The sequence below is a fragment of the Miscanthus floridulus genome, chromosome 11 (genome assembly GCF_019320115.1).
Source record: "Miscanthus floridulus cultivar M001 chromosome 11, ASM1932011v1, whole genome shotgun sequence".
Lineage (NCBI taxonomy): Eukaryota > Viridiplantae > Streptophyta > Magnoliopsida > Poales > Poaceae > Miscanthus > Miscanthus floridulus.
Window position 1 is genome coordinate 98,828,897 of NC_089590.1, and position 71,728 is coordinate 98,900,624.

The 71,728-nt window shown below is 45.4% G+C and overlaps 5 protein-coding genes, 2 long non-coding RNA genes and 1 pseudogene across 9 annotated transcripts in view; 5 read left to right on the top strand and 3 right to left on the bottom strand.

The window, feature by feature from the left end:
* Positions 1-16,949: 16,949 nt before the first annotated feature.
* LOC136494177 (vacuolar iron transporter homolog 5-like) lies at positions 16,950-18,392 on the bottom strand. Its single transcript, XM_066490336.1, has one exon. It carries the CDS (start codon positions 18,138-18,140, stop codon positions 17,469-17,471), a length of 672 nt encoding a protein of 223 aa, XP_066346433.1. The 5' UTR covers positions 18,141-18,392; the 3' UTR covers positions 16,950-17,468.
* Positions 18,393-21,213: 2,821 nt separating this feature from the next.
* LOC136492874 (uncharacterized) lies at positions 21,214-21,701 on the top strand. Its single transcript, XR_010768220.1, has 3 exons — positions 21,214-21,311; positions 21,452-21,519; positions 21,629-21,701. It is a non-coding gene; the product is annotated as an uncharacterized lncRNA (long non-coding RNA).
* Positions 21,702-27,382: 5,681 nt separating this feature from the next.
* Positions 27,383-28,502, bottom strand: LOC136494383 (vacuolar iron transporter homolog 5-like; annotated as a pseudogene).
* A 2,819-nt stretch (positions 28,503-31,321) lies between these two features.
* On the top strand, positions 31,322-31,809 carry LOC136492867 (uncharacterized). Its single transcript, XR_010768218.1, has 3 exons — positions 31,322-31,419; positions 31,560-31,627; positions 31,737-31,809. It is a non-coding gene; the product is annotated as an uncharacterized lncRNA (long non-coding RNA).
* A 5,331-nt stretch (positions 31,810-37,140) lies between these two features.
* On the bottom strand, positions 37,141-38,566 carry LOC136492529 (uncharacterized). Its single transcript, XM_066488510.1, has 2 exons — positions 37,622-38,566; positions 37,141-37,230 (listed from the first exon to the last, which is right to left on the bottom strand). Exons 1-2 carry the CDS (start codon positions 38,564-38,566, stop codon positions 37,141-37,143), a joined length of 1,035 nt encoding a protein of 344 aa, XP_066344607.1.
* A 980-nt stretch (positions 38,567-39,546) lies between these two features.
* LOC136492530 (virulence-associated membrane protein 2-like) lies at positions 39,547-39,912 on the top strand. Its single transcript, XM_066488511.1, has one exon. It carries the CDS (start codon positions 39,547-39,549, stop codon positions 39,910-39,912), a length of 366 nt encoding a protein of 121 aa, XP_066344608.1.
* A 5,847-nt stretch (positions 39,913-45,759) lies between these two features.
* On the top strand, positions 45,760-47,591 carry LOC136494179 (SKP1-interacting partner 15-like). Its single transcript, XM_066490338.1, has one exon. It carries the CDS (start codon positions 45,820-45,822, stop codon positions 47,056-47,058), a length of 1,239 nt encoding a protein of 412 aa, XP_066346435.1. The 5' UTR covers positions 45,760-45,819; the 3' UTR covers positions 47,059-47,591.
* A 20,398-nt stretch (positions 47,592-67,989) lies between these two features.
* Positions 67,990-71,728, top strand: part of LOC136492799 (serine/threonine-protein kinase STY46-like) — a 13,594-nt gene continuing 9,855 nt past the window's right edge. Inside the window, exons 1-3 of one of the 3 annotated variants that reach the window (XR_010768179.1) lie at positions 67,990-68,661; positions 68,779-68,893; positions 69,030-69,124. Coding sequence is in view for 2 of the 3 variants with exons in the window: in XM_066488819.1 (XP_066344916.1) it covers positions 68,438-68,661; positions 68,779-68,893; positions 69,030-69,124 (434 nt within the window). In the remaining variant the exon portion in view is untranslated. The remainder of the gene's footprint in view (positions 68,662-68,778; positions 68,894-69,029; positions 69,125-71,728) is intronic. The other 2 variants (XM_066488819.1, XM_066488818.1) reach the window with 2 other exon arrangements.

The following is a 71,728-nucleotide window of genomic DNA, read 5'->3' on the forward strand; positions in this document are numbered from 1 at the left end:
TATAAAGACATAGTAACACAATCAATAATAATAATTAAATGAATATATAGTGTATTTTTAACGTACTTTGAGTCTCTCTGTAGGAGTTCTTTGGGAGACCACCTTGATAAACTTGCAAACATAGTAACCACAGTAGTTGTTCCCCTGTTCCTGCCTCAGACACCACTTTACGAGAAAAAGATTTGTCATCCAATCTGGTGATCCGGTGAAAGCTATATGTTTAATTAATAAAGATGATGCGATTCAGGGGACTTACTTTCAATGGGATTACATTCAGTGGCGCTTTGCATTTTTCCATGTGTTGCTTCTCAATAAAGGTTTTCCAAACACTGCCCAATAAAAAATTTGCCACGTCATCAGATATAGTTAATCATCATGTTTGTGTGTATATATAGTTGCTAGAGATCCCGAAATTACCTCTGGATAATATCTATCATATCTTGGTAGTCTTGTTGTGGTTTTCTCATCGAGTCATAGATTATCAAGTGACTTTTCACCAGATCGATGTCCATCAATATCCAGTGATTGCTGCATGTGTTTATAGGATATAACGCATAACACTCATTAATTAACTAGAATCAACATATGAGCCATTAAGGCTATGATCGACATGATTAACACTCACTTGAAGTTATAGGGAAAGAGTATATCCTTCTTGTGGCGTTGGTTCACTAAGAAGTTCATGAGGTTACTCTCTGACTCAGACTTCCAATTAGTCATTGGAGTAATTGGGTCTTTGAATACTATATGGGGATCAACAAAACCAATTTCATTGCATCCTTCCTTTCTGAGCTCTGTCATTGTAAATCTGCATATATATAGTACTTGTTAGGATAATTTATATGCATATACACACATATGATGAGTTTAATAATAGATCGAAAGAATTATTACTTACAGGCAATAGCAGCTAATGATAACTTTGTCCAGAGAGGTCAGGTGGCATAGTTGATGAAATTCTGCAAAGTCAACATACATAACATCATCGCCACGGAACCAATGTTCGTCTCTAATTCTGACACCAACGCAGAAGTCTCCACTGGTAGACGCCTGCATGTACCACTTGTTTAGCAGGTACATTTGCGTCCCCAGATCAGATAAGGCTTGAGGGTTGTATAGACTCTGGCCTAGTACAAATTTTTTCTTCCAAATATCAACCTCCGCCGCACTCTCAATGTTTCCATCACCAAACATCTGGTAAAGGTCGAGACCAGTCTCATCAAGAAATTCACCAAGGTGATCCAAATCGACATCCGGAGGTATATTTGCCTGATGCATTAATCCTAAATTCGAACCATATTCATTACCAACAACTAGCGGGGGGATTGATTGGTGCGCTTGTTGTCCGAGTTGGGCAACTCCTTTCCCTGCCCGCTTCTTTTTCTGTGCCGCCTCAATTGACTTGGTGAGAGTGCGGTCATAGTCTGATAACGTTGATTTGGACGGCTTACGAGATTCCCGCTGTTGATGCTGGTAAGAAGTCACTTTTTTTCTTAAAATATCCGGAGCTACGAAGAAGTACGGTTTCTCTGGGTTTCTCCTTGCTTCTTGATTCATTTTAAGTTTGTCATAGAATCTAGACATGTCTTTTTTATATGCATCAGTTCCTTCTTCCTTCTCTTCAGATATTATTTTGGGAATAGCCCTTGGTTTCACGGTGGCTTTCTTTGCAGGCGGGGACTGGTTCTTCGTTTGAGGGGCTGGCCTCTTGCTAGGCTTCTTGGTAGGCGGGGGCGGGGGAGGCGTTGGAGACCTCCTTGGAGGTGTTGGCAGCGGCGTTGGAGACCTCCTTGGAGGTGGCGGCTGCGGCGTTGGAGACCTCCTTGGAGAGGGTGTGGATGCAGCCTCGTCTTCCAACACAATGTCATCGTACAGAGCACTATGATGATCTGGCGATTGAACAATTGGATTTAGGTTGGGGGAGGATCTGCTACAAAAAAAGGAATGACATATTATTATGAGCAGATTGTTAATTATTTAAGCCAATACAAATTAATGATGTAGTGTTTTTATCCGCACGTACCTATGGTGAGGTAGTTCAGGAGGAGGTGGAGCCGACATCCCTGGAATGATGATGTAGCGCTTGCGCCATAGAATGAATGTCTTCTCCGCTTCTCCTAGAGTCTTCTCACCATCACCTCCAGGAATGTCAAGAGGCAAATCACTAAAACCTTTTTCAGCTTTATCTACCGAGATGGTGGCATATCCTTTTTGGATTATATTCCCATGAATCCTTGGTGTCTTGGTTCGGTCGATAGGATTAACAAGACCGATAGCCACCTTGATTGTGGAATTCTCCTTCGGAATGTGTAGCTCACACGTTGTACAAGGTTCAGTGACGTCATCCACAGGGAAGCGCAGTCCTGTGTCCCCTTGATTTGGTATCTCTGTGGAAGCGCAGCTGCTTTTTTAACTGAACAGATTGGCTAATGTTGATTCCTGGCTCTGATGCCTGCTTGCTTGCACTCACTGCTATTTGCACTTGCCTTTTGATTTCCTCCTGCATTCTCGCTTCAAGGTTTTTTTCCCGCTCCTGTGCTTCACGCACCGCTTCCTCCAACCTCTGGAGCCGTTGTGCCTCTTCTTCTTCCTTCTTTCTCTGGCGACTTCTGTAGGAAGGTCTGTCCTGAGGGAATCCATGCTCCCACGAGACACTTCCTTTGCCTCTAGTTCGGCCACCATGTTCAATAGTCTCGATGGCGTATGTCAGCTCATCCTTATCTCTGTTGGGCCTGAACGCACCACTAGCAGTAGCTCTCTGAGCATAAAACAATCTTTCTGCTGCTTCTTGCAGTCTTGCGCCATAAACGCACTTCCCTGTCTCCTGGTCTAGTGTTCCCCCATGAGCGAAAAACCAATTCTTTGCACGTTCTCCCCACTCGAGTGATTCTGGTCTGATACCCTTGGCAAGAAGGTCTGCTTCCATTTTGTTCCACTTCTTAATGGCAGTCGGGTAGCCACCTGATCCCAAGGTATGGTGGTATGTCTTCTGTTGGGCATTACGTTGGTTCTTTATCACCCGACTCACACCCTCTTCCGAAGTCTTGTACTGTACAAACTCATCCCAATAGGGCCTCTGCTTTGAGATCGGGCCTGGGACAGTAAAATCTGGTGCTATGTTCTTCTTGACATACGTCGTGTATAGGTGTTTCTTCCAAGTCTGAAACTGGGTGGCCATCTTCTTCATTGCCCAATCCCTAACTCGCTCCTTCAATTCATCACCATCTATTATATCATCATAATCATCTGTTTGGAGCGTGAAATGTACCAAGACATCATTCCAAATTAACGCCTTGTCACGATCGGAGACAAAACTGATATGAGGAGCATTGGTCTTCTTCTTCCATTCACGGGTACTAATCGGGAGCCGGTCCCGTACAAGGTAACCACAGTGGTGCACAAATTTCATTTTATTCGGCCCCCCCGGTTCTCCTGTATCCACATTGAACTCCGAGATGATGAAGCGACCCTCCAATGGCTTTTTGGGACCTCGAACATTTTTACTCTTCGTTGTAGTTGTTGATGTCGATCCAGAGGGCTACAAAACATAAACATTATTTTTAATGTCATGAGCACACATAAGACATATGATAATATATATATATAGCTAATAATAAAAAATATATACTTGGCCAATATGTTGTTGCTCATTTTGTTCAAGAGCTAAGTACTGACTCCCGTCATCTACATCCTCTTGCACGTTATTTTTAGCACCATCATCGCCGGCAACTTGAGTGCCAGTGTTGATCAAATTCATCATCAACTCCTCCTCATCCATATTTCTCGGGTCGGCCATCTAGCTTCAAAAAACAAAACCAATATATAGTACGTCAAATCTTTGCTTATTACATGCGTAAAATCTACAAACAATATGCATTATTAAATCTTGCCCCTCGATCACGGACGCAATTCGCCACACTAGGACGAACTACGTCGGTACTAGGGCGAATTAGGGCACGAGAAAGGGCGGTGTGACAAGAGTGGCGGTGCTCCACTCCGCCGTATATATGTCTGTACACATGGGTGAACGAGGGCGGCGGTGCTCCGCCGTATACATAGAAACGCATGGACGAAATGCATATGAATACAAATGACGTATATATACGTGTCGACGCGGTGGCCGGTGTGCTGACGACGATGACGTGAGGTGGGCCGGCGTGCTGACGACGACGACGACGTGAGGCGGGCCGGGGCGGTGTCGGTGCGTGATGTTGTGATCCTATGTACCATGTGATCAACCATGTAGTCATTCATCATATGAGAAAATTCTATGTTAATAATATAAGTATAAGTCATTATGAAATGTAAGTATATGTGTCTTATTGCTCATATAACCATTACTATTTCCGAAATGATAAGAATTTATTTTCTTCTTCTACAGGCGATCTCTGATGCTATGATATAAAGTTTGAAGATAGTCTTCCCGGAAAAAAAATATGTAATGCTCATATTACTTTAGCAACATTAATATATTATATCTGTATATTCAAAGTTCACAAATGAAGAAACATGTGATATTTTTGATAAACTAAAAAACGCTTAGTTTACAAACTGGGTATCAAAATTGAGTTCCTATTTGACCATTATATATCCTACAACAAATCCTTCAAAAAAAAAGACCCTACATGAATATATTTGGATAAAATTTCGTTAACAAACATTGATCTATGAATATACATCGATGGGCTGGATCATTAGCGGATGGTTCGTAGCGTTGTTTCCAAATAATATATAGCGTGTTTATTATACAAGCCATGGATTTACATCGATCTAATTAATTTCTAAAGTAATTTCATTGGTGATCCTAAATTATACTTGTCATTTAGAGTTCCAAATATTCAAAACTTGCCTTAAGATATGTTTTTATTTAAAATCATTTAGAGTTCCAAATATTCATTTTTAGTTTCTAGATTTTGTGATTCAAAATTTGGAATTTTCAATCGACCTCGACCGTTGACATGGCTTACACCAAAGTTGTAGTTTTCGACGTGATCTATAACTCGGCAGTGGAGGGCTCGGACGAATGTACAAAGAGATCGACGAATATATCACCTCGAAGCTCGGCAGTGTACGTACTGGAGGGCCTCGGGCCGGCGCGGTGGGGCAACGCGCGGTGGAGGGCCTCGGGCGCGGAGGAGGGCGCGGTGGAGAGCCACGGGCAAGCGCGGAGGAGGGGCACGGGCGCGCGCGGTGGAGGCCGCACGAGGAAGAAGACGGCGGCGCCGGTGTCACGGAAGGCGAACGGACGCGGCGCGAGGAAGAAGAGGGCGGCGGTGTTCGACGAGGAAGAAGACGAGCGGATCGATCTGCCAGGCGCTGGAGGTTATATAGCAGAGGAGAATTACTCCCGGTGCCAGCCACCAACCGGGAGTAAAAACCCTTTACTCCCGGTGCGTATTACCAACCGGGAGTAAAGGTACCTTTACTCCCGGTGCGTGTTACCAACCGGGAGTACCCGGTTGGTAACACGCACCGGGAGTAAAGGCTTTTTTTTGGCGGGCCACGAAACTGCAGCCCACCTTTACTCCCGGGTGGGCTTCCCACCCGGGAGTAAAGGTGGCCTGCAGTTTCGTTTCCCGCCTGTTTTAAGCAATAGGCTTGTTAAATACAATAGAAATGCAATAGTTTTTATTAAATACATAGTAAATTAAATAAAAGGCATAAAATTATTTTGTTAAAAATATGAATTTTATTTTTGTTTATTGCACATAGGAAAAATCGATAACCTAACTTTTTTTATTTTTTGTTAGAATTATAAAACATAATGTAACTAATATTTATTATTTCGTTAATGCAAAAATGTAGTGTTTAATTAAAATTATTAAAATTATTGGTTTTGGACAGGAAATTTGTTTTCACATCATTTTAACGTTAATATTTTAATATTTCATCACTCAGTATCCTAATTTACCTTTTTGAGAGAGAAATCCCACCAAATCAAACATTGATTTAATTTGAAACATGACATAATAAACATCTGAATTCACAATTATTACATAATATCTCAAACACACACTATATTAAATCACTATATCATCAAGTGGGCACAGCAGTGAACTTCTTCTTTACGTATGTCCCTTGGTTATGATCGCTTCGTAACCATGGAGTGTCCTCATCATTTACCAAGATGCTAGGGTCTTTGTTCACTTTGAAGGGCGGAATTCGGTCATCCTTTTCATATTCTTCTGACATGTCCGACTTGTCCTCAATTTCCACGATGACTCTTTTCCCTGAAAGAACTATGTGGCGCTTTGGCTCTTTGGTTGAGTCATTATCGTTTTTCCCTCTTTTTGGTTTGGTAGACATATCATTGACATAGAACACCTGATTCACATCCTTGGCAAGGACGAATGGTTCGTCTTTGTACCCAATATTACTAAGGTCTACTGTTGTCATTCCATACTCGTTGTCTACTGTTACCCCGCCTCCGGTCACCTTGACCCATTGGCACTTGAACAATGGGATTTTCAAAGTAGGTGCATATTCTAGTTCCCATATTTCATCTATGCGTCCATAATATGTCTGCTTATTCCCATTCGGGTCTGTGGCATCTATGCGGACACCACTGTTTTGGTTGGTACTCCTTTTATCTTGGGCTACTGTGTAGAATATGTTCCCATTTATCTCGTACCCTTTGTATGTGACGATATGCCATGATGGTTGCATAGCCAATAAATACAGTTGCTCATGGATGCTCTCATCACCTTGACATTTTTTTCGCAACCAACCGCCGAAAGTTTTCATGTGCTTATGCGTAATCCAAGCTTCAGTCTTCCCTGGAAACTCGGATCGTAAGAGATCCTTGTGTGTCTCAATATACGGATCTACCAAAGAGGAGTTCTGTAGAACTGTGTAGTGCGCTTTATTGAAATAATCATCATCCGTACCAATATATGTTTTCCTCCCTAGTGTCCCCTTTCCGCTTAGTCTCCCCTCATGTCTCGATTCAGGAACACCAATCGAGTCAAGGTCGGGAATAAAGTCAACACAGAACTCAATGACCTCTTCTGTTCCATAGCCCTTGGCGATGCTTCCTTCTGGGCGAGCACGGTTGTGAACATATTTCTTCAGGACTCCCATGAATCTCTCTAAGGGGAACATGTTGTGTAGGAACACAGGACCGAGAGTGAAAATCTCCTTGACTAGGTGAACTAGGAGGTGTGTCATAATATCAAAGAAGGAAGGAGGGAACACTAACTCAAAGCTGACGAGACATTGAACCACATCATTCTGTAGTTTAGCTAGATCAGTTGGATCAATTGCCTTCTGAGAAATTGCATTGAGGAATGCACATAGCTTTACGGTGGCTAGACGTACATTTGGAGGTAGAATTCCTCTTAATGCAACTGGAAGTAATTGCGTCATGAGAACGTGACAGTCATGGGACTTTAAGTTACAGAATTTCTTCTCTGGCACATTTATAATACCTTTTATATTCGAGGAGAATCCAGATGGTACCTTGATGTTGTTTAAGCATTCAAACATGATTTCCTTCTCCTCTTTGCTTAGAGTGTAGCTAGCAGGACGTAAGTAATGGCGTCCATCATCTGTCTTCTCTGGATGCAGGTTGTCTCTTTCTCTCAAACAACGCAGGTCCTGTCGTGCTTCAAATGTGTCCTTAGGCTTTCCATACACACCCATAAAGCCTAGCAGGTTCACACAAAGATTCTTCGTCAGGTGCATCACGTCGATCGAGCTACGGACCTCCAGGACTTGCCAATAGGGTAGGTCCCAAAATATGGACTTTTTCTTCCACATGGGTGCGTGACCGTTAGCGTCTTTCGGAATAGGTTGGCTTCCATGTCCTTTTCCAAAGACGACTTTCACATCATTGACCATATCGAGTACATCCTCACCGGTTCGGTTGCGAGGCTTGGTCAGGTGGTCTGCTTTCCCTTTAAAATGCTTACCTTTCTTTCTTACGGGGTGATTTGCAGGAAGAAATCGACGATGGCCAAGGTACACGACCTTTCGACATTTTTTTAAGAATACACCTCTAATATCACCGAAGCAGTGTGTGCATGCATTATATCCCTTGTTTGACTATCCTGAAAGATTACTTAGAGCAGGCCAATCATTGATTGTTACGAACAACAATGCTCGCAGATCAAAGTGTTCCTGTTTGTACTCATCCCACACACGTACACCTTCTTTATTCCACAAAATGAGAAGTTCATCAATAAGTGGTCTCAGGTACACATCGATGTCATTGCCAGGTTGCTTCAGGCCTTGGATGAGCACAGGCATCATAATGAACTTCCGCTTCATGCATAACCAAGGAGGAATGTTGTAGATACTTAGAGTAACAGGCCAAGTGCTATGACTACTGTTCTGCTCTCCAAAAGGATTGATACCATCTGTACTTAAAGCAAACCTTAAGTTTCTTGCGTCATTTGCAAACTCCGGGAATTCTCTGTCGATTGCTCTCCACTGGGACCCATCAGCAGGGTGTCTCAACATATTGTCTACCTTACGGTCTTCTTTGTGCCATCGTAACAATTTTGCATGTTCTTTGTTTCTGAACAGACGTTTCAAGCGTGGTATTATAGGAGCATACCACATAACCTTGGCAGGGATTTTCTTACGTGGACGTTCGCCCTCAACATCACCAGGGTCATCTCGCCTGATCTTATACCGCGACGCATGGCATACCGGGCATGCATCCAATTTCTCGTACTCTTTGCCACGGTATAGGATGCAGTCATTAGGACATGCATGTATCTTCTCTATTTCTAGCCCCATAGGACAGACAACTTGTTTTGCTTCGTAGGTAGTGGCGGGCAATTCATTGTACTTCGGAAGCATCTTCTTTTGGATTTTTAGTAACTCTCCAAATCTCTTGTCAGATACACCATTCTTTGCCTTCCATTGCAGCAATTCTAGTGTGGTTCCCAACTTTTTCTGCCCTGCATCACAAGTTGGGTACAACAATTTCTTGTGATCTTCTAGCATCCGCTCGAACTTGATCTTCTCCTTTTCACTTTCACATTCTCTTTGTGCATCACGAATGACCTGACAAAGATCATCAGCCGGCTCATCTTCTGCGGCTACCTCTTCTTCAGCTTCTCCCATTGTAGTATCATTGAAGCACGCACCATCAGGAATAATATCATTGTCGTCCCATTGTTCTTCTTCATCTTCTTCCATTACAACACCGGTTTCTCCGTGCTTTGTCCAACAAATATAGTTTGGCATGAAACCCGACTTGAACAAGTGTGAATGAAGAGTCCTTGAGCAAGGATATTCCACCGTATTCTTACATATGGCACATGGGCAGCACATGAAACCGTCGCGTTTGTTTGTCTCGGCCGCACGTAATAAAGAATGCACGCCGTCAATGAACTCTTGTGAGCGGCGATCAGCATTATACATCCAATGACGGCTCATCTGCATTACATGACATAAATATCATATTAAAACCTAGATCATAATTAATTATTTATACAACATGCGTGCCACCACAAAAGATACAAATTTATGAAAGCATCGCTACAATGTAGACAATCCCAACTACCACGAAAAGAACTAAAGCTAAAATACATTTCAGGAGCACAAGGATTTCACGACCAATCTCAACTAAAACAGACAGATCCCCCGATTGTGCAACATCTTTGGGCTTCTTCGGCTGGATCACTGCCTCATTAGCCGCCGTATCTGCCTGTTGTGCAAGATATTTTTGCACGAGTTCAACATACTCTTCCTCCCAGTAGAAGCCTGAACATCGTCCACTGCCATCCCACTGAAATTAAAACAAAAAATTAGAACTTTAATCACAACCATCATGAAAATAGGTATAAACTAACCATAATCATTAAATACGATAAAATAACTCACATTGCGATCCGGACACTTGTAGAAGATACGATCCTTGTTGGGACCCTCCTTCTTCACTCGGTACTCCATCACAATCTTCGTCTCATCACGACACTTGCCGCATAGAATGAGAGGAAGGCCCGGCCTAAGTTGCTTTGGAAACCCATGAGAGGCCGATGACCCGGAAGCAGTTGCCATCTACTCTCTATACTCATTTTTTAATACACTATAAATTTCTTCTTTTATAAACAAATAAAATTAACAAACTATAAAATTATCTAGATCTCTAAACAATGATATTTTTAATGGTCATTGTGTTCTCGTCTTTTACTGCGGCAGGTAAGTAATTCATATGATATTTCCGCAAATTAACAGAAGAATGGGAATGTACACACATAACAGACTACTACGACGATATCGGGACGTGTGAATAAATAACCATCCGTACTAGTTGACCTTGCTTACGTGATCATCTCGGCGAGCATTTCTCCACCGGACAGCACCGTACTTGGTCAAGGAAGAGCTCCGATTCTATGAGGAAGGGAACACGGTCTCCCACGACCGTTGTCGCTCTCCCTCGTAGAATCAAAGCTCCTCCTTGATGTCCGTTACCGCTCGACAGAGAACATGCTTGCCGAGCTGAACACGGTCCGCAAGTTCAACTAGTACGGATTTTCTATAATTTTCTAACTATTTTCTAAGTTTTTATTTATATATACTACGTTTAGGTACGGTGATTGACAGACTACTACGACGATATCGGGACATGTGAATAAATAACCATCCGTACTAGTTGACCTTGCTTACGTGATCAGCTCGGCGAGGATTTCTCCACCGGACGGCACCGTACTTGGTCAAGGAAGAGCTCCGATTCTACGAGGAAGGGAACACGGTCTTCCACGACCGTTATCGCTCTCCCTCGTAGAATCAAAGCTCCTCCTTGACGTCCGTTACCGCTCGGCAGAGAACATCCTCGCCGACCTGAACACGGTCCGCAAGTTCAACTAGTAAGGATTTGCTATAATTTTCTAACTATTTTCTAACTTTATATTTATATATACTTTAACCTTCTTTCATGTAAATATGCAAGCTTAAAGTGATTTTGAGCTCAAATTGCTTACAAATGAAAAAAAACCACAATAAAGAACCATAAATATATATAGTGAATAAAATGGCATAAGAAAATGGTAAAAAATGAGAGTATGAGATTGGTAACCTTTACAACTGAAGAATCGACGGAGGAATCGAAGAATGGATGGAGGAACAATGGAGGGAGGGAGGAAGCAAGAACACTACTGCAGTGAGCTTCAAAATGTGCTGAGCTCGGGCTCGGGGAGGAAGGAGGAGACGGCCGATTTATAAAGGAAGAACATTTAGTCCCGGTTGATAGATCCAACCGGGACTAAAGGTAACTTTCCAACCCCGGGCGCAGCCACGGCCCGGGAGTAGACCTTTACTCCCGGTTGGAGCCACCAACCGGGAGTAAAAGTATACCTTTAGTCCCGGTTGGTGGCTCCAACCGGGACTAAAGGTCCCTGCCACCTCTGTCTGGCGCAGTAGCCGTTGGGCAGGGACCTTTAGTCCCGGTTGGAGCCACCAACCGGGACTAAAGGTATTTCTAGTCCCGGGGGCAAAAAATTCCGGGACTAGAGCCCATTTTGGCCGAGGATCAAAGGTCTGTTCTCTACTAGTGATAGCTGTATATTTGTTTATTTGGTATATGCATGCACACGTGTGGCTGAGTAGAAAAGGGCATCTTCTTGTTTAGAAGAGAATAACATGTATTATGTTCGGACTTTGGGTTTCTGGCCGTAGGTTTAATTAGGAAAATATATGTTCGTATAGTTTGACCGTTTGTGACTTAATCTAGGAAAGATCAGCTGCCCTATACAAACATAAAGCATAAAGATCAGCTGCCCTATATACAAACATAAAGCATGACGGCAGATTTATAACATATAATCTAATCTACTAATACATCTATTTTTTTATCCTTTATTGCCTTATACTTTTTCAATCTATTATTGCTTCTCATTCTTTGTCGCCGACAAGAGGAGAAGCATCGACAGACACCAGGTGCATACTCAATTGGTGGGATTAACACACACAAAAATAGATTCTTATTATTTGTTTATTTATGTAATTAAGGATAAAATAATAAATTCATATTAGGAGCAGGTTTTATGTAAATAAGGGTAAAATAATAAATTCAAATTTCGACCAGGTCAAGCATGGTTTGATCTCGCAACTTTTAGCACGGAAAGGAAGAACTCAACCATTAGGCCATGTTGGTTTTGAGTGACATACTTATTTGTACTTTGTTCATTCACTGAGCGCTCTCTGTTAAGTCTCAACGTTTGAATTGAAGCATGTGAATGAGCAATAGTAATTTTTTTTAATCCAGGTAAAACCGGTAGTATGCATTAATATTGAAAATCTGGCAGAAATATTCGTAGGATGGCAACAGCTGAAAACATTAAATGGTTGCCACTCCAAACACAGGTCTGCAGCCAGAGTATAGAGAATGAAACATGTCGTCGGGCCCTCGCCGTCGTCTGATCCCTGGATCGGAGCGGCCGGACTAGGAGCGGGGTAGGTAGGGTAGGGTAGGGTAGCTGGGTAGGAGACGCCTCTTGGTCCTCGCACTATATATAAAAACCCCCATGGGGATCTCCATTCCTCCGCAGCTAGCAGTATAAGCACATAGCCATCCAGTTGAGGAAGAAGAACTAGGCAATATTAGCCATCTATTCCATAGGGGAGATCCAAAGGCAAGCTAGGTTAGCGCGCAGCAATATAGGCATAGCCATCTAAGACAAGAGATCGTCGTTTCAAAAGACAAGGTTATCCGCAGCTAGCAGCCATGGCCGCCGCTCCACCCCAGAAAAGCGACCTTCTCCCTGCTCAACAACTCAAGACCACGATTGTGTACGAGCGCAACGTCTTGCGTGAAGTACGTACGAGCTCGACCACGTTTGTTGTCCCTTTTCGATTGCATTCGGTGGTGCGCTGTTGATCGAATATATGTGACTTATGAGGAGTATAATAACTTTTTTCTCTCGACGCCTGCTTGCAGATTAGGGTTCTAGACGCGAAGATTGGTAAACTCGAGCTCCAGCTCAACAGCGAGCTGGAGAAGGTCTCCTCCTGCTCAGGCTTGCTGGAGGAGATCATCGGCAAGCCGCAAGGCTTGCCGTGTTCCTCCCTGCGGGCCGAGCTTGACAGGGCCTGCGCCAAAAGAGAGCGGGCGTACGAGAAGTTCCAGCGCCAGCAGCTGGAGCTGGAGATCCACGACGACAACGTTCGTGGCGGCGCCCCTAACCCTCCTGCCGGCGCCGGCGGCAGCAACTAGCTAGCGCAGCAGCAACGAGATGGGCATGGGCGCGGCTCGCTGGCTTAGAATTAATTGTGCCGTATCTGTATGCTTGCTAGTTGAGTGATTTGTTCTCCATCATGTTGTTCTCTTCATTCCCCATCGTATGATGTTTTAATTTTTCTGTATGTGTCGTTGTATGCTAGATCTGATGTCATCAGTCAGGTCTCAGCAGTAATATTTGTTGTTCTTCCTGATATATTTCTTTCCTGCAATTTTACATTTGAGTTGTTATAGTTATATATATATATATATATATATATATATATATATATATATATATATATATATATATATATCTCTCTCTCTCTCTCTCTCTCTCAAGGATCGATATATGATGCAATGCAACGATGCTTACCAGTTTGTGCTTCTCCAGAATTCCTTTTGCCGCCCGTCTCAATGCAAGATAGATTATCGTGTTTGGGGTGGTTCGGTTTAGGCTTAGCCCGCGCGGACGGCGCGGAAGCGGACGCGGTCGGTGTGACGGCGTCGGCGTGGGTAGGAGGGCGAATACGACGAGCAGCAGGTCCGCCGGCAGCGAGCACCGTACCTCCGATCCCCACCATGCCGCCGCACGCCATGGGCAGGAGAGAGAGACTAGCTCATGCATGTCAACATGCGCGGCTGATGCGTGGGCATGGCCATTAGCACGTGGCCTGTACATGTCCTTGTTGGTCAGTTGGATGAGCTAGAATCGGAAGGAACCCCGTCTCGATCCATTTGGTCGTAGGCAGCCGGCCGGAGCCTGTGTGTGCGATGAAGCAGTGTCAAGCAGATGCTCCACTTCATTCCTAGCCTGCGCGCTTGATTGTATAGATATGGATCGGAGCTCCTGATCCAAGCAAGCAGCTCTGATTATCTGCGTCCGCGCTACTGTTTCTTAGGCATTTTTTCCTTCACATTGCCTGTTCCTGATAACTAAATGCTTCATGCAGCCCCAAGTCCAATAGCTACATTTTGTTTTTGTTTTTTTTTGGTCAGCAGATCTCATAGAAGTTCTGAACTGAGCAGCAGAGCACCAAAAATAAAATGTGACCCTGCCTATCACTAAAGTAACTGCTCATCAAGTATAAGCATCCCAACTGCAACTATTTCTCAAAATGCATTCGCCCTACCCCTTTCTTAACATTAACATGGCGATCGATAATGTGCGGATGCAGCACCTCTGCTTCAGGTATGATCATTATCATAGCTGTGCCGTCATCATCAGGTTAGATCTACTACTAAAGTTTAGTGTCATTTCTGTTACCTACTGTGCTATTTCCAGATATTTTTTTTCTATCCACAAAAAAGAAAGATGCCCACAGAGAGCAAGTCCTACAGTGAAGGACATGCTTTTTTTTTATAACTGTGAAGGACATGCTGTTAGGTTAAGGTTATACTTATACTGCTTATATCTGATCCCTGGCTAATACCTTACGGTACCGTCCCTCTAGGAAATATCATTCCATTTAGGTCAGTTTTTCATTGCCTCCAATACATGCAGTGACTATGTTGATGTCCCCCATTTAGGAAGCTAAGGGGCACCATTCAATCCGGCCCTTAGCTTCCTTGTACGTATGGGTCGATGGATAGTGTCAGATCAGGTTCACTCCCACCGGTGCAGCAAGGTTTTTTTTGCTTCTGTTTGGGAAAACCCTAGGGCACAATGAATTTTTCTTCCGCTCTTTATACGAAAACGAGTTCCGGCGGGCCGATTGTATTGCATTGTATGCGGCTGACAACTGATGGTTTAATTTCGATCGAGATTCCTGCATTGCCAGTACAAAATATGGGTAATACTGAATGTTTTTCAGCATTTCAGCGCAGAATATTCGGCAGCTTCGTGTACAACGTGGACATGATGGGCGACGATACATTGTTTTATTTCTTCATGACTGTTTCTATATATGGACGAATAATTGAATATATACAAATTTTCAGTATGCGTTGATCAGTCAGTCAGTTTTAACCATGTTATGTTAACAGCAATAACCAGGTTTTGAAACATGTCTTGAGCAACGTATACGGAGAGCACTGTATGGCGTATAATTTGTGAATGAATAATAACAGAAAAGGGGATATCAACAGTAGACAAAGAGGCATGCAGCTGCCTCGATCTCTTACTGAAGGCTCAAATGTTTGTTCCAAATTTATGTACTTGCTCTACCCAGATAAAACACTGGAATCTACTAATTTGGTATTTTGGACAATTAAACACTGGAGTTTCACGAACCATGTTGTAATGTAATATTGGTAATGTTACCTAGACTTGTGGAATCTTAGATACATATTTGTGTTCATCGAATTTCATATTTGACATGTTTTTTGCATCAATTACTGATGTATTTCATGCTTATTTTATAAAAATGCTATCTATCGTGCCGCTATAGCTTCATGGCTGCTGGAAAAAAGTTGCCGCTATATATTTTAAACCATGGTTGGGATTCGTGTCATTTTTCATCCTATGAGTTCTGTGCGGTAATCCATCTACCACTCTTTTCGATCTTCTATGTATATATATTATATATATAGTAAGAGTTGTTCCTATATTTACTTCTCCTACTCTTCTATGACAAATTTCACCATTTTGTTGTTATTATGACATGTAAAGCTAATTGTATGATTAATAAACTCGCTTGTTTCATGGAGAGTTGTGATTTAACTTCATCCCCGAACCAGTTAAATTGTGATGTCATATCATGAATCCTTGAACTAATTCATTTGACTCTTATTTTTGTCAACAATAATGAATCTTCATTTAGTCATTAATAAGCCAATTATATATTTTTTGCCTAAAAGCTTTTAGGAGCCAAGTTTTTTCTATTGTTGGCTCAATATGCAATGTTGCTCCATCTATGACAGACAATTTAATAAAAAAACGTAAAATAGCTGATTTCGTACACAATGGTCTTTTATAAAAGCAAATGATACTCTTTCTCCGCTTCAGTATATGTTGATTAAACCAGGATAAGGGTGAACGACATGAATATAGCTAGTGCCATGTTGGTTCAACAGAATAATTTTTTTATAAATCAATCTATGTTACCCAAACAGAAATAATGTACTACAATGTTAATTAGGAGCTCATGTGTTTTATATAGTTTCATGCACAAAATTATTTGTATTGCAACTCAAGTTAGTTTATTCTATAATTGAGTTTGCTTTTGGATTTTTGGATCGTGCGGTTTATTTGTACGGTCTAGTCCTTTTGTGTCGATGATCTAGAAACAATAAAAGATGACATAATTAACCTCTTGGGTCAAAAGTATCTTTTTAGAAAGCGATCAAAAATACTTGAAACTGGCAACTTTTTCACAAATAAAATTTTCTTGGGATGTGATGTACGTATATAAAATCTAATAACTTTATAATCAAGGTTATGACTATTACATTTCTAAATTGAATATTTTAAATTTATTAATAGAAAGAATTTTTGTTAGAAAAAAAAGACTGACCGGATAATAAAAACAATTATATTATACATAATATAATATAACGTGGAGTACCTGTGTGGCCGAAAAAGCCAGGTAGTAAGCTGGGTGGCACACGGCATGATGATTGGCTATTATATAGGTCCAAAAGGGTTACTTTTGTCAATGGTGAATACAGCAGCAGCGAGTAGTAGTGGAGTGTGGAGCCAGCTAGCAGTCGGGACACGACAGGGAATGCAATATCCGGCCACATCTATCTCATCTTTGTCAGCACTCCACTCACTTACCTTGATGATCACCCAGCCAGTGGCAAACTTACTTTTAATTTGCAAGGCATAAACAAACTCAGAAAATATATATTATTATATAATGTTTACACATGCATGCCTTAGTCTTACATGGATCACTCTTTGGATCATCGATCGGAGTAGCTAGCTCTTAGCTAGGCCAGTACAAGCACATGGTATTACATTAGCTCAAAACCTAGCTGATGATTTGCATGCATGCATGGTAACAAGCTTCGCTCGATCGATGTTGAACATGCAGGTGGGCATTACACGCAACGCATAGACGAGATGCAACTAGCAAGGGGATTGCTCGAGCTAGTAGCTTAGCACACACGTGCGTGCATCCTACTAGTTACTACTAAGCATGTATATTATATATATTATGATGATGATGCATGGTTAGCTAGGAGATGCACGCATGGAAGCAACAAGGACGACATGGATCGGAGGACAAAGGAAGGAAGCAGAGCTAGCAGCAGCAGCAGAGACACTACCGAACCGACCGACCGACCAGATCGACACACACCAGAAGCGTGATGGTTGGGATGAGGCCCGCCCTGCCACGCCTCCGATCCTTGGCCTTCATATGCCGCTGGCCTTGAAGAACCTCATGAGGCCGAAGGTGACGGCCATGGCGACCCAGCCGCCGACGACGACGCGCGCGCACGACCTCGCCACGGGGGCGCGCCCCAGCACGGCGCCGACGCAGCCGAACGCGGCCAGCGTGGCGGTGGCCACGGCGGCCACCACCCCGATCCGCAGCCTGTAGTCGGCGATGAACCAGGCCGCCAGCAGCGGAAGCAGCGCGCCCACGGAGAAAGCCAGTGCGGACGCCGCGGCGGCCTGCACGGGACTGGGCAGCGCCTTCTCCTCCCCGCCGCCGCGCTTGCCGTCGCGGTCCAGCCGCGCCAGCTCCACGTCGCGCTGGGAGCACACGGACACGAACTCACCGATGGCCATGCTGCACGCGCCCGCCAGCAGGCCCGCGAACCCGGAGATCACCATGGCGCGCGCGTCCGCCTTCACGGCGCCCACGCCCAGCATCAGCGACGCCGTCGACACCAGCCCGTCGTTCGCGCCCAGCACCGCCGCGCGCAGCCAGTTGCCGCGCTGCGACAGGTCGTCGTCGGAGTCGGAGTCCACCACCGCGCACGGCGGCCCGACGACGATGGTGGTCGCCGGGTTCTCCGCGTCCACCACGGCGGCCACCTTGCCGATGTTGCTGCCGCCGTCCATGCTGCTCATCATGGCCATGGCGATGTGTGTGTATGTGATCGGATCGGAGGAGTGACTTGATCGGGATATATAGCGGGAGTAGCAGTAGTGTGGCGGACACACGCTAGCTCGTGCCGCGTTTTATAGAAGAAGACGAACTGAAGGCCGGTGTGTGGTCTCTAGCTCAGGTCAGGAGGTTGGTTTCTTCTTTAATTTGTTGCGTGCGGCCAATGCAAATGCGAGCCAGATAGTGGGGGATCCACTGCTTCTTTTGCTGCAAAAAAAAAGCGTCTTTTTCCCCGGCTCTCCTCCGGCATCGCTCTCCGGTGGCCACCGTGCCTGCCCATTGACACACACTAAAGCTGTTCGTGCTTGCCGATTGTATATATGCGCATCCACGGCGACGACCATGAAGTGCAAAAGCGGGCTAGCTATAGAGCACGTCATATCCAAGCCGGCCATGAGCTTGCCCCATGACAATTTCTGGCCGATTCGCCGGGATGAACACGATGCCGCATTTGGGAAAGGGTCTATCGTTGCATGCATATTGCACACATCGTTTTCGTTCTTTTCTTGATCTTGCAGGTAGTAGTAGTGGATGATGCATCGGGAGAAGTAGTAGAGCGCCATCATCTTATTCTTTTTAGGTTAGTTGCATATTTCATCACGCATATTGGGCATCATCTTATTCTTAGGAATAGTTTGAGTCTGTGTATATGCATACTGATTTGCGTAGAAGCTAACTAATGAGTACGTGCTTGAGCATTTCGTGTAAACGTTATGAATGATCCATCGAGCATTTTGCACAAATGGTATCGAGTACACCATCGATAAGTTTACGTACGGAGATGCTACCGAGTGCTCAATCGAGCAATTTACGGAGAAGCTAACCAGTGCTCGAGCGTTTTAACTTTTAAGGGGAAATGCTAACGTAGATTACGAAAACGCTAATGAGTGCTTGAGCGGTTTTAAAGAAACCTAACGAGTGCTGGATCGAGCAGTTTACGTAAAAGTTAACTAGTTTTTGAGAAACCTAAAGACTGCAGGAGAATTTTACGGAAACGCTAATGTGAGTGCTTGATCGTAACCTTGCTTACAGAGAAGCTAACAAGTGCTCGAGCAGTTTTTGAGAAACCTAATGAGTGCTCGAGTGTTTCATGTTGCTTGAGTACCGTGCATAGATACAGTATCCATCAGATTATATCCAGGCTTCTTTTCTTGAATGTAGGTGATATCTCTAGCGAGCTTAGAGCTCAGTCACTACGTGAAAAAAGGTTTGTAGCAATGTTACGAATTTTTTATAGAGGCGGCTGGTGATGGAGCCGCTCCTACAGTAGCGTGCTCGGGAGGTTAGAGACCAGCCGCCTCTATAAATGGAACAGCAGGGGCGGCTGGTGATACGAGCCGCCCCTACAAATAGGTCTGATTTGTAGGGGCGGCTCACTCACCAGCCGCCCCCGGTGTTTCTATTTGTAGGGGCGGCTAGTGATTGAGCCGCCCCTACAAATGCCCCACGTACAGTGAATAACTCATCCACCCAAAAATATCTGCAGCCCTCCTCTCTCTCTCCGTCTCGACTCTTCCATTCCCCTCCCTCTCTCCCTCGCCTCCGCTCGGATGGCCGCGACTCCTGGCCCGTGCGGCGCGGCAGCGCCCCCCCCCCCCCCCCCCCCCCTCCCCCCCTGCCCGGCCGACGAGCTCTAGACCCGCGGCTCGTAGTGCTGCACTTGTTCTCTCCAAATCTGATGTTTTTTTCCTTTTGCTGTGATTTTTGGAGCTATTTTAGAGGATTTTTTGTTTCGTCGATTTGAGACCAAATCTGTTCGTTCTTTTTGCATTGATTCGTGCTATGACATGATTTGAAGCTATCCTAAGAGTTAATTTGATTTAATCGACTCGAGTACGGAGAAATCAACGATTTTCGTTTTGGGGGACTTTTACGTGTTCTTGGCTCGATCTGAAATTTCCCGGAGATTGGGTAGAAATTAAGCGATGATCTCTTGGAGTATCCTCACTAACCCACTTGTGATGGCCTGTGCAAAGTTAGGGATCGAATCCTTTTGATTTGGTTTGGTTTTCGTCGATTCCTATGGTCGGCTGTTTTTCTGTTCGTGCAGTTGGTTGTCCGTTCGTCGTTCTGCTGTTCTTCGATGCGGGTCGCGGGGAGGCAACACTACGAGCGTCGAGCGCTCTAGTGTTGTTCGTGCACTTCTTCCAGTTTCTCCCATTTCGGTTTGTCCAGCCCCTCTCTTTCCTGCCGCCCCTCGACGTCCCCGGAAGGTTAAATCCTTCGCCCCTAAGCTTTTTTATTCTGATCGTGCGTTTGGTTCTGAAATCGCTGCCTGCTGCTGCACATTCTCCTCGCATTGATTCTGAAGGAGGCTCCGTGCCATGGAATTGCTCTGCTCGCTTTCTTTCATAAAAGAAAAAGAAAGAATTGGTCTGCTCGCTTTCGGTTTGTATGATTGATGTTCCTCTGGTGCTTCAGCCGATTGAGATTCAGCTTGGATGCGTCTGCAGGTTCAGGTTCATAGAGAGATGGAGCCTGGGCGCCAGCGTGGTGGCTCTCCTACTCTTGTTGTCTGCTGCTTTTCATGGAAGAGGTAGTTCTGTGCGATTTCTCTTATGCTTGTTGGGTTGCTGTTGTATATAAATTGGCATCAAAATGATTTCGACAGCAAGCTAGCTTTAATAGTCCGCAACAAACAAGATAATTATCTTATTTTCATCGATTGTGCTATGAGTGGAATAAGCATGTCATTGCATTTGCAAACATCTCAAATGCTGTAGTTTTACATAGGGCCATAGACAAAAGGGACACCTACCAACTATGTGATGGAATTACCAGGTAGTGGTTGTCTCTAGTTTTTTTGGCAGATTTTATTTTCCACTAATTTTTCATAATTTCTAAGTCCTTCCACCTTTTGTGTCAAAGGTTAATCTCATGATTCTCTGTTGTCTCTAGGTGTATATGATAGATTTAACTGCGCTATTTACGTGGACATGCTCAAGATGTAATGACTTGACTCAAGTAAGAGACTGTCAAGTTTGTTCTCTTCTGCTGACTGAAATACTTTAAAACATAAAGTTGTTTTTAAAAATGGCTATGGGACAGGATAAGCTGGCTTCTAGTTTTGATATGGTTTCGTATTGCTGAAATAGGGCTTCGAGATGAGATCTCTAATTGTTGATGTGGAGAACTGCTTGCAGGTACCTGTCCCTCCACATTTTGAATTAAGTTCTTATAACTTTTCTGTGAAATTGTATGTCTTTGTGCTATCAAACCCATCAAGCTTTTCAAGACATACCCTTCTTTTTACCTACCGTTCTTTGGATGAATAATGTAACAGGCATTTGTTGGTGTAGCTCATAATCTGAATTCGATAATTGTTGCAATCAGGGGAACTCAAGAGAATAGGTATTGAGCTATTTGCTATTGCTTCCACTGTTCTCTGTTTAAACAAAGTTTGCTTTGTGTTTACTGTTTCCAATTCAGTTGTGATTTATGCTTAGATTTGATTAACCAGTGTACAGAATTGGATAAAAGACTTGATATGGAAGCAGCTTGATCTAAGTTATCCAAACATGCCAAATGCGAAGGTTAATGCCAATGAAGTTTCTATTGTATAATCTTCTAAAAGAAAAAAAAAACTGAAAGTGTAATTTGTCAATGTGCAAGTTTTGAAAAGTGCACCACTCTCTAAGTATTACTATCTGCAATCCAGTTATTTGGTCTTAGCACCTCATTTCTAAGAATTGTAACCACTTTACGGATGATCTTAGCACCAGATTAACAGGAAAACCAATTCCTGGTTGGGTCAATCGACTTGCAAGGCTAGGTAATAAAACATGTGCTCCTCTATATATTGTCTTTGAAAGTTTCTGGTGATTTATTACAGCCAAGAACTATACAACATTAGCAGTTCAACTGCAAGCATGTAATACATTTCTTACTAGTCTTGTCCAGTTCAAACATGCGCTCCTCTATATATTGTCTTTGAAAGGAATATTGTGAAACTCATACATGATCTGTTGTGATCAATGATAATTAGTTATCCTTGCCACATGCAATACATTTTTACTAGTCTTGTCCAGATTATAGGTAAATACCGACCAGAGTTTTTCCTCATGGGGCATGTATGGCCCCATTATGAAAGTGAAAAACATCAGAAGCATAAGCCTTAATATTTGATGTCAATATCTCCCATGATTTGAATTGCAGTTTTGGATGTAACTGAGTCACTGACAAATGAAACACATGGATCTATTAGGTTGGTTTATAACTTCGTATCAAAACATATACTTTTTTTGTTGCAAAAGAACACACATATTGGGATGAAAATTCCAATATCTTATAATGAAGATAATCCAAACTATTTTCAGGCACCTTCTGCAACTGCCTTCTACCAGAAAGCATGCGGCTTGAGTCAACTGAGACAAAGCATCTTGCAGACTGTCGTTTCTCAGGTAGATTCTGGTGTTCTCTATTTCCTGTCATAACTGGTGGTTTCTCATGCTATTTATAACTGACAATATCATGCATATAGATCTCCTTGCAGTCATTTTTCATGTCTATACATTGTACTATTGTCCATTCTGGTGTGTTTATGCCCTATTGTTATCCAGTCTCATGTCATATTGCTGTCTGTGAATTTAGATGGTTCCAACACCACCAGCAACGATAACTTTGATGAAGATGACTTGGAAGACAAACACCTGCTTCCGACGTCTTCTGTTGGTGAAGACACAATTGTAAAAGAAGTTCACAGATGAATGTCTGATGAAGCCTTATAGTGACTTCTCTCTGTATTCTAAAACGCAATGGTATTTCAACACTCAATGTGCAGCTTGTCATTCATTATGTACATTGTCATTGTATTTTAAAAATATAATGAGCTCTGTCTGTTCTGATCTGATTTGGGGGAGCACAGTGTTGGTAATTTGATTTTTTTTTGGCAGAAAAAATGCACTATAGGGGCGGTTGGTACTGTAGCCGCCCCTACAAATCGATTTGTAGGGGCGGCTGGTGTTAGGGGCGGCTGATAACATCAGTCGCCTCTACAAATCGATTTGTAGGGGCGGTCTGGGAACCGCCCCTACAAATGCATGATTTGTAGAGACGGTATGGTTGAGGCGGCTGGCCGAACCGCCCCTACAAATGCACTGTAGCCGCCCCTGGAAATCATATTTGACGTAGTGAGTCAGGGTTTGATGAGGGTCGGCTTAGCATTGGAGTAAATATTAATCTACAACATGTTCGCTTGGTCGTATTCGGCTTATCAGCCAACGAACAGTATTTTTCTCTCACACCAAATCAGCTAACAGTACTTTCAGCCATGGCTTATAAGCCAAACTAGTAGGTTCTTGATAGGGAAGGCAATGGCTACAAGCCAAGCCTAGTGGTAGAAGGGGGTGCTGATGAGGTGGGGTGAAGGGGAGGCGGTCTTAGAGAAAGCATATGAAATATTCAAACATGTAGCGTTAATAATGCGTCATTTAGTCCATAAGTTTGGAGTTAGCCCAATTATAAGAAACCATCTAACCTCTTTTGGGTTGATTGTGATCGATCTATCCCTTACTACTCCCACCAGAATGCCACCAAGCAGGCTAGTGGTAGAAGTAGTGGTAAGAAGAAGGAAAGAAAGAGTGGGCCGTCGGTTCATGATCAAGTGGCTGAGAAAATCGAGCACGGTGTTGCGCTAGAATGGTGGAAAGCTGGCCATACAGGTCGTTAAACGTGAGCTCATGGTAGCTGAAAACGCTTCTCCTTTTCTTGCTTTTGAAAAAAGAAGGTTGCCACGACACAGCAGGGATAATGCTGTCGCTAGCTAGCTAGTTGAATAGTACTACACACTAGCTAGCTAGGAAGCTAGCTGGGAGACGTCAAGAACCGAAGAACCAGCAACCAAACCAAGAATAGCAATGTGTGGCAAAAGCTTAATTGTGGGATTACACATATCAACTGACGTCTGTATATATATGTGATGTCTCCATCGAATCCCCCCTTTTTTGGTCCTGAACTTACTAATAAAAGTAAGTGAGACAGGAAATAACCAAAGATGATCATCCATGTATATGTCCTCACGGCGACGAATTCAGAACAAATTAATTAATTATGTCGTCAGGCTCTGCGATGAGCTGATAATCAGACACTAGCTCCGATCCTCTCTCTTTATTTTATTTTTTTTAGATTAACACCTTGGACCTAGCTAGATAGAGTACCAATCAAATTAAAAGAAAAGGCGTGATCTCTGCTATATATATCATTAGCTAGTATACTTGTGTTTTTTGGAATAATAAAATATATAATAGTTATTTGGAATGGCATCTAGGCTTTAGGCATGCATGCATGCGCATCTACTGCTCATCATCCGATGTGGCTTGTCAACAAGAATCCAACAGTTTTTTTTAATTTGCATAGCTAGAGTACTGTAAAGTCAGCTTTAACTTGCTGATTATATATTACGCCTATATTTATATTTTTCAGGGTAGTCCATTGAACTCGGCATCCTTGTTGCAAAGTTAAAGAAGAGGAGCAACTAGCTAACACGGCACATGCATAAAACAAGTGTGATCACAATATGTATCCCTGTCGGTGACTGTTTTCTTTTTTGCATCTTTTGGAAAAACCGAAACCCAAACCAAAAAGAAACCACGGAAATAAAGAGTGGCTCGAGCAGACACAAGCTTTGGAACGAAAGGGAGGATGACAAGGGACAAGAGACACACAATTCAACAGGTAGAGGTAGAGGTAGCCAGCACCCAGCAGCGTCTATGGACAGGCAGCACAAGCTAGCTAGCTAGCTTTGGTTGGGATTCGCTTTATCTGCTGCATGCGAATAACATATATAGATGGCTGCCTGATTGTCGTTAAAGCTAGCAATATATAGCAGACGGGACAACGACGACCTGCATCAAATCATCGATCGAGTAGACACTAGACAGCAGTAGAGTACTTGCTGGCTGCTTGTCGTGATCGTTCGACGGATCCATGGATTGCGAGCGGAAAAGTAGGTCAAAAGTTTAGGTACGCGGAGGGTGCGCTGAGAGGCCGCCGGCTGGCCGGCCGGCTGGGCGATGATACGATCTCCATTACGATGGAATGGAATTGGAATTGGAACCATGCATGGTGATGATCTGACGTCGAGGGCATGCTGCATGCAGCTGCGCGCGGCCGGCCGCAGCAGGCGTGTAGTGATGCGTCTGCGTGCATGGCGCGCGGAGGATGAGGGCGACAACACGGCGGGCGGGCAGCCGCCCGGCCGGGCCGGGGAATTATTTGCATGTGTCGGGCCGGGAGGCCGATGGAGAAAGGAGAAGCCACCAGTGGCTGCTGGCTCACGGAGTGAGCTAGTGAGTGCTGAATCGGCGGGCACTGCACTGCTGGTGATGAAATTCAGGTGCTCTGAGTACTCACTAGTACGTATTTGCTTGGCCTGGGGGCTCGTCGATGGGAGTTAAAATTGTGTTCATCGAATTTCATATTGACATGTTTTTTGCATCAATTACTGATGTATTTCATGCTTATTTTATAAAAATGCCTATCTATCGTGCGCTATAGCTTCATGGCTGCTGGAAAAAAGTTTGCCGCTATATATTGTAAACCATGGTTGGGATTCGTGTCATTTTTTCATCCTATGAGTTCTGTGCGGTAATCCATCTACCACTCTTTTCGATCTTCTATGTATATATATTATATATATAGTAAGAGTTGTTCCTATATGTACTTCTCATACTCTTCTATGACAATTTCATCACCATTTGTTGTTATTATGACATGTAAAGCTAATTGTATGATAATAAACTCGCTTGTTTCATGGAGAGTTGTGATTAACTTCATCCCGAACCAGTTAAAATTGTGATGTCATATCATGAATCCTTGAACTAATTCATTTGACTCTTATTTTTGTCAACAATAATGAATCTTCATTTAGTCATTAATAAGCCAATTATATATTTTTTGCCTAAAAGCTTTTAGGAGCCAAGTTTTTCTATTGTTGGCTCAATATGCAATGTTGCCTCCATCTATGACAGACAATTTAATAAAAAAACGTAAAATAGCTGATTTCGTACACAATGGTCTTTTATAAAAGCAAATGATACTCTTTCTTCTCCGCTTCAGTATATGTTGATTAAACCAGGATAAGGGTGAACGACATGAATATAGCTAGTGCCATGTTGGTTCAACAGAATAATTTTTTTATAAATCAATCTATGTTACCCAAACAGAAATAATGTACTACAATGTTAATTAGGAGCTCATGTGTTTTATATAGTTTCATGCACAAAATTATTTGTATTGCAACTCAAGTTAGTTTATTCTATAATTGAGTTGCTTTTGGATTTTTGGATCGTGCGGTTTAGTTGTACGGTCTAGTCCTTTTGTGTCGATGATCTAGAAACAATAAAAGATGACATAATTAACCTCTTGGGTCAAAAGTATCTTTTTAGAAAGCGATCAAAAATACTTGAAAACTGGCAACTTTTTCACAAATAAAATTTTCTTGGGATGTGATGTACGTATATAAAATCTAATAACTTTATAATCAAGGTTATGACTATTACATTTCTAAATTGAATATTTTAAATTTATTAATAGAAAGAATTTTTGTTAGAAAAAAAAAGACTGACCGGATAATAAAAACAATTATATTATACATAATATAATATAACGTGGAGTACCTGTGTGGCCGAAAAAGCCAGGTAGTAAGCTGGGTGGCACACGGCATGATGATTGGCTATTATATAGGTCCAAAAGGGTTACTTTTGTCAATGGTGAATACAGCAGCAGCGAGTAGTAGTGGAGTGTGGAGCCAGCTAGCAGTCGGGACACGACAGGGAATGCAATATCCGGCCACATCTATCTCATCTTTGTCAGCACTCCACTCACTTACCTTGATGATCACCCAGCCAGTGGCAAACTTACTTTTAATTTGCAAGGCATAAACAAACTCAGAAAATATATATTATTATATAATGTTTACACATGCATGCCTTAGTCTTACATGGATCACTCTTTGGATCATCGATCGGAGTAGCTAGCTCTTAGCTAGGCCAGTACAAGCACATGGTATTACATTAGCTCAAAACCTAGCTGATGATTTGCATGCATGCATGGTAACAAGCTTCGCTCGATCGATGTTGAACATGCAGGTGGGCATTACACGCAACGCATAGACGAGATGCAACTAGCAAGGGGATTGCTCGAGCTAGTAGCTTAGCAGCACACGTGCGTGCATCCTACTAGTTACTACTAAGCATGTATATTATATATTATGATGATGATGCATGGTTAGCTAGGAGATGCACGCATGGAAGCAACAAGGACGACATGGATCGGAGGACAAAGGAAGGAAGCAGAGCTAGCAGCAGCAGCAGAGACACTACCGAACCGACCGACCGACCAGATCGACACACACCAGAAGCGTGATGGTTGGGATGAGGCCCGCCCTGCCACGCCTCCGATCCTTGGCCTTCATATGCCGCTGGCCTTGAAGAACCTCATGAGGCCGAAGGTGACGGCCATGGCGACCCAGCCGCCGACGACGACGCGCGCGCACGACCTCGCCACGGGGGCGCGCCCCAGCACGGCGCCGACGCAGCCGAACGCGGCCAGCGTGGCGGTGGCCACGGCGGCCACCACCCCCGATCCGCAGCCTGTAGTCGGCGATGAACCAGGCCGCCATCAGCGGAAGCAGCGCGCCCACGGAGAAAGCCAGTGCGGGACGCCGCGGCGGCCTGCACGGGACTGGGCAGCGCCTTCTCCTCCCCGCCGCCGCGCTTGCCGTCGCGGTCCAGCCGCGCCAGCTCCACGTCGCGCTGGGAGCACACGGACACGAACTCACCGATGGCCATGCTGCACGCGCCCGCCAGCAGGCCCGCGAACCCGGAGATCACCATGGCGCGCGCGTCCGCCTTCACGGCGCCCACGCCCAGCATCAGCGACGCCGTCGACACCAGCCCGTCGTTCGCGCCCAGCACCGCCGCGCGCAGCCAGTTGCCGCGCTGCGACAGGTCGTCGTCGGAGTCGGAGTCCACCACCGCGCACGGCGGCCCGACGACGATGGTGGTCGCCGGGTTCTCCGCGTCCACCACGGCGGCCACCTTGCCGATGTTGCTGCCGCCGTCCATGCTGCTCATCATGGCCATGGCGATGTGTGTGTATGTGATCGGATCGGAGGAGTGACTTGATCGGGATATATAGCGGGAGTAGCAGTAGTGTGGCGGACACACGCTAGCTCGTGCCGCGTTTTATAGAAGAAGACGAACTGAAGGCCGGTGTGTGGTCTCTAGCTCAGGTCAGGAGGTTGGTTTCTTCTTTAATTTGTTGCGTGCGGCCAATGCAAATGCGAGCCAGATAGTGGGGGATCCACTGCTTCTTTTGCTGCAAAAAAAAAGCGTCTTTTTCCCCGGCTCTCCTCCGGCATCGCTCTCCGGTGGCCACCGTGCCTGCCCATTGACACACACTAAAGCTGTTCGTGCTTGCCGATTGTATATATGCGCATCCACGGCGACGACCATGAAGTGCAAAAGCGGGCTAGCTATAGAGCACGTCATATCCAAGCCGGCCATGAGCTTGCCCCATGACAATTTCTGGCCGATTCGCCGGGATGAACACGATGCCGCATTTGGGAAAGGGTCTATCGTTGCATGCATATTGCACACATCGTTTTCGTTCTTTTCTTGATCTTGCAGGTAGTAGTAGTGGATGATGCATCGGGAGAAGTAGTAGAGCGCCATCATCTTATTCTTTTTAGGTTAGTTGCATATTTCATCACGCATATTGGGCATCATCTTATTCTTAGGAATAGTTTGAGTCTGTGTATATGCATACTGATTTGCGTAGAAGCTAACTAATGAGTACGTGCTTGAGCATTTCGTGTAAACGTTATGAATGATCCATCGAGCATTTTGCACAAATGGTATCGAGTACACCATCGATAAGTTTACGTACGGAGATGCTACCGAGTGCTCAATCGAGCAATTTACGGAGAAGCTAACCAGTGCTCGAGCGTTTTAACTTTTAAGGGGAAATGCTAACGTAGATTACGAAAACGCTAATGAGTGCTTGAGCGGTTTTAAAGAAACCTAACGAGTGCTGGATCGAGCAGTTTACGTAAAAGTTAACTAGTTTTTGAGAAACCTAAAGACTGCAGGAGAATTTACGGAAACGCTAATGTGAGTGCTTGATCGTAACCTTGCTTACAGAGAAGCTAACAAGTGCTCGAGCAGTTTTTGAGAAACCTAATGAGTGCTCGAGTGTTTCATGTTGCTTGAGTACCGTGCATAGATACAGTATCCATCAGATTATATCCAGGCTTCTTTTCTTGAATGTAGGTGATATCTCTAGCGAGCTTAGAGCTCAGTCACTACGTGAAAAAAAGGTTTGTAGCAATGTTACGAATTTTTTATAGAGGCGGCTGGTGATGGAGCCGCTCCTACAGTAGCGTGCTCGGGAGGTTAGAGACCAGCCGCCTCTATAAATGGAACAGCAGGGGCGGCTGGTGATACGAGCCGCCCCTACAAATAGGTCTGATTTGTAGGGGCGGCTCACTCACCAGCCGCCCCCGGTGTTTCTATTTGTAGGGGCGGCTAGTGATTGAGCCGCCCCTACAAATGCCCCACGTACAGTGAATAACTCATCCACCCAAAAATATCTGCAGCCCTCCTCTCTCTCTCCGTCTCGACTCTTCCATTCCCCTCCCTCTCTCCCTCGCCTCCGCTCGGATGGCCGCGACTCCTGGCCCGTGCGGCGCGGCAGCGCCCCCCCCCCCCCCCCCCCCTCCCCCCCTGCCCGGCCGACGAGCTCTAGACCCGCGGCTCGTAGTGCTGCACTTGTTCTCTCCAAATCTGATGTTTTTTTCCTTTTGCTGTGATTTTTGGAGCTATTTTAGAGGATTTTTTGTTTCGTCGATTTGAGACCAAATCTGTTCGTTCTTTTTGCATTGATTCGTGCTATGACATGATTTGAAGCTATCCTAAGAGTTAATTTGATTTAATCGACTCGAGTACGGAGAAATCAACGATTTTCGTTTTGGGGGACTTTTACGTGTTCTTGGCTCGATCTGAAATTTCCCGGAGATTGGGTAGAAATTAAGCGATGATCTCTTGGAGTATCCTCACTAACCCACTTGTGATGGCCTGTGCAAAGTTAGGGATCGAATCCTTTTGATTTGGTTTGGTTTTCGTCGATTCCTATGGTCGGCTGTTTTTCTGTTCGTGCAGTTGGTTGTCCGTTCGTCGTTCTGCTGTTCTTCGATGCGGGTCGCGGGGAGGCAACACTACGAGCGTCGAGCGCTCTAGTGTTGTTCGTGCACTTCTTCCAGTTTCTCCCATTTCGGTTTGTCCAGCCCCTCTCTTTCCTGCCGCCCCCTCGACGTCCCCGGAAGGTTAAATCCTTCGCCCCTAAGCTTTTTATTCTGATCGTGCGTTTGGTTCTGAAATCGCTGCCTGCTGCTGCACATTCTCCTCGCATTGATTCTGAAGGAGGCTCCGTGCCATGGAATTGCTCTGCTCGCTTTCTTTCATAAAAGAAAAAGAAAGAATTGGTCTGCTCGCTTTCGGTTTGTATGATTGATGTTCCTCTGGTGCTTCAGCCGATTGAGATTCAGCTTGGATGCGTCTGCAGGTTCAGGTTCATAGAGAGATGGAGCCTGGGCGCCAGCGTGGTGGCTCTCCTACTCTTGTTGTCTGCTGCTTTTCATGGAAGAGGTAGTTCTGTGCGATTTCTCTTATGCTTGTTGGGTTGCTGTTGTATATAAATTGGCATCAAAATGATTTCGACAGCAAGCTAGCTTTAATAGTCCGCAACAAACAAGATAATTATCTTATTTTCATCGATTGTGCTATGAGTGGAATAAGCATGTCATTGCATTTGCAAACATCTCAAATGCTGTAGTTTTACATAGGGCCATAGACAAAAGGGACACCTACCAACTATGTGATGGAATTACCAGGTAGTGGTTGTCTCTAGTTTTTTTGGCAGATTTTATTTTCCACTAATTTTTCATAATTTCTAAGTCCTTCCACCTTTTGTGTCAAAGGTTAATCTCATGATTCTCTGTTGTCTCTAGGTGTATATGATAGATTTAACTGCGCTATTTACGTGGACATGCTCAAGATGTAATGACTTGACTCAAGTAAGAGACTGTCAAGTTTGTTCTCTTCTGCTGACTGAAATACTTTAAAACATAAAGTTGTTTTTAAAAATGGCTATGGGACAGGATAAGCTGGCTTCTAGTTTTGATATGGTTTCGTATTGCTGAAATAGGGCTTCGAGATGAGATCTCTAATTGTTGATGTGGAGAACTGCTTGCAGGTACCTGTCCCTCCACATTTTGAATTAAGTTCTTATAACTTTTCTGTGAAATTGTATGTCTTTGTGCTATCAAACCCATCAAGCTTTTCAAGACATACCCTTCTTTTTACCTACCGTTCTTTGGATGAATAATGTAACAGGCATTTGTTGGTGTAGCTCATAATCTGAATTCGATAATTGTTGCAATCAGGGGAACTCAAGAGAATAGGTATTGAGCTATTTGCTATTGCTTCCACTGTTCTCTGTTTAAACAAAGTTTGCTTTGTGTTTACTGTTTCCAATTCAGTTGTGATTTATGCTTAGATTTGATTAACCAGTGTACAGAATTGGATAAAAGACTTGATATGGAAGCAGCTTGATCTAAGTTATCCAAACATGCCAAATGCGAAGGTTAATGCCAATGAAGTTTCTATTGTATAATCTTCTAAAAGAAAAAAAAAACTGAAAGTGTAATTTGTCAATGTGCAAGTTTTTGAAAAGTGCACCACTCTCTAAGTATTACTATCTGCAATCCAGTTATTTGGTCTTAGCACCTCATTTCTAAGAATTGTAACCACTTTACGGATGATCTTAGCACCAGATTAACAGGAAAACCAATTCCTGGTTGGGTCAATCGACTTGCAAGGCTAGGTAATAAAACATGTGCTCCTCTATATATTGTCTTTGAAAGTTTCTGGTGATTTATTACAGCCAAGAACTATACAACATTAGCAGTTCAACTGCAAGCATGTAATACATTTCTTACTAGTCTTGTCCAGTTCAAACATGCGCTCCTCTATATATTGTCTTTGAAAGGAATATTGTGAAACTCATACATGATCTGTTGTGATCAATGATAATTAGTTATCCTTGCCACATGCAATACATTTTTTACTAGTCTTGTCCAGATTATAGGTAAATACCGACCAGAGTTTTTCCTCATGGGGCATGTATGGCCCCATTATGAAAGTGAAAAACATCAGAAGCATAAGCCTTAATATTTGATGTCAATATCTCCCATGATTTGAATTGCAGTTTTGGATGTAACTGAGTCACTGACAAATGAAACACATGGATCTATTAGGTTGGTTTATAACTTCGTATCAAAACATATACTTTTTTTGTTGCAAAAGAACACACATATTGGGATGAAAATTCCAATATCTTATAATGAAAGATAATCCAAACTATTTTCAGGCACCTTCTGCAACTGCCTTCTACCAGAAAGCATGCGGCTTGAGTCAACTGAGACAAAGCATCTTGCAGACTGTCGTTTCTCAGGTAGATTCTGGTGTTCTCTATTTCCTGTCATAACTGGTGGTTTCTCATGCTATTTATAACTGACAATATCATGCATATAGATCTCCTTGCAGTCATTTTTCATGTCTATACATTGTACTATTGTCCATTCTGGTGTGTTTATGCCCTATGTTATCCAGTCTCATGTCATATTGTTGTCTGTGAATTTAGATGGTTCCAACACCACCAGCAACGATAACTTTGATGAAGATGACTTGGAAGACAAACAGCTGCTTCCATTCTGTTGGTGAAGACACAATTGTAAAAGAAGTTCACCGATGAATGTCTGATGAAGCCTTACAGTGACTTCTCTCTGTATTCTAAAACGCAATGTATTTCAACACTCAATGTGCAGCTTGTCATTCATTATGTACATTGTCATTGTATTTTAAAATATAATGAGCTCTGTCTGTTCTGATCTGATTTGGGGGAGCACGTGTTGGTAATTTGATTTTTTTTTTGGCAGAAAAATGCACTGTAGGGGCGGTTGGTACTGTAGCCGCCCCTACAAATCGATTTGTAGGGGCGGCTGGTGTTAGGGGCGGCTGATAACATCAGTCGCCTCTACAAATCGATTTGTAGGGGCGGTCTGGGAACCGCCCCTACAAATGCATGATTTGTAGAGACGGTATGGTTGAGGCGGCTGGCCGAACCGCCCCTACAAATGCACTGTAGCCGCCCCTGGAAATCATATTTGACGTAGTGAGTCAGGGTTTGATGAGGGTCGGCTTAGCATTGGAGTAAATATTAATCTACAACATGTTCGCTTGGTCGTATTCGGCTTATCAGCCAACGAACAGTATTTTTCTCTCACACCAAATCAGCTAACAGTACTTTCAGCCATGGCTTATAAGCCAAACTAGTAGGTTCTTGATAGGGAAGGCAATGGCTACAAGCCAAGCCTAGTGGTAGAAGGGGGTGCTGATGAGGTGGGGTGAAGGGGAGGCGGTCTTAGAGAAAGCATATGAAATATTCAAACATGTAGCGTTAATAATGCGTCATTTAGTCCATAAGTTTGGAGTTAGCCCAATTATAAGAAACCATCTAACCTCTTTTGGGTTGATTGTGATCGATCTATCCCTTACTACTCCCACCAGAATGCCACCAAGCAGGCTAGTGGTAGAAGTAGTGGTAAGAAGAAGGAAAGAAAGAGTGGGCCGTCGGTTCATGATCAAGTGGCTGAGAAAATCGAGCACGGTGTTGCGCTAGAATGGTGGAAAGCTGGCCATACAGGTCGTTAAACGTGAGCTCATGGTAGCTGAAAACGCTTCTCCTTTTCTTGCTTTTGAAAAAAGAAGGTTGCCACGACACAGCAGGGATAATGCTGTCGCTAGCTAGCTAGTTGAATAGTACTACACACTAGCTAGCTAGGAAGCTAGCTGGGAGACGTCAAGAACCGAAGAACCAGCAACCAAACCAAGAATAGCAATGTGTGGCAAAAGCTTAATTGTGGGATTACACATATCAACTGACGTCTGTATATATATGTGATGTCTCCATCGAATCCCCCCTTTTTTGGTCCTGAACTTACTAATAAAAGTAAGTGAGACAGGAAATAACCAAAGATGATCATCCATGTATATGTCCTCACGGCGACGAATTCAGAACAAATTAATTAATTATGTCGTCAGGCTCTGCGATGAGCTGATAATCAGACACTAGCTCCGATCCTCTCTCTTTATTTTATTTTTTTTAGATTAACACCTTGGACCTAGCTAGATAGAGTACCAATCAAATTAAAAGAAAAGGCGTGATCTCTGCTATATATATCATTAGCTAGTATACTTGTGTTTTTTGGAATAATAAAATATATAATAGTTATTTGGAATGGCATCTAGGCTTTAGGCATGCATGCATGCGCATCTACTGCTCATCATCCGATGTGGCTTGTCAACAAGAATCCAACAGTTTTTTTTAATTTGCATAGCTAGAGTACTGTAAAGTCAGCTTTAACTTGCTGATTATATATTACGCCTATATTTATATTTTTCAGGGTAGTCCATTGAACTCGGCATCCTTGTTGCAAAGTTAAAGAAGAGGAGCAACTAGCTAACACGGCACATGCATAAAACAAGTGTGATCACAATATGTATCCCTGTCGGTGACTGTTTTCTTTTTTGCATCTTTTGGAAAAACCGAAACCCAAAACCAAAAAGAAACCACGGAAATAAAGAGTGGCTCGAGCAGACACAAGCTTTGGAACGAAAGGGAGGATGACAAGGGACAAGAGACACACAATTCAACAGGTAGAGGTAGAGGTAGCCAGCACCCAGCAGCGTCTATGGACAGGCAGCACAAGCTAGCTAGCTAGCTTTGGTTGGGATTCGCTTTATCTGCTGCATGCGAATAACATATATAGATGGCTGCCTGATTGTCGTTAAAGCTAGCAATATATAGCAGACGGGACAACGACGACCTGCATCAAATCATCGATCGAGTAGACACTAGACAGCAGTAGAGTACTTGCTGGCTGCTTGTCGTGATCGTTCGACGGATCCATGGATTGCGAGCGGAAAAGTAGGTCAAAAGTTTAGGTACGCGGAGGGTGCGCTGAGAGGCCGCCGGCTGGCCGGCCGGCTGGGCGATGATACGATCTCCATTACGATGGAATGGAATTGGAATTGGAACCATGCATGGTGATGATCTGACGTCGAGGGCATGCTGCATGCAGCTGCGCGCGGCCGGCCGCAGCAGGCGTGTAGTGATGCGTCTGCGTGCATGGCGCGCGGAGGATGAGGGCGACAACACGGCGGGCGGGCAGCCGCCCGGCCGGGCCGGGGAATTATTTGCATGTGTCGGGCCGGGAGGCCGATGGAGAAAGGAGAAGCCACCAGTGGCTGCTGGCTCACGGAGTGAGCTAGTGAGTGCTGAATCGGCGGGCACTGCACTGCTGGTGATGAAATTCAGGTGCTCTGAGTACTCACTAGTACGTATTTGCTTGGCCTGGGGGCTCGTCGATGGGAGTTAAAAACGCAGAGGGAGTGGGGGATAAGCATGCGCGCCACACGAAAGCCACCACCCTAATCATTCTTTTATCTTATCGCCTCTAGCTTTTTCGTTTTCACTCACTTGATTTGTTGCCCTGCTGCCACACTTTACGCCGCTTCTAGCTGCAGCGAGCGAGTGACTCAGTGAGCCGCCGGCCGGCCGGCCTGCATCACCCATCGCTGTCTTCCTCCCCTCTTCCTTGCTGCTTCTTCCCTTGCGTTTGGTTGGACAGAAGGATAGGGACGATCGAGGTGCTATATATTTCACTTCGTTACGGTATTTGGTTGGATGACACTTCTTCGAACGGGATCAACCTCAAAGGAGAATATATATTCTCTTAGATTCCCCTCAAAATCGAAAGGAGGACGACCCCATCCCTCAAATACGGCATGTGCTTTCTGTTTCTCGGTGCACGCTGCCACAACAGTAGTCATGGTAGGGCCTCCGAGCCAAGGATGCGATGGTCATGGCTAGGGATGGCAACGAAGAATTCCTCGGAAATGCCTCCACATCCTTGTCCCCCCCAGGGCGGAGAATTCCCCATCCATGTCAAATCTCGCAGGGGAGACTTCCTCCTCATCCCCTTGCCGCATGAGGATTCCATACCTGATAGGGACCCGTCCCTAAGAAGTTAGGGCATGCAACAGCTCAACATGCTCAATAGAATAAGAGCAGGACCACATGAGGAGCCAAGGAGTACCACAACTGGAACGAGGTTCTTTGCCGAGGGCCGGATACGCTCGGCAAAGAAGTCTTTGCCCTCGGCAAAGGCTTTGCCGAGAGTTGCTCTCGGCAAAGGCCGGTCGGCACAGTACCTCACGGCAAAGGCTACTTTGCCGAGAGCCGCATCTCGGGCTCTCGGCAAAGGATTTGCCGAGGGTTAGCCGGCCGTCGGCAAAAAATTTCGCCGTGACAGGGAGAGGTCACGGTAAAGTTGATCTTTGCCGTGAGCCTTAGCAAGCTCTCGGCAAAGAATTTCTGAATTTTTTTTTCCAAAAAACTTTGCCGAGCGTCTGTCAGAAGAGCTCTCGGCAAAGAATATTGATAATTTTTTTTTAGACATTTTTTTTGCCGAGAGCTATGGCTCAGCTCTCGGCAAAGGCTTCCTCTTTGCCGAGCGCTATGGTCATGCGCTCGGCAAAGCTGGGATTCTGTGTGTTCCAGAATTCCCAGCTTTGTCGAGGGCATGACCATAGCCCTCGGCAAAGCCACAGCCTGTTTTAATTTTTTTTTTGTTTTTTGCATTTCCAGTCAACAAATAAACATATATATGACATCCACATCACATTAAGCACATCCACATATCAAAAACCACATCCACATCACATAATTCACATCCACATCACATAGAAGTCTCGAAGTTCGAAGTCACAAACAAATCTCGACACATAGACAACCACAAGTGTAAAGTTCGACAAGCAACATAAACAAGAGGCATAGGAGGCGCCAAACTGGTCACGGCGACGGTCCGGGCTGAGAAGGCGCCGCGTGCGATCCTGGGGAGTTGACGAGAAGGTTAGGGTCGTTCGACGCCGCCGACTGACGCTACACAAACAAAGAAGATGCAGAACGTGTTAGACAACATAAATAGATAACCAAGCACTACATGTACTTTTTACCACCACGACCACACCACCACCACCAACCACGCGACACCACCACCACGACCACACCACCACGACCACCACGCCACCACCGCACTACTACTAACCAACAAGCACACCACCACGCCACCACCACCACCACGCCACCACCACAACCACACCACTACTACCACCAACAACAACCACACCACCACGCCACCACCTCCACCAACCACGCAGCCACCACCATGACCACACCACCACCACCACCAACCACGCCACCACCACCAAGTGTATGGGGCCGCCATCATTCCAAAAGGATTGAACCCATCTGTTGCAAACGCAACACGCACATTACGAGACTGTAGAGCTTTGTCAGCATAAATGCCATCAAATGTTTGCCATGCTTCACCATCTGATGGATGTACCATCTTGTCAGGATTGTATCGGATGCCATTTTTGTGCCATGTCATCTGTTTTGCGGACTCCTCGCTCATGAATAGCCGTTGGAGTCTCGGTATGAATGAAAGGTACCATAGGACTTTCATGGGGATTCCAAGCTGCTTCTTCTGCCCATCACTAGATTCTACCTCCACATACCTAGAGGACTTACACTTTGGACAGTACTTTGCTTCCGCGTGTTCTTTCCTAAAGAGGACGCACCCATTCTCACAAGTGTGTATCTGCTCATACGGCATCTTAAGAGCTTTGAGGAGCTTCACTGACTCGTACATGTTCTTCGGCAGCGCGTGATCTGCCGGAAGCAGGGTCCCAAAAACTGCCAGCATACTATCGAAGCAGTCTCGACTCATGTTATGCATGGACTTTAACCCCATTAAGCGTCCAATGGCATCGAGTTGAGAAACATTTGTCTTGTCATGAAGGGGCCTCTTAGCCGACTCCATCATGCGATAGAATGCCCTTGCGGTTTCCTCTGGCTCCTGCTCCTCGGTTTCGTCCGTACATCGTACACCGAAGTGTGCTTGGTGGAAGTCATCCATCATGTCTGGTACCCCGCCATCACTATCAAACTCCTCCAAGCGTGGCCTCAATGCCTCATCTCTAATACGATGTCCTTCACCATGGCACACCCACCGGGTATAGTCTGGCGTAAACCCAAACTTGCAAAGACGTTCCTCAATGACCTTCCTGGTTTTCCTATTCCTGTTTGCACATTCGCTGCAGGGACACCACACCTCTGTCGCTGCTTGAGCACCCACACCAAATGCTTTATCCAAGAAATCCTCAGTCTTTTGTATCCATTCACGAGTGACCTGATTCTGACTACGGCGGCCCATGTACATCCAATCACGGTTATCCATCATCTACCATATATATAACAGAGTAATATAACCATCAATAGCATATGCACCGCTTGCCTACTATCTAATAGGTAGGGATAGATCCTAATCCCACCCGCGGATGCGTAGATGAGGTTAGTTTCCATGCTCCGCTTCAATCCGAGATAGAATTTTGGCAACACATCCCCGCTGTTCTCCTGATACATGTCCTGGAAGGGAGAGTGTGTATCTGGAGAACAACAGGGAGGTGCTGCCGAAACCCCATCTCGGACCGGACCGGACCATACAAACTAAATCATCTACACATCCGCGGGCTGTCCAAATAACGTGGACAATCCAAAACAGATACGGTCGCAGATATGCAGAGATCCGCATACCTACGACCGTATCTCTTTTGGACAGGAGACGCCTAACTGGTTTACGTGATCTAGCTAGGGTTACGGACAAAGGGCTTATACCTAGGGTGGCGGTGGAGTGGAGAGGTGACGCGGTGCAGGTAGACCCGAAGGAAGACGCTCGGGGTACTCCGGGTCCCCTTCGTCGGGCTCTTCTCTGCAAAACAAGAAACACAATTTATAAGTTCAAAATTTTGGCAGAACCTCCCCTGTACGGGGAGGCTTCCAAAACCTGCAAGGAAAAAGACGGCACGATGGCCGACATCCACAATTTCAGCACGATGGCCGACACAGCGACATATGGCACGATGGCCAACACATCCACAAAAGGCACGAAGACCCACTAATCTAGAAATGGCACGAAGGCCAGCAACAGGGGGGAGGGGGGCTTTACCTTGGGTGGCAGTGTAGTCGGGCGACGCGGAGTCGGGATCACCCTCGTCTTCGGCTAGACGTAGGGAAAACGGCGACGACCGCTCGGCGTGACACGACGACGTGGGGGCGTGACGGTCGTCGGCCTCTCCTTCTGCCTTCCTTCTCCCCTCCTCTCTTCTCCCTTCATCTTCTCCCTTCCTCCTCCAAATGCTCTCTGCACGGCCGGCAGGGGCGCACGGGGCCAGCCGGGGGCGCACAGGGCCGGCCGGGGACGCGCTGGCCGCGGGGGTGGGCCACCGGCGGGCGTGGCGAGGGGGCGACGGCGGTGCCCGACCACCGGGCGAGGCGGGGGACGACGCGGCCCCGACGACGACGGCTTTCGGCGGGCCGGGCTGCTGCTCCGGCGGTGCGGGGACGGGGCAGGGGCCACCTCCGGCGGCGCGGGGATGGGAGGGGGCGGGCTACGACGGCGCGGTGACGGGGCGGGGGCGGAGGAGAGGCTGCGGCGGAGAGGGGGACCGGCGGCGGCGAGAGGAAGGGGATGCGGGGCGCGCGGGCGAGAGGAAAGGCTAACTGGGCCGTGAGTGGTCTATGTGGACTGGGCCTTTGCCGAGGGCCCAGATCCGGGTTCTCGGCAAAGTTGTTTTTTATTTTTAAAAAAAAACTCTTTGCCGAGAGCCCTTTGAGGCTCTCGGCAAATACAAAAAAAATTGTTTTTTCTCAATTTTTTTCTGGTGGCTAACAATAATATTTAAAAGACATATTTAAAATTTGGAGCTTTTTTGATTTTATTAGCTATATTTAATAAGTTTATTTCATTTGCTTGAATTCTTCCCGGTAATTCAAATTTGAACTACAGGTGCATCGAATATTGGAATTGAGTGATTCAAAAAATCATATTCATGGTATTGCATGTGGTGTGAGACCGTATCCAGTGATAGATGCCAAATTTGGCGCATCGTTTTCACGGAACACGGCGAGGAACTTGCGTGTAAAGTATTTTTAAATTATATAAAATGGAAACAAAGTCCGAAATTCACGAAACTTGTCGAGGTGTCATTTCATCGCATGTATAGGCTGTGATAAAAAATTGAGTGGATTTCGAGCAAGTTGCGACGTCCGATGCCTAAAACTCAGACATCTCCGCATGCGATGAAATGACACCTCGACAAGTTTCATGAATTTTGGACTTCATTTCCATTTTATATAATTTAAAAATACTTTACACGCAAGTTCCTCATTGTGTTCCGTGAAAACGATGCGCCAAATTTGGCATCTATCACTGGATACGGTCTCACACCACATGCAATACCATGAATATGATTTTTTGAATCACTCAATTCCAATATTCGATGCACCTGCAGTTCAAATTTGAATTACCGGGAAGAATTCAAGTAAATGAAATAAACTTATTAAATATAGCTAATAAAATAAAAAAAAGCTCCAAATTTTAATATGTACTTTAAGGTACAACAGTAAACCCAGGGAAAATTTTGGAAGCAAAAAAAAGCAAAAAAAAAATTTTGCCGAGGGCACAGAAACGACACTTGGCAAAGTAATTCTTTGCCGAGGGCCAAATTCGGACCCTCAACAAAACAGACAGCAGGTGAAGGCCGTTTGCCTGCCGTCACAGGTTGCCGACGGCCTTCTTTGCCGACGGCCGGACCCTCGGCAAAGGGCCCGGTTGCCGAGAGGAATTCTTTGCCGACGGCCTGGCCCTCAGCAAATATGGTTTTGCCGATGGCCTACCATTGTCGAGGGCCGACTCTCGGCAAACCTTTCTTTGCCGAGAGCCCGACATTTGGCTCTCGGCAAAGATGCTGGCTCTTGGCAACGGGCCTATTTCCGGTAGTGTACGATGTTGGTGTTGTGGAACTTTTCTGTGTACGGGGTTAACTCACTGGCTCGTTGGTGTTGTGGAACTCCAAGCGTCACCAATGGCCAGTCCTCCTCCTACACCCGCTTGGGTGGGAGACGGAGAGGGGTGGTAGATCCTTTAGCGGAGCCATGGAGGGCCAGTGTTAGGAACTTGCTGCATTTGCGGGCGGGTGGCCAGCATTACTTTGGTGCGGTAGTCGAGCACGAACCGTTGGGTAGAGGGGAGGGATGGTCGAGTGCCAGGTGGCTATGGTTGCAGCGCGAGAGATGGCTCAGACGGGGAAAGGCCAAGAGTGTCAAGCGGAGGTGTACGGGGTGGGTAGTGGGGACTAAGGAATTGGAACTCGAGGGATGGATAAAATGGAGTGGATGGAGATGGATGGCTTGAGCTAGTTTATCGAGGCTTTGCGAGGAGCGGGTTTAGGGAACGCTCACATGTGTGTTCCACCCCTGTCAAACCCGACAGGGATGATTTTGCCCCCGTTTAGTTCCTTGTGAGGGTTAATTTAGCCCGTCCTCATCCACTAATAAGGGACTTCCCTATGACGAGAGCGGTTTGAGAGGCAGCCAAGGCGGCCTCTAGGCGCTCAGTTTCTTGGGTCGCCTCCCAATGACGACGCCTCGTCCCGTTCATGAAGATAACACCGAGCGTCATCTCCATTATACGAATCTGAGGAATCGGTGGAGGAGGCCGTAGATGCCGCCGGTTGAGCCTCAAACCTTGCCAGCAAGTTTTGAACGTCGGCCCATGTGACGTTCCTGCGAAACAAATATTGTTGAGTTCAGATGGTTATCAGAAGGTCGGGAATGCAGTTCCAACATACCTTGCGATACGGAGGCGCTGGCGTGGACGGAGATCCTCTTCTGGAACGTCGCCAGCAGGGTGCTTGCTGTCCGCCATTGCTCTTGGCTAGGATTGGGTTTTCTAATCTGAGGATGAAGAAGGAGGAGTTGTGCAGTGGCAGGAGTGAAGGCGAGCACAGATTTGATCTCTCGGCTATCCCCTGAAAGTATATATTTATAGCCGAAATTGACATGGGTAGGTTTATCGAGCCGCAGTGGAATAAAATGCAGTTAATAGAAGGCAAAAGGCCGTTCCAAGAATCAAGGAGGCCACGTGTGGCCAAATGGAAAGTAGCGGCTGTGGAGATCACGGGCGCAAGGAATTTCCATTTTACTAGGATTTTCTGCATTCTCATTCAGTTCCGGGCTGCAGATTTGAAAAGTCATTCGTTGCAGTTTTGTGTTACAACCCGAACCCGGAGGCTGGCTCTAAGGATTAATCAGTTGAAGACGATTGCAAGAAGCTAGTTTTGAAGTTTTGGAAGGATCATTGAAAGTCGATCGCTAAACAACGAAGAATTTATACAAGATATTGCATCGACTAAATGTTTACAACGGGGAGATCATAGATTAGAAATGCATAAGGACCGGAAGTTATGGGTCTAGGACCGCTCAAATTGCATTTGAAGCATTTAAGCGAATGGCGCCTGTTTTTGCAACTACATTGTCACTCAAGTTCTAGACAACAGGTTTAGAAGAGATTTGCTCGGTGTGGTTTTGTGTTTGCATTTGGCACCAGACGGTCTAACTCTAGAAAGTTAGTCGATTCGGTCCAATCGGCTGTTTTCAAATTAGCTAAAGGGCCTAAGTTCAAAGCTCTCTGATAGAATCTTTGGTTATCGATTCAAAGGCTATCGCTAAAGGAAATTGGTGACAACAAAAAAAGAACGTTCAAAGACAAAGCATGAAGAACAGGTGCAAAAGGAGATTTTATTCATTTATAAACATAACCTCTAGTTACAAACTAAGGGCCGAGGAAGACGTTGTTCATGACTTCCTCGGCCGAGGTTATGTTCGCCATGGCGACGCCGGCCCCTTTGAAGTCATCCACCAGGTCCTGGTAGTCGTCGAGGTTCTCCTCCTCCGAGAAAGCAGAGGTCGTGCCCCGAGCACACCTGTGCTATTGCCAGAGCAACGGCAGCACCATGGAAGGCTCCATGAAGGGCTACCTCCCTGGCGCGCATAGGGACGTCTTGGAGGCGAGCCTCCAGAGTGTTGCCATGTGCGTTTAGGGTGTAAATGGCGTCGCCTGACGCCAACTAGAGGGCTTCCAGTTGCACCGTCAGAGCTGAAGATGAAAGAACGCAAGAAACCATTAGAAGATCGGCAAGATGAAAGCAGCGAAGGAACAAGGATGTTGAAGATCTTACCGGCGACTCTGGCGTCTGACTCTGCCAGTTGCACCCGGACCACATTCGCCTCCGCCTCCACGGCGGAGAGAGCGGCTTGAGAAGCGTTCAGGGCAAACTCTAGTTGCCCATTCCGCTGGGTGGCCTAGAAATAGCGGTCGACCGTTGCATTCCACTCGCGGCAAAAGCGTCGTGCATCATCTCCGTTGTAGGAGTCGGCGGAGTTGGAGGAAGTCGCTGCGCCACCGAATGGGTATCGCGACTGTAAAATCAAACGGATCAGCAAAAGAAGATGAAGGATCGAGGATAGATCCAATCTTACCCCTAGAAACGGAGGCGTCGGCGGGGAGGAAGATTTTCCTCTAGGATATCACCAACGACGCGCTTGCCGTGATCCATGCTTCTCTAGATGCGGTTTTTATACCTAAGAACAAGGGGCAGTAGTTACACAATGGCAAGAGCAGAGGCAAGAACAGATATGATCCCTCGGCTATCCTTTAAGGATGTATTTATAGCCGAAGTGGGATACTGGTGGATCTTTTGAGTCGAGGAAAATAAATTCGATTTATGGAAGACGGAAGGCCATCTCGAATATCGAGGAAGCCACGCATGTCCTAATGAGACGGCAGCAGTTGCAGAAGCAGCGGATTTAAAAATTTCATTCGTCAAGATTATTTTCGATTTCATTCAAATCCAGAATGCGGACGTGAAATGTTATCCGTTGCAGTTTTGCGTTTTCACGCGCGTCCGGAAGCAGGCCCTGGAATTGATCAGCTGAAGTTCAGCCAGTTAGCTGATGGACCAAGCTCGAAAAATGACCAATCCAAAAAGTCGATCACTGGTGCAGCGGTCAATAATGGTAGAAGAATTTGTGCGCAAGTAGAACAGGTATCAGCCAGACTCAAGGAATGACGAAGGATCAGCTACGAGCACGAGTTGAAAGAGAAGGGTGGCTCAAGAGGTCAAAAGGATGATCACCATCAAGTGACCAAACATCATGATCATCGATATATCCTTGATCGAGAAGGGCAAATGGAATAGATCTGCAAGGAGGCCAAAGAAGTTAGCATGGGACCAGAGCAAATGGTAGGAAGTGCGGCGCATGCAACGGTCATGAAAAATAATTTTGGAATAAAATCATTTTATTCCAAAATTGGGGGGCATGTGTTGATACCAAAATTTGGTTCGAGATAAGAGAGCCACAAGGTCGGAAACTTATCGAAGAAAAGCCGAAATATTCAGCAAGATTGGCTAACTAAATTGCCATCAACTGGATAAGATGACACCATCATTTCAAGGGAATGGGCCCCATTGGCAGGGACGATAAGACATGGAGCAAGAAGACACGTCGGATTTCATAGAAGGGAAATATTGAGGTCAAGTTATCGTAATCTAGGAAGCTTTGTTTTCTTTTCTAAATTTGTAACCGGTCTTGTTCGACCAGGACTCGTAGTCAAGCCTCGAGTATAAATATTGAACCCCAATTTTTTAAATAAAAATAAAAAATCATATTAAAAGCCACTCACTTCTAACTGGTGGAGGGTGGTAAATTAAACGATTTTGAGAGTCGAAAGAGGCAGTTTGCTTGGTTTCAAAGTTTGAGGAGAAAATCAGACGACAGTACTTTAGAGAGGCAAAAATGATATATTTTTTTCTTGACATGCCACACAACGAACCAATCGACCAGGCAGAATCCGGCTACCCATAATTAAAGCCCATGGGCCTTAAGGCCTAGCCTACCGTTCTTCTCGTGGGACCCACACGGAGAACAGCTCTGCCGAGTGCCGACAGGTGGGGTGACCCGAGCCGGCCAGGAACCAACGCGCCGCGCCGTCCATTTTCGGCGTGGAGTATTTTATTAGGCGGCTACTCAACGCGGCAGACAGCTGGGTCCTCCCACAGTCGCACTCATTTTTGCCCCACTTGCCAGGCGAAGTGAGCTGCACGCCAACCTTTTCCGCGTCGCTTTGCGATTTTCTGGCTCCGTCCCCCCTCTGCCACCGGGACCTCGACACAGTCTCTCCATGACACACGTGGCCCACAAGGGTGGGTCCCTTGCATCATACTGTACACCTATGAGGTAGAGCAACGGCCGCGTACTTCCAGCCACTCCTTATTTTTCATTTTTGATTTTTGATGAGGAACGGAACGGAAGCGCCGTTCCAAAGCACACCAAGGCGTACCGGATGCCTCCGCCTCCCTTTCACTGACATCCGGGCCGGCCCTGCACACCGAGAGTGCAGGACCCACATGCATAGAGCACAAACAGTGGGCGGGTCGTTATACGGGAAACGGAATCCACAGCATCGTAGCCGATTTAAATGTGAACTGACGGGGCCTCCTCTTCTTCTCCCCGTCCCCGGTGTGGTCTCATCCGTGTGTTCCCACCTAACCCCACCCCGAATCCACCATGGCCGCCGGCTCCGGCCCCGACCCGGCCGCGGAAGCGCAGCCCCCGCCGCCGATCCACCACCTGCCGCCGGACGCGCTCCACAACGTGCTGCTCCGGTTGCAGCTGCGCGACGCCGTCGTGTGCCGCCCCGTCTCGCGCCTCTTCCACGAGACCCTCTCGCCGCAGCTCCTCGCGCTGCTCCCCACCCTGCGCCTCCTCCTCCTCCGCCACCCGCGCCCCGACGGCGGCGGCTGCCTCCACGCCTTCGACCCCGCGCGCCGCACCTGGCTCCGCCTCCCCTTCGCCCACTTCCTCCCCTACCAGTCCTTCTCCCCCGTCGCCTCCTCCACGTCGCTCCTCTACCTCTGGGTCGAGACCTCCTCCTCCACCTCGCCCCTGGCCCTCCCGTCCACCTCCACCTCCGCCTCCTCCGCCGCCGCGCCCGCGCACCCGCCCAAATCGCTCGCCGTCTGCAACCCCTTCGCCGGCACGTACCGCCTCTTGCCCCAGCTCGGATCCGCCTGGGCGCGCCATGGCACCGTCCTCGCCGGCCCCGGCGGCACGGTGCTCGTCCTCACCGAGCTCGCTGCGCTGTCCTACACCCCCTCCGGATCCGGCAAGTGGATGAAGCATCCCCTCTCTCTGCCGTCCAAGCCGCGGAGCCCCATACTGGCCTCCGCCGCCGCCGCCGTCTTCGCCCTCTGCGACGTCGGCACGCCGTGGCGCAGCCAGTGGAAGCTCTTCTCCTGCCCGCTTGCCATGCTCACCGGGGGCTGGGCGCCCGTGGAGCGAGCAGCGTGGGGAGACGTCTTCGAGGTCCTCAAGCGTCCCCGACTCCTTGCTGGGGCCGGCGGCCGCCGGGTCCTTATGATCGGCGGCCTCAGGTCTTCGTTCGCCATGGACGCGCCGTGCTCCACGGTGCTCATACTCCGCCTAGATCTGACTACCATGGAGTGGGACGAAGCTGGGCGCATGCCGCCCAATATGTACCGCTGCTTCACTGGCCTCTGCGAGGCTGCTTCACAGGGCAACGCCATGCCTGCTGCTGCCGCCGGGGGAAACAATAAGGTCAAGGTTTTTGGAGGCGATGGGAAGGTGTGGTTTGCTGGTAAGCGAGTGCGCGGGAAGCTTGCAATGTGGGAGGAAGATGAGATGGGTAGCGGTGGCAAGTGGGACTGGGTGGACGGCGTTCCTGGTTATGGTGATGGTGTATACCGTGGATTTGTGTTCGATGGTGGGTTCACAGCGATTCCTTGATGCACATGGAGAACATATCCCAGACTGGTGCGTGACTAAGTGCGCTCAAATTGAGGTTTAATTTGATCCAGGACATCTATCTATCGCATGCATGGGATCTGTTATGCCCACACATTTTATTTACAGTGTTTAGGATGATGAGAACTCTAGTTGTTGTACTTGATTAATGGAAAAGATCAGTAAGGTGTTTGTTTCAGACAATTAAATACTGTAGACCATCCTTTATTTACTTGTCAAAAACTTGAAATGTTGCTTTGATAGTGTCAGAATTTTTGCCATTTGGTAAACGTTTCCTGCTTGATCATATGCAAAGTAGAAACATCATCATAATACCTTGATATGTCAATGCTGTTCCTCTGATGTTTGCTTCAAAATGCAGTTTAGGGCTAACTTTGTTACCAGTTGCCTTTAAGTTCAACCGAACTGATCACCATTTCAGTTGAGTTACTTGGTTATCAGGGGTTTTGATACCTATTCTAGGGCTAGTAATGGTGTTATCCTAACACTTGCATTGCATCTTACGGTGACACATGGCTTCATGTCTCCTTCCCTGTTAGTGTTAGTTCTGCTCGACTGGATGCTTATTTTATTTAATATTAACTGTGGGTACCTGTTATTTGATCCACTAGGCCTTTGATTAGCTCTAGTTGATTGATATGTAAGTATTAAGGTGGTTATATTGGTAATGATTACATGAGTTGGGGAGCCTTGGGATATTAATAACAGGTTGTAGTGTATCCTATTCTCAATGCGCTACTTTGATGGAGCACAATAGTTATTGATGTAACTGAGACGGGATGTACCATTTACCTATCCTAATCCTAGACTCTTTTCTTTACCTCTAATATGGGCCATGTATAGTAAAGTTAACTACTGACTTTGTGCGACAAATTTTTTGAAGACCTGCAATTTTTGAAGTAACTAATGGAATTGCCCTGCTAGATATAATTTCTGGGGTCTAGCTTTCAGCACTAGCTCTTCTTCATTTCAAATAATTCATTTCTGTGGACCATTCTTTATTTACTTGTTGAAAACTTGAAAGATTACTTTGATAGTGTCAAAATTTATAGCGTTTGATAACTATTGAGCTTGGTAATATATAGGGTAGGCACATCATCATTGTACCGTGATATGTCAATACTGTTCATCGGATGTTTGCTTTGAAAAAATGTAGCAGTGTTAACTTTGTTACCAGTTGCCTTTAACTACATGTGAACTGACAACCATTGCTTAAGTAGCAGGATGTAGCGTTTCCTATGCATGTCCTTTCCTTTACCTGTATTTTTCAAAAGTAACCAATGGAATGCCCCTATTAGACATAATTATTGGGGTCTAGCTATTAGCATTCGCTCTTGTTTGTGAGTCTGGGTCTAGGTCTAGGTCTGGGTTTGGGTTGAAATTTGTTACTCGCTCCATCCCAAATTATAGGTTGTTTTGGCTTTGCTCTGCGCCTAGATATACTCTATGTATCTAGAAAAGTCAAAACGACCTATGATTTATAATGAAGGGGGTACGTGTCAATTGCATAATTAATCTTTCGATTTTTCTAGAACACTGTTGGTACCATGATGTTATTGTCAACCTTTTCTGAACTGAATTTGGTAAAACAGATTGTAATATTCAAGAACCATTGTGGACCTATGAAATCTTCTGGGATTTTTTTGAACTCAGAAATACCATTGTTTGTGCAATCATGGTTTATGAGAAAGATGAAAGTGCCTCGTAGACTTCTCTTGGCTGTTACCTAGGTGATAGCCAAGTATCTGAAAAATAGCCACTACTAGGGCCTCACTTTTTTTTTGGGTCCTTGGCTTGCATGATTATGTTCCACTATTTCTTTTGTAATATGTTGCTTGTTTACTGGTGAACTTGTCGCAAACTTGCAGTTGTTGGGGTGGCATGGACATGTTCCACTGCTATCACTATCGGTCTTCACCTATCCATGTAGTATATATCAATTTATGTAAACATCTTAGATACTATGTAAGCACTGCTCCATTGTTTGATAGGGGAAAAAAAGAACTGGCAAGAGGCACTGATATTGGCAAAAAAAAAAAATCAAAGTCATTGCTGTGTTGCCACCATGATGCTTATCATTTTCAATAGCACAGAATTCCCTTGCTTCATGCTCACAATAAATGGAAGTTTAGCTGGAAGTATACAAAGCTTGAGTTACAGAAACACGAATAACCACTCCAATATTCCCATTCATTTCTGATGTTCTGTTATTTGAGTGATTAGCTTTGAGCGTATGTTCTGTCATTTGAATGATTAGCTTTGAGCGTTTGTGTCGGCTGTGGTTTATGTTATGAATTCTGTATCACATGGTATGAATTCTGTATCAAATGGATAATACGATCTTGATGACCTGGTGACTAAAAGGTGTCTGTTTATGCCCTTGTTGCCTAGGAGACCAATAGACTGATCAAAGTACTATATATATATATATTTATTTATTTATTTATTTTGGGGTTGTGACAAAGTGAAGGCCCAATGCCCCAATGTATTATATGTAGAGATGTATTATTTTGACTTGAGTGGCTAGGAGTTGGAAACAATAGGAAGTGATAGCTAAAGAAGTTGGTATGTGCTGACGCCATTGCTTATGCGCTTTTGTGTGCCAGTGCCACGCTTTTTGCGTGGGTTGTTTGTGCATTATGCTTTGGCAGTTTGGCTGGCGTGGCATTATTTATTATGGAATAGAATGTTGATGTGTTGTTGTAATAAGAGTAGAATCTTTGCACGCCCTGATAGAATCGAAAAGGCATTCTGGGTGTTGTTTTGGATTCTGGCATGGTGATTCAATTCCTTGTGTAATCTAGCTGATACCATCCATAATCTCATTGTCCACTGTCCGGTGTCTTTTTACCGTTCATCTGTATGTATGCACTTTCCACGTTTCTTTCGGTGGCAAGCACTGAGCTCATGGAGCTGGGCGGATGATTGGTCAGGATGGACAAGTGCAGATGCAGGTGGATAATGGTGGCGGCTAGTGCAGGGTGGATCTGGAACAGACAGAAGCAGATGCACATACCATGCCAATAATAATCTAACCGGAAATGACTCGGCACGGGATTCTTTCTGATCAGCTGCTGATGTCCGATTTGCCCACTTGATTCCGTCCCCATCTTTCCTAATACCCTATTGGATTGGATTGGTCTCAAGCTGCTTTGCTTGATTGGTACCTGCCCATTGCTTGCAAGTGCTTTTGAGCCTTGACTTAACTTCACTGACCCATATATCTCACAACATAGTTATATTTAGATCAGAACTATAAACTTTAATAATATTTTCAAAATTAAGAAAGTTTGGCTCAAGTGAACCTAGCTAGAATCTACCCCCCACCGCCTTTTTTTTTTTCTTTTGATTTGAGAGAGGATGCCTGCATTGATGACTTGGTGCGATTGTCACATAAGGGGGGCCTGCTGTTCCGTTTTGGTTGCTGCAACCAAATGTTGCCTTTTGGGTTTCTCATTCGCGGCTTGGGTGGTTCCATGTTCGCTTGAACTTATCTGACTTATCAGTCATGGTATAATATTTTTCTCTCACAATAAAACAACATTAGCTGGTTTATCAGTCACACAAACCATCAGATTGAACAAAAACCAAACCTGGCGCGGTGTTTCAGTTGGTCTGGGCAAACCCTGCTTGCTACTCATTTGGCAAGAGGGGCCATCAGACTTATAGTTTGCAAGGGGAGCCATTAGCGACGAGTGCACAGTGTTGTGTTGTGTTCAACCAAAACCAATGCACGCAACTCGTCTCCAAGCAACTAAATGCTAGTTTAAGGGCCCGTTTGGTTCGTCTAGTAGCTACTAAATTTAGTAGCTTTTAGTCATTTTAGTAACTTTTTAACCAAACACTATGACTAAAAGCTACTAAAAGGGTTTTAGTCCTCTCTAGTAACTCTGTAGTAACTCTGGAGTTACTAAAAGTGACTAAACCGTTTAGTAGCTACTAAAGTTTAGTAGCTCGAATCAAACACCCTCTAAGAGCGCGTATTACAGTACGTCTCACTCGAGTGCTTGCAGCGCAGTGGTCATAAGCTAGCAGCGCAGTGGTCATAAGCTAGCTTTAACCACTTTATATACCAGAAGAACACCCTACTTGTTGCGGGAACTACTGATTTGAAATGAAATTTAACTATTTGTACAATTCTTAGAAAGAGATTAATTATTATAAATTAATGTTAGTGGACAGTGAAGCATGCTGACGTGGACAACTAAATGTAAGTTAGTGGATGTAGCATGCTTGTGCCAGTGAACTTTAATTACAGGTGATAGTAGACTGTTGAGTTGGACACCTTACATACAAGTGATAGTAGTGGACTGCTTGAAGTGAACACCTTGCATGTTAAGAAAAATTGCTAGCGGAGTTTTGCTTTATAAGAGAATTATAAGTAATAGTAGACTGTTGAGGTAGACACCTTGTATGCAAGTGATAGCATTGAAATGCTTGAGATGGATACCTTGCATGTCAAGAAAAATTGTTAGTAGAGTTTTGCTTTATAAGAGTATAGGATTTCGCCAGGCTCCTCCCTCCATGCATCCCGTCACCATCACCGAAGCCGCCCATCGTCTCCATCACCATCGACCACCAAGACGAAACAATACAGTACCAATGCCTTGCAGTCGGTGTCGCCATGCCGTGCCGGAGGCTCGCCTCGCTTTAAAATGGGAGGCCGTCGGCGGCACGACGTGCGTGTGCGTGCGGTGCTGGTCTGGTCGCTTCGCTTGCTTAATTACTCCTACTACATGCAGTTGATTGATTACTTGCCATTGTGAAACCACTCTCTGTCACTACCCAACAACTTGCATGCCGCTTGTCTATGTAATGCGATGTAGTGAACCATTCAGTGTGGCGCCCGTGGAGCAGCTAGCGTTGGTGCAGTGCAGCTTCTACGCTCTGCTGCTTACATATATATATATAATGGTATGCTACTTGTAATTCCCTTGGGGTTCTCCTCCACTACCGGCCACTAGGGCAATGCAATGATATAACAAAGGGGAGGAAGTTTCAGTTGACAGTAGGTAGTTGTGTTTTGACGGAATTCATTATGCAACGATATGATATAACAAAGGGCCGGGAGGAAGTTCCTTGATCAATCAGATGAGATGATATATGGAAGACTTGAGTGAGTGGGTTGATCGAAGCAGCACGTAATTAATGGTACGCTCGCCGGTTTCATTCAGACGTTCCAGAGTGAGTGAAAGACGGTAGCAGAGGCTAGAGAGAGTGTGGCATGCATCTGCCATGTGGAGGAATATATAATCCAGGAGAAGGAACCATGCCCTGCCGCCTGCCGGTGAGCCCGTCGTCTGTTTCTACGCCGCCGGCGCCGGGCGCCGGCCAAGTGAATTCAAGTGTACGGTGACAGGCAGATCGAGACAGCAACCTGCTGCTGACGCACTCACTGACTGCTTCAGCTGTCCAGTTGCATGATCGAGTTGCACGGCAGCACTAGCAGAGACGTTTGATCCTCGACTAAAATAGACTCTAGTTCCGGTATTTTTTTTACGTTCGGGACTAGAGATACCTTTAGTCCCGGTTGGTGGCTCTAACCGGGACTAAAGGTCCCTCCCAACGGCTACTGCGCCAGATAGAGGTGGCAGGGACCTTTAGTCCCGGTTGGAGCCACCAACCGAGACTAAAGGTGGACTTTTACTCCTGGTTGGTGGCTCCAACCGGGACTAAAGGTCCCTGCCACTTCTGTCTGGCGCAGTAGCCGTTGGGAGGGACCTTTAGTCCTGGTTAGAGCCACCAATCGGGACTAAAGGTCCCCCTTTATATCCCGGACGCCTCATTCTTCCTTCCCGAGCCCGAGCTCAGCACATTTTGAAGCTCACTGCACTAGTGTTCTTGCTTCCTCCCTCCATTGTTCCACCATCCATTCTTTGATTCCTCCGTCGATTTCTTCGATTCCTCCGTCGATTCTTCAGTTGTAAAGGTTACCAATCTCATACTCTCATTTTTTACCATTGTCTTATCTCATTTTGTTCACTATATATATATGGTTCTTTATTGTGGTTTTTTCATTTGTAAGCAATTTGAGCTCAAAATCACTTCAAGCTTGCATATTTACATGAACGAAGGTTAAAGTAGCTAGTTGAACTTGTGAACCGTGTTCATCTCGGCGAGCATGTTCTCTGCCGAGCGGTAACGGGCGTCAAGGAGGAGCTTTGATTCTACGAGGAAGAGCGGCAACGGTCGTGGAAGACCGTGTTCCCTTCCTCGTAGAATCGGAGCTCTTCCGTGGCCAAGTACGGTGCCGTCCGGTGGAGAAATGCTCGCCGAGATGATCACGTAAGCAAGGTCAACTAGTACAGATGGTTATTTATTCACACGTCCCGATATCGTCGCAGTAGTCTGTCAATCACCATACCCAAACGTAGTATATATATAAATATAAACGATAATCGATTGTTATGTGTGTACACTCCCATTCTTCTGTTAATTTGTGGAAATATCATGTGAATTACTTACCTGTCGCAGTAAAAGACGAGAACACAATGACCATGGCTACGGCCATGAAAAATGCCAACGACACAACACTAGCAACTTTCTCGGCAAGCAGAGTAGTGTTAAACGCTCTGGAAACCTTTAAACTTCAAGCTTGCATATTTACATAAAGGAATGTTAAAGTAGCTATTAAAAACTAGTATTCACTGTTCATTTGTAGCATGCATAGCACACTTCATTGTTTAGAGATATAGAGAATTTTATAGTTTTTTTTAATTTTATTTGTTTATAAAATGAGAAATTTATAGTGTATTAAAAATGAGTATAGAGAGTAGATGGCAACTGCTTCCGGATCCTCGGCCTCTCATGGGTTTCCAAAGCGACTTAGGCCGGGCCTCCCACTCATTGCATGCGACAAGTGTTGTGATGAGACAAAGATTGTGATGGAGTATCGAGTGAAGAAGGAGGGTCCCAACAAGGGTCGCATTTTCTACAAGTGTCCGGATCGCAATGTGAGTTATTTTATCGTATTTAATGACTATGGTTAGTTTATACCTATTTTCATGATGGTTGTGATTAAAGTTCTAATTTTTTGTTTTAATTTCAGTGGGATGGCACTGGATGTTTAGGCTTCTACTGGGAGAAAGAGTATGTTGAACTCGTGTAAAAATATCTTGCACAACAGGCAGATATGGCGGCTAATGAGGCAGTGATCCAGCCAAAGAAGCCCAAAGATGTTGAACAAACGGGGGATCTGTCTGTTTTAGTTAGGATTGGTCGCGAAATCCTTGTGCTGCTGAAGTGCATTTTAGCTTTAGTGTTTTTAGTGGTAGTTGGGATTGTCTACATTGTAGCGATGATTTCTTAAATTTATAGCTTTTGTGGTGGTATGCATATTGTATAATTAACTAATTATGTTTTAGGTTTTAATACGGTATTTATGTCATGTAATGCAGATGAGTCGGCATTGGATGTACAATGCTGATCATCGTTCCCAAGAGTTCATGGACGGCGTGCATTCTTTGTTACGTGCGGCCGAGGCAAACAAACGCGATGGTTTCATGTGCTGCCCATGTGCCGTATGTAAGAATACGGTGGAATATCCTTGCTCAAGGACTCTTCATTCACACTTGTTCAAGTCGGGTTTCATGCCAAACTATATTTGTTGGACGAAGCACGGAGAAACCAGCGTTGTAATGGAAGAAGGTAAAGAAGAACAATGGGACGACAATGATATTATTCCCGATGGTGCGTGCTTCAATGATACTGCAATAGGAGAAGCTAAAGAAGAGGTAGCCGCAGAAGATGAGTCTGCTGATGATCTTTGTCAGGTCATTCGTGACGCACAAAGAGAATGTGAAAGTGAAAAGGAGAAGATCAAGTTCAAACGGATGCTAGAAGATCACAAGAAATTGTTGTACCCAACTTGTGATGCAGGGCAGAAAAAGTTGGGAACCACACTAGAATTGCTGCAATAGAAGGCAAAGAATGGTGTATCTGACAAGGGATTTAGAGAGTTACTAAAAATCCAAAAGAAGATGCTTCCGAAGGACAATGAATTGCCCGCCACTACCTACGAAGCAAAACAAGTTGTCTGTCCTATGGGGCTAGAAATCGAGAAGATACATGCATGTCCTAATGACTGCATCCTCAACCGTGGCAAAGAGTACAAGAAATTGAATGCATGCCCAGTATGCCATGCATCGCGGTATAAGATCAGGCAAGATGACCCTGGTGATGTTGAGGGCAAACGTCTGCAGAAGAAAATCCCTACCAAGGTTATGTGGTATGCTCCTATAATACCACGCTTGAAACGTCTGTTCAGAAACAAAGAACATGCAAAATTGTTGCGATGGCACAAAGAAGACCGTAAGGTATACAATATGTTGAGACACCTTGCTGATGGGTCCTAGTGGAGAGCAATCGATAGAGAATTCCCGGAGTTTGCAAATGACGCAAAAAACTTAAGGTTTGCTTTAAGTACAGATGGTATCAATCCTTTTGGAGAGCAGAACAGTAGTCATAGCACTTGGCCTGTTACTCTAAGTATCTACAACCTTCCTCCTTGGTTATGCATGAAGCGGAAGTTCATTATGATGCATGTGCTCATCCAAGGCCCAAAGCAACCTGGCAATGACATCGATGTGTACCTGAGACCACTTATTGACGAACTTCTCATTTTATGGAATAAAGAAGGTGTACGTGTGTGGGATGAGTACAAACATGAACACTTTGATCTGCGAGCATTGTTGTTCGTAACAATCAATGATTGGCCTGCTCTAAGTAATCTTTTAGGACAGTCAAACAAGAGATATAATGCATGCACACACTGCTTCGGTGATATTAGAGGTGTATTCTTGAAAAAATGTCGAAAGGTCATGTACCTTGGCCATCGTCGATTTCTTCCTACAAATCACCCCATAAGAAAGAAAGGCAAGCATTTTAAAGGGAAGGCAGACCACCTGACCAAGCCTCGCAACCGAACCAGTGAGGATGTACTCGATATGGTCAATGATGTGAAAGTCGTCTTTGGAAAAGGACATGGTAGCCAACCTGTTTCAAACGACGCTAATGGTCACGCACCCATGTGGAAGAAGAAGTCCATATTTTGGGAGCTACCCTATTGGCAAGTCCTAGAGGTCCGCAGCTCGATCGACGTGATGCACCTGACGAAGAATCTTTGTATGAACCTACTAGGCTTCATAGGTGTGTATGGAAAGCCTAAGGACACATTTGAAGCACGATAGGACCTACGTTATTTGAGAGAAAGAGACAACCTGTATCTAGAGAAGACAGATGATGGATGCCATTACTTACGTCCTGCCAGCTACACTCTAAGCAAAGAGAAGAAGGAAATCATGTTTGAATGCTTAAACAACATCAAGGTACCATCTGGATTCTCCTCGAATATAAAGGGTATTATAAATGTGCCAGAGAAAAAATTCTATAACTTAAAGTCCCATGACTGTCACGTTCTCATGACGTAATTACTTCCAGTTGCATTAAAAGGAATTCTACCTCCAAATGTACGTCTAGCCACCGTGAAGCTATGTGCATTCCTCAATGCAATTTCTCAGAAGGCAATTGATCCAACTGATCTAGCTAAACTACAGAATGATATGGTTCAATGTCTCGTCAGCTTTGAGTTGGTGTTCCCTCCTTCCTTCTTTGATATCATGACACACCTCCTAGTTCACCTAGTCAAAGAGATTTTCATTCTCAGTCCTATGTTCCTACACAACATGTTCCCCTTAGAGAGATTCATGGGAGTCCTGAAGAAATATGTTCACAATCGTGCTCGCCCAGAAGGAAGCATCGCCAAGGGCTATGGAACAGAAGAGGTCATTGAGTTCTGTGTTGACTTTATTCCCGACCTTGACTCGATTGGTGTTCCTAAATCGAGACATGAGGGGAGACTAAGCGGAAAGGGGACACTAGGGAGGAAAACATATATTGGTACGGAGGATGATTATTTCAATAAAGCACACTACACAGTTCTATAGAACTCCTCTTTGGTAGATCCGTATATTGAGACACACAAGGATCTCTTACGATTCGAGTTTCCAGGGAAGACTGAAGCTTAGATTACGCGTAAGCACATGGAAACTTTTGGCGGTTGGTTGCGAAAAAATGTCAAGGTGATGAGAGCATCCATGAGCAACTGTATTTATTGGCTATGCAACCATCATGGCATATCGTCACATACAAAGGGTACGAGATAAATGGGAACATATTCTACACAGTAGCCCAAGATAAAAGGAGTACCAACCAAAACAGTGGTGTCCGCATAGATGCCACAGACCCGAATGAGAATAAGCAGACATATTATGGCCGCATAGATGAAATATGGGAACTAGAATATGCACCTACTTTGAAGATCCCATTGTTCAAGTGCCAATGGGTCAAGGTAACCGGAGGCAGGGTAACAGTAGACAACGAGTATAGAATGACAACAGTAGACCTTAGTAATATTGGGTACAAAGACGAACCATTCGTCCTTGCCAAGGATGTGAATCAGGTGTTCTATGCCAATGATATGTCTACCAAACCAAAAAGAGGGAAAAACGATAATGACTCAACCAAAGAGCCAAAGTGCCACATAGTTCTTTCAGGGAAAAGAGTCATCGTGGGAATTGAGGACAAGTCGGACATGTCAGAAGATTATGAAAAGGATGACCGAATTCCGCCCTTCAAAGTGAACAAAGACCCTAGCATCTTGGTAAATGATGAGGACACTCCATGGTTACGACGCGATCATAACCAAGGGACATACATAAAGAAGAAGTTCACTGATGTGCCCACTTGATGATATAGTGATTTAATGTAGTGTGTGTTTGAGATATTATGTAATAATTGTGAATTCAGATGTTTATTATGTCGTGTTTCAAATTAAATCAATGTTTGATTTGGTGGGATTTCTCTCTCGAAAAGTTAAATTAGGATATTGAGTGATGAAAAATGAAAATATTAACGTTAAAATGACGTGAAAACAAATTTCCTGTCCAAAACAAATAGTTTTAATAATTTTAATTAAACACTACATTTTTGCATTAACGAAATAATAAATATTAGTTACATTATGTTTTATAATTATAACAAAAAATAAAAAAAAGTTAGGTTATAGATTTTTCCTATGTGCAATAAAGAAAAAGAAAATCCATATTTTTAACAAAATAATTTTATGCCTTTTATTTAATTTACTATGTATTTAACAAGACTATTGCATTTCTATTAAAAAAATTTGCTCAAAACAGGCGGGAAACGAAACTGCAGCCCACCTTTACTCCCGGGTGGAAAGCCCACCCGGGAGTAAAGGTGGGCTACAGTTTCGTGGCCCGCAAAAAAAAACCTTTGCTCCCGGCTGGTGGCTGGCACCGGGAGTAAATCTCCCTGGTATATAACTGCCAGTGCCTGGCGCAGATCGATCCCCTCCTCTTCTTCCTCGTCGAACACTGCCGCCCTTTCTCTCTTCTTCCTCGCGCCGCCGCCGATTCGTCTTCGCCTGCGCATCAGCCCGCCGCCGTGACACCGGAGCCCGCGCCTCGCCTCGTGCGGCCCTCCACCGCCGACGACCTCGCACCGACGACCTCGTGCGGCCTTCCACCGTGCGCGTCCGTGCGGCCCTCCACCGCGCCCGCCCGAGGTGAGTTCTCTCGGCTTTCTCTCTCCTAGTGTCTAGGGTTTCGCCATTCAGCGGCCAGTCGCAGTATGGGCATGGCGGGGTCGCATGGCCGGCCATGGCGAGGATGATGGCGCGGTGCCGTGGCTTGCTCGTGGCGATGGAGTTTCGCAATTTTTTTTATTTTTTTGCTGGTTTGCAATGCTATATATTGATGTTTGTACCGTGTTTTGCAAAAAGAAAAAAAAACATGTGGACATGCATGCATGATATATAATATACTCCTTTTGATCACAGCCCCGGCCCGACGCGCGGGCCACACCCTCCAGCGCATTGACCGCAGCCCCGGCCCGGGCCGCTCCGCGCCGACGACGCCCTCCACCGCACCGACACCGCCCTAGCCCGCCTCACGTCGTCGTCGTCAGCACGCCGGCCCGCCTCACGTCGTCGTCGTCAGCACACCGGCCACCGTGCCGACACGTATATATACGTCATTTGTATTCATATGCATGTATATATACGTCGTGGAGCACCGCCGCCCTCGTTCGCCCATGCGTTTCTATGTATACGGTGGAGCACCGCCGCCCTCGTTCACCCATGTGTACAAACATATATACGACGGAGTGGAGCACCGCCACTCTCGTCACACCGCCCTCTCTCACGGCCTAGTCGATCAACATTCGTATTATCATTATCGTTAACGCTAAACAATCACACTAGGGCGAATTGCGTCGGTGACTAGGGCGAACCGCGTTGTTGATGTCACCGACGTGGTTCGCCCTAGTCACCGACGCAATTCGCCCTCGGCCGTTTATGTATAGCCCTAATTCGCCCTAGTACCGATGTAGTTCGCCCTAGTGTGGCGAATTGCGTCCGTGATCGAGGGGCAAGATTTAATAATGCATATTGTTCGTAGATTTTACGCATGTAAGCAAAGATTTGACGTACTATATATTGGTTTTGTTTTTTGAAGCTAGATGGCCGACCCGAGAAACATGGATGAGGAGGAGTTGATGATGAATTTGATCAACACTGGCACTCAAGTTGCCGGCGATGATGGTGCTAAAAATAACGTGCAAGAGGATGCAGATGATGGGAGTCAGTACTTAGCTCTTGAACAAAATGAGCAACAACATATTGGCCAAGTATATATTTTTTATTATTAGCTATTTATATTATCATATGTCTTATGTGTGCTCATGACATTAAAAATAATGTTTATGTTTTGTAGCCCTCTGGATCGACATCAACAACTACAACGAAGAGTAAAAATGTTCGAGGTCCCAAAAAGCCATTGGAGGGTCGCCTCATCATCTCGGAGTTCAATATGGATACAGGCGAACCGGGGGGGCCAAATAAAACAAAATTCGTGCACCACTGTGGTTACCTTGTACGGGACCGGCTCCCGATCAGTACCCGCGAATGGAAGAAGAAGACCAATGCTCCTCATATCAGTTTTGTCTCCGATTGTGAAAAGATGTTAATTTGGAATGATATCTTGGAACATTTCACGCTCCAAACAGATGGTTATGATGATATAATAGATGGTGATGAATTGAAGGAGCGAGTTAGGGATTGGGCAATGAAGAAGATGGCCACCCAGTTTTAGACTTGGAAGAAACACCTATACACGATGTATGTCAAGAAGAACATAGCACCAGATTTCACTGTCCCAGGCCCGATCTCAAAGCAGAGGCCCTATTGGGATGAGTTTGTACAGTACAAGACGTCAGAAGAGGGTGTGAGTCGGGTGATAAAGAACCAACGTAATACCCAATAGAAGACATACCACCATAACTTGGGATCAGGTGGCTAACCGACTGCCATTAAGAAGTGGAACAAAATGGAAGCAGACCTTCTTGCCAAGGGTATCACACCAGAATCACTCGAGTGGAGAGAGCGTGCAAAGAATTGGTTTTTTGCTCATGGGGGAACACTGGACCAGGAGACAGGGAAGTGCGTTTATGGCGCAAGACTGCAAGAAGCAGTAGAAAGATTGTTTTATGCTCAGAGAGCTACTGCTAGTGGTGCGTTCAGGCCTAACAGAGAGAAGGATGAACTGACATACGTCATCGGGACTATTGAACACGGTGGCCGAACTAGAGGCAAAGGAAGTGTCTCGTGGGAGCATGGATTCCCTCAGGACAGACCTTCCTACAGAAGCCGCCAGAGAAAGAAGGAAGAAGAGGCACAGCGGCTCCAGAGGTTGGAGGAAGCGGTGCGTGAAACACAGGAGCGGAAAAAAAACCTTGAAGCGAGAATGCAGGAGGAAATCAGAAGGCAAGTGCAAATAGCAGTGAGTGCAAGCAAGCAGGCATCAGAGCCAGGAATCAACATTAGTCAATCTATTCAGTTGAAAAGCAGCTGCGCTTCCACGGAGATACCAAATCAAGGAGACACAGGAATGCGCTTCCCTGTGGATGACATCACTGAACCTTGTACATCGTGTGAGCTACACATTCTGAAGGGGAATTCTACAATCAAGGTGGCTATCGGTCTTGTTAATCCTATCGACCGAACCAAGGCACCAAGGATTCATGGAAATATAATCCAAGAAGGATATGCTACCATCTTGGTAGATAAAGCTGAAAAAGGTTTTAGTGATTTGCCTCTTGACATTCCTGGAGGTGATGGCGAGAAGACTCTAGGAGAAGCAGAGAAGACATTCATTCTATGGCGCAAGCGCTACATCATCATTCCCGGGATGTCGCCTCCACCTCCTCCTAAACTACCTCACCATAGGTGGGGATGAAAACACTACATCATTAATTTATATTGGCTTAAATAATTAACAATCTGCTCATAATAATATGTCATTCCTTTTTTGTAGCAGATCCTCCCCCAACCTAAATCCAATTGTTCAATCGCTAGATCATCATAGTGCTCTGTACGATGACAATGTGTTGGAAGGCGAGGCTGTATCCACACCATCTCCAAGGACACCCCGCCTACCAAGAAGCCAAGTACTAGCAAGAGGCCAGCCCCACAAACGAAGAACCAGTCCCCGCCGGCAAAGAAAGCCACCGTGAAACCAAGGGCTATTCTCAAAATAATATCTAAAGAGAAGGAAGAAGTAACTGATGCATATAAAAAAGATATGTCCAAATTCTATGATAAACTTAAAAAGAATCAAGAAGCAAGGAGAAACCCGGAGAAACCGTACTTCTTCGTAGCTCTAGATATTCTAAGAAAAAAGGTGGCTTCTTACCAGCAACAACGGCAGGAATCTCGTAAGCCGTCCAAATCAACGTTAACGGACTATGACCGCACTCTCACCAAGTCAATTAAGGCGGCACAGAAAAAGAAGCGGGCAGGGAAAGGAGTTGCACAACTCGGACAACAATCGCACCAATCAGTCCCCTCGCTAGTTGTTGGTAATGAATATAGTTCGAATTTAGGATTAATGCATCAGGCAAACATACTTTCAGATGTCGATTTGGATCACCTTGGTGAATTTATTGAAGAGACTGGTCTCGATCTTTACCAGATGTTTGGTGATGGAAACATTGAGAGTACGGCAGAGGTTGATATTTGGAAGAAAAAATTTGTACTAGGCCAGAGTCTATACAACCCTCAAGCCTTAGGTGATCTAGGGACGTAAATGTACCTGCTAAACAAGTGGTACATGCAGGCGTCTACTGATGGAGACTTCTGCGTTGGTGTCAGAATTAGAGACGAACATTGGTTCCGTGATGATGATGTTATGTATGTTGACTTTGCAGAATTTCATCAACTATGCCACCTGACCTTTCTGGACAAAGTTATCATTAGCTGCTATTGCATGTAAGTAATCATTCTTTCGATCTATTATTAAACTCATCATATGTGTGTATATGTATATAAATTATCCTAACAAGTACTATATACATGCAGATTTACAATGACAGAGCGCAGAAAGGAAGGCTGCAATGAAATTAGTTTTGTTGATCCCCATATAGTATTCAAAGACCCAGTTACTCCAAAGCCTAATTGGAAGTCTGAGTCAGAGAGTAACCTCGTGAACTTCTTAGTGAACTAACGCCACAAGAAGGATATACTCTTTCCCTACAACTTCAAGTGAGTGTTAATAATGTCAATCATCCTTAATGGCTCATATGTTGATTCTAGTTAATTAATGAGTGTTATGCGTTATATCCTATAAACACATGCAGTAATCACTGGATATTGATGGACATTGATCCGGTGAAAAGTCACTTGATAATCTATGACTCAATGAGAAAACCGTAACAAGACTACCAAGATATGATAGATATTATCCAGAGGTAATTTCGGTATCTCTAGCAACTATATATACACACAAACATGATGATTAACTATATCTGATGATGTGGCAAATTTTTTATTGGGCAGTGTTTGGAAAACCTTTATTGAGAAGCAACACATGGGAAAATGCAAAGCGCCACTGAATGTAATCCCTTTGAAAGTAAGTCCCCTAAATCGCATCATCTTTATTAATTAAACATATAGCTTTCACCAGATCACCAGATTGGATGACAAATCTTTTTCTCGTAAAGTGGTGTCTGAGGCAGGAACAGAGGAACAACTACTGTGGTTACTATGTTTGCAAGTTTATCAAGGAGGTCTCCCAAAAAACTCCTACAGAGAGACTCAAAGTACGTTAAAAATACACTATATATTCATTTAATTATTATTATTGATTGTGTTACTATGTCTTTATATATATATATATGTATGTATGTATGTACATATATTAATTTATTTTTCTTTAATTCAAACCTGTAGGCTCGATGGTTGGAGGAAAAGGTCATACGACAAGACCAAATCAAAGCAATTCAAGAGTCTATAGCCAGATTTTTTAATCACCAGGTCATCGATTCCAAGGGCGAGTTCTACTTTGACCCAACACTGCCATGGAAGCCAAGCTAGAGGATGAGAGGAAACTTGTTATATCACAACAACTGTAATGCAATCTTTTGTAATATATGCACATAAAATAATATAATATAAAATACACATATGCATGCATGCATGTAAATATATATATGATGCATGCATGCATATATATATATATATATATATATATATATATATATATATATATATATATATATATATATATATATATATATATATATATATATATATATATATATATATTTCTATGTTTGAATTGTGTGATTTAATATGTTCATTGTGCTTGAACCGAAACATACTATACGCGCGTATAAATGTATTATTAACAGGTACAATACGACTTCGAAAACCTATTTTGAAAAGAAAACAAAAAAATAAAAAGAAAAGAAAAAAAAAGAAAAAACTTTAGTCCCGGTTCTTATTACCAACTGAGACTAAAGGGTGCCGGCCTCGTGGCATGTCAGGAGGCACCTTTAGTCCCGGTTGGTGTTACCCACCGTCTCGGTTCCTGACCTAGGACTAAAGGACCCCTTTAGTTTCAAATGCTTGCTTTCGGGTGTAGAACCGGAACCAGAGGGGTTTCCCCACCGAAAATAAAGGCCCTCTCTGTACCTAGCAGCTCTAGGCTCGGCTCTACCTACTGCTGCTGATTCCGTTTCCATCCCGTACTTTACGTTCTGTCCCCGGGCCTCTGCTGGTCACCATCAGCATTCAGCAAGCTCCTCCTCCATCGATCAGACACATAGTTATTAGTAACATACTAGTATAGTAGTATACTACAGCGAAACGGCACCAATTGGCGAAACATTGCTCGATCTAGAGAGCCATATTAATAGCATAAAATAGAACAAAACTAGCATTGGATCGGAGAAGCCTGCATGCATGCATGGTTCTTGCTGCAAGATCCCATTATTATATATATTCCTGCTTATTAATATAAGTCTTAAGGAGCCAATAAACAAAGTCAGTGAGTGCGTACATGCATGGGGCTGGCAGGTGTACTAGCTAGTGCCTCAAAGTCTGGAACTGCTGCTTGGAAGATTCATCCAGCCAGCCAGCGCTATGCAGGCCACAAGGCAAAAAGTGACAACAAAAACGGCCGGACATCTCTAGTCTGATTTAATTTCTGAACCCCGATCGACTGAACTGAATCCAGATACGTAGCTTCCTTCTCCATGTCCCGTAGCGGCCGGTGGTGATATGATCCCACGGCTAGCCGCCGTTTGGACGCAACGTAATGCAAGCACTCTCTTTTGTGACTTTGTGTATTTTACTATATATACTAGTGATCTTAACATACGTGCGGCAGTGCCGTCCGCTGGAACATAGTACAGACGTGTGGTTAATTTCTTATATTTTTGTATACACGGAGTATTATATATTTGCGCTACATACAACCATTTGAGTACAAACTTTAGTAGGGCGCGGCGCTCGCGTATATAGAATTAACTCAACATCCTATATATAATAATCAAAATGGCCGGAACTACCTACATGGGCGTACGGAACGACGATTGAAAATGTGTTGGACAGTACCTTAGATGCATGATGAATGCATGGTATATATGGTTGCATTTGCATGCATACTTAAAAAGCTCTAAGAGTTTCTGTGGGAAAGAAAAATCTCTTCCAACAACTTATTCAACTAGATTCACCAAATATTTAGATCATCTATACCTATTTTCTCGCTTGCTAAAACTAGAGAGCGGAGCTAGCTCTTCAGGATGTCAAAACGATATAAAAAAGTTGTCAGAGAGCGAAGAGATATAAAGCAACAGTTTTATTAGCTAGAACGCCTCTGCAAATGAAAATATGAAGAGCTAGCGAGTTTATTTAACAAAAACTTTTTTTTAGAACGCATCCGTTGACGCGTGTTTCATCATCGAAGATGCTCCAGCTTAGCTCGTTATTGCTGGTCGAGCTAGCTCTTAGAGCCGAGCGAAAGTAGCTAGTACTAGCGTGCACGACAGATATGATGTTGGAAAGTTATTAGAAAACTGGGCCGGTGAGGCCAAGAGCGGCATCTCTGCATCCAGCTGCTGGGAATCTCTGCGATCCGTCCACAGATAAAGAGCTAGCACAAGTCAACCAATAACCTAGCTAGCTAGCTAGCTAGATACGTAAGTCTGTAGAATATACTATAATAATATTGGCATTTTAATTTGCTGTCTTCGTTCCGCCGGAACATACATGCCCATGTCCGTACTGACGACGACGAAATGGACATCTTCCTCGATCTATTTCTCCTCGTCCTGGATCTGGATGCACCTGCACCGCGCGCGACGACCAAGCACGAGCAGCCAGCAGACATGTTTGAGCTTGCATCGCCTGCGGATTTCATGCTGCACTACCGGCGTCCGGCGGCCTACCGTAACTAGTACATCAGCAAATAAAAAGTCATTGGCGGACAGCGTTAATTGGCCGGCGGGCGCCAGGTTACTTTTGTCATTTGCATTGGATACGCCTAACAAAGCCGTACTTTTCTGTCTCACAGTAAAAAAAATCAACGTCTAACTCTATTCTAGATTAAAACTATTTTAAGTTTGAAAAAAAAAACATCAATATTAATTTATTGTAGCATAATATCAGATCCACTAAGCAAAACTCCTCTAGCTATTTATCTCAACATGCATGTTGTCCAACTAGGCAGTGCACTATCACATACAATTAAAATCTACTAGCACATGCAACTGCAATGTCCACATCATCGAGACAAATAAGCATTTTGTTGTCCACTTATCATATCACGTAATACACTAATATCTATAATTCCCGCAGCAACGCATGAGGTATACTTCTAGCTTTTATAATTTATACGCTGCTATTGTTGATACGGGTAAAACTTAATGGAAGTGGACACCCCGGGCCATTTTTTCCACCTACAACTGAAAGGAAGTGATAACTTAATGGAAGGCGTAAAACTTGAAGACTACCCTGGCCATTTTTTTCCATCAAGGAAGTTAGCCACTTAATGGAAGTGGCACCATGGGAAGAAAATTTTAAAAGTGGGTATAAGAGTGGTCGACTGTCCTTTTTAGGACACACAAGTCTACAACTTTGCACGGCCTTTGTCTCGTATGTCTTTTTTCTTCTATGTTTTTTACCATTAATTAATATCTTGAAATTTGTCTCTTTGCATTGGGGAAATGCTTCAAGATACTCCATCTGTCTGCATATGAATGCGATGAGTTTAACATTCGTCTCAAAAAGAACACAACTTTAGAGTCACAGGAGCAGTGGAGGAGTAGCTTGTGCTGCTATCCTGACGTGACGTGATGGACATTTGATGGATGTACTAGTGTGAAAGTTTAATCTCCTATTGCTTGTAAATTTTAAGATATTTTTTTACTATGTATTTAAATATACACTATGTCTAGACACTCCACATGAGTAAAATCATTATATTTAGAAAAGTCAAAGTATATTGTTTATTCCTGAATTAGCTCCTGATGGTCTATGGATTCCAATGAATAAATAAATATAATCATAAAATTTTGCACAAGCACGCGTGTTGAAGATTAGTTGGGTACATGTGTGTTTTTATTACCTTTTTGCATAACTTCTCCTTGGAAACCGATACTTAAGCTTTCTCGGAGGGATTGCAAATCTTACATGTGTAACTTATTTCCAAACTATAGATAATCCAAAAGTGATTGAATTGTTTATACTTTTAAGTTTGACCAAATTTTGTCCTCAACTACATGGTTTCCTTAAGAAGGGAGTAGTCCTTTGTTGTAATAGGGCACTATAACATTCATTTATTTTCTCCGATTCGAGTTGATTTTAAAAATATGTTCTATTATACCTACTACATGGTATTTGATATCTTGCTTCATAGTTTGGTGAAACTTATTATAGTTTGACATAAGATATTTCTAGAATATAGAATATGTTCTTTTATGGAAGTAGTAGTAACTACGTTCATCCTAAAAAATTGTAACCCTAGGCTTAGATTAAGTCAACATTTCTTAAATTTAATTAAATTTCTAGGAATTAGTAATATAGCTATATCTCTAAATAGATTTATTATGTAATGGAGCAACTAATTAATCTAGCAATATCGTATAATAAACATTAATATTTTTAGTTAAACTATAATTGATGCATTGATGGAATAATTAAAAACGAGAATTACTACATTTTTACAGTCGTAGTGAGAAAAAACACAAAAGGCTTGACTGGACGAATCACCGCACGATAGTGATCCCCAACGAGCAGGAAGTACATGCCACTGGACTGTGGGGCCCAACTCACGCGACCGAGGTAAAAGAAGCGCGGCGGGCCCCACGGATTCTCATGGTCTGTCCAATCTCCGGTAGTCGCGGAAAGGAAGAAAGCTCCCCCCGTCCCCACCACACCGGCCTGATCCTCCGCGGAGACCAGCCGCCGCCCGATCCTCCGGTGCCGCATCTCCGCCGTCCATCCATCATGCTCGCTCTGGGCGAGGGCCCCTCCGCCTCTCCGGCTAGCCGGAAAGCAGTTTTCGAATCGGATAGAAGGGGCCTGGGCCTCTCCGGCGCAGCGGATTCGATCGCCACGAACCAGGACAAGCAGCAGGCGCCAAAAAAAAACCAAGCCAATTGCCTCCCTTCCATTCCTACGACACCCACCTCGGCGCGCCGGCTCCCAGCCTCGCCGGCGACGTCACCGGCAAGTACCAAACTGCCCCTTCCTCCCGCGCTGCGTCGCTTCGCTCTTCTATAAATACGGGGCGAGCGCCTTCCTCCACTAGATTCTGCCAAAAAGATCCCCTCGGATTCCCCCCGCCCGCCCATTTCGCCGGTCGCCATCGGGCTCTCTCTTTCTCTATCTCGCCGCCGCCGCTGCCGCTACGTCCCCCGCCCCGGTGCTAAATCCTAGGACGCGACTGGCGGGGGTCGCTATGGCCGAGCCTTAGGTGGAGGCGGCACCTCGGCGCCGCGGCAGATGGACGATGACACCGAAGGCGTGGGCGAGAGCACCTGCCCCCCCGCCGCCGCCGACCGAGGAACCTCCTCCTCGGCCGCCGGCAGCGGCGGCGGCTGGCACGGCTACACTGATATCGAGAAGGAGGTCTTCGACCGTCTCGTGGAGAAGGGAATCCCCGAGGTCGTCGAGGACCCAGCCTTCCGCGAAAAGCTCCACCGCCACTTCGAGCGCCTGCCGCTGAGGTCAGCGCCGTCGGTCGACGACTCTCTTGTGTTTCTCTCCTCACCCACCTGATTCCTTCTCCTTCGCTTCCAATCACCTCTTCATACGTCTTCCGCTCTATGTATGTGTGTGTGCAGCTACGCCATCGATGTGAACGTCGACAAGGCGGAGGACGTGCTGCTGCACGGGAGGATTCTCAATGACTGCGCCGACCCTGAAAAGCGCCCCATCTTCCATGTCCGCTTCTTGCACGTGAGCACCACTGCTCGATCGCCTCTCCACTGTGCTTCGTCTTCTCACTGAAAAGCGAAACCGCGCCAGCACGACTGGGATCGTATTTTTTTAGAAGGACTGAGATTTTTTTTTTGTTCTGTCTCTGTATGAACAGTGCGCCCTGGCCTCGGTGGATTCACAGGATAACACTCAGGGCCTCCCTACGAGTGAAAATGGTAATTGTGGGGGTTCTCAGGCTTCCACTTTGAGGTACAGGCTATATGACCCACGCACTTTGCAACGGCATGGTCAAATCCTATATAATTTTGTTAGAATAAACTACTGTTTTTCTTATGTGAACACAACAAGGGAAGACGATGCCGAAAGGTCCCATGCTGTGATACTGTAGCCGCTGCAGGTGCAGGCGCCGCACGGCTCACCTGCAGCACTGTAGCCACATGCAGAGGCCGGCGCAGAGTCAACCCTGTATGTTATCTAGTTACTGTTACAGCATGTGCGCTGTACTAGGACTAGATATATAGAGTTGTATAAATAGACTACCACGGCAACTCAGTAAAGAGAGTTCATATTTGCCATCTCCCGTACAGGGCTTCGGCCAACGCTGGTGTCTTGTACTGTGTGTATGCTTTGTTCTCCCTCTTCTTCAACCTCGAGCCATAGTGAGTGGGGACGGACAACACTTGTTTGTGGTCGGCTTAGCTAGTGGCTGCTCGACAAGACTGATGAGTGGTTCACTCACCTGAGCCGGTGATCCTGTGGGCCAACAAGTTGTATCAGAGCCGTACAAGCGCCGTCGCTAGACTAACCGCTGGCGATGACGGGCGGTTCGGAGATAGGCGACAGAAGTGGCACTGCTGTGGCTGCCCAGCCACGACCGGAGGTCGTTGTTCGCACGGTGCGGAAGGTCAGCGGCACCAGTTGGCCGACGCTGACTCGCACCAACTATGGAGAGTGGTCGGTGACCATGAAGGTCAAGCTCAGAGCCCGACGGCTCTGGAATGCTGTTGACAAGGGCACCGACACTGAGGAAGATGACATGTCAGCGTTGGAGGCTATCCTCGCTGCTGTACCGGCGGAGTACAGGGAGCCGTTGGGGGCGAAGAGCTCGGCTAAGGAGGCATGGGAGGCTATTGCGACGATGCGCGTCGGTTTCGACCGCGCAAAGAAGGCGACGGCCCAGCTTCTGAAGCAGGAGTACACCAACCTCAAGTTCAAGAATGGTGAAACGGTGGAGGACTTCTCCCTCCGCCTGCAGACGCTCATCAGCAAGCTGAAGAGCCATGGCGTCACCATCGACGAAGAGGAGGCGGTCTCCAAGTACCTCCACTCCGTGCCGGCAAAGTACATCCAGATCGCTCTCTCCATAGATACGATGCTGGACTTGTTCACCCTCACTATTGAGGATGTGACAGGCCGTCTGCGGGCGGTGGACGAGCGCCTGGAGCAGGCGACAGCAACAAAGGACGGCGGCAAACTGCTGCTGACGGAAGAGGAGTGGGCTGCTCGGAGGAACTTCGGGAAGGCAGTCTCCTCCAGCCGCGGTGGCGATGGTAAGCGCCGCGGCAGGGCTTCTTCGGAGAAGAAGAAGCAAGTCGACCCCAACGCCTGCCGACGCTGTGGGAAGATGGGCCATTGGGCACGGGCATGCCCAAATCGTAAGCAGGAGAAGAAGGCTGAGGCTCATCTGGCGCAAGCTGATGATGAGGATGAGGCCACTATCCTGATGGCGACGTTCTGTGCACTGCACGACGTCGAGGCCGAGGAGAGGGAAGAGGCGACGATGGTGGAAGGACCTGGGAAGGCCCTGAAGACTGTCAACCTCGACGAACCACGCGCCCAAGTCCACCTCGGACGTGTGGGCGCTGACCAGAAGCAGCGGTGGTATCTGGACTCTGGTGCCAGCAACCACATGACGGGCTTCAAGGCATCCTTCTCCGAGCTCGACGACGATGTTACCGGTACAGTGAAGTTTGGTGACAGCTCAAGGGTAGCTATCCAAGGGCGCGACACCATCATCTTCAGGTGCCAGAACGAGGAGCACCGTGCGCTAACGGATGTATATTACATCCCGCAGCTGCGTTCCAGCATCATCAGCATTAGTCAGCTGGATGAGCGTGGTAGCAAGGTACTGATCAAGGACGGAGTCCTTAGGATCAGGGACCAGGAGCAGCGACTTCTTGCCAAGGTGAAAAGGTCCCTAAACCGGTTGTACCTGCTCGACCTAAAGGTAGAGCAGCCGGTGTGCCTGGCGGCAAGGCACTCTGAGGAACCGTGGATGTGGCATGCCTGGTTCGGACATCTCAGCTTCGACGCGTTTGGTCGGCTGGAGAAGATGGTCCGAGGGCTACCCCACATCAAGCACGGAGGCGAGCTGTATAACAGTTGTCTGGCCGAAAAGCAGAGGAGGCTACCATTCCTAAAGGTGGCCAAGTATCGGCCGAAGGACGCTCTCGAGCTCGTCCACGGTGACCTCTGCGGGCCGATCACGCCAGCTACAAACGGTGGTCGGCGGTACTTTCTCCTACTCGGGGATGATTGCAGTCGCTACATGTGGCTGCAACTCCTGACGAGCAAGGATCAAGCGGCGGCAGCGATCAAGAAGTTCAAGATGCGCGCGGAGGCCGAGAGCGGCAAGAAGCTCTAAGTGCTGAGGACTGATCGCGACGGCGAATTCACTTCGGTGGAGTTCGCTGCGTACTGCGTGGATCAGGGTGTGGAGCGACACCACACCGCACCGTACTCGCCATAACAGAATGGCATGGTGGAGCGACAAAACCAAATGGTGGTCGGCATGGCCCGATCCATAAAGGCCAAAGGCATGCCGGCAAGGTTCTGGGGGAGGCGGTAACCACG

Coding starts and splice junctions, on each gene's coding strand:
- LOC136492529 (XM_066488510.1), bottom strand. CDS start 38,566: ATGGGCCGCCGTAGTCAGAATCAGGTCACTCGTGAATGGATACAAAAG. Junction 37,231..37,621: donor AAGCTCTACAGTCTCGTAAT/GTGCGTGTTGCG, acceptor TTGTTTGTGTAG/CGTCAGTCGGCGGCGTCGAA.
- LOC136494177 (XM_066490336.1), bottom strand. CDS start 18,140: ATGGCCATGATGAGCAGCATGGACGGCGGCAGCAACATCGGCAAGGTG.
- LOC136494179 (XM_066490338.1), top strand. CDS start 45,820: ATGGCCGCCGGCTCCGGCCCCGACCCGGCCGCGGAAGCGCAGCCCCCG.
- LOC136492530 (XM_066488511.1), top strand. CDS start 39,547: ATGCTCTCTGCACGGCCGGCAGGGGCGCACGGGGCCAGCCGGGGGCGC.